This window comes from Diabrotica virgifera, chromosome 5 (genome assembly GCF_917563875.1).
Source record: "Diabrotica virgifera virgifera chromosome 5, PGI_DIABVI_V3a".
Taxonomy (NCBI): Eukaryota; Metazoa; Arthropoda; class Insecta; order Coleoptera; family Chrysomelidae; genus Diabrotica; species Diabrotica virgifera.
Window position 1 is genome coordinate 253945243 of NC_065447.1, and position 72089 is coordinate 254017331.

Here is a 72089-nt window from a genome sequence, read left to right on the forward strand (position 1 = left end):
CACCCTACTAAATTATGTTTAAATAATCGTTTGTTGTTAATACAAGAGGCGTACGACAGGGGAAAGTGAATGGTTGACCCTTCCCAAATTCTACGCCACTGATGAAACTGCTATTTTAGCATAATTTTTAGATTCTCCAATACTTTCTATGCACATAATGTACTCTTCATTCGTAACGATAAAGTCATTAGTTTTCGAGATATTTGAAGTCAAAAATGAAAGAGCACACTTATTTTGATTAATGTATTATGCTCCTTCGTTTTTAGCTTCAAATATCTAGTATTTTTTTTAAATAATTTATTCTTTATGTAAAACTTTAAGAACTATGTGTGCCCAGTACTATAAAACTATTTGACATATCCTTATGGTACTTGGCAGAAAGTGTAGGTACTATACACCCTACTAAATTATGTTAAATAATCGTTTGTGGTTAATACCAGAGGCGTACGACAAGGGAAAGTGAATGGTTGACCCTTCCCAAATTCTACGCCACTGATGAAACTGCTATTTTAGCATAATTTTTAGATTCTCCAATACTTTCTATGCACATAATGTACTCTTCATTCGTAACTACAAAGTCATTAGTTTTCGAGATATTTGAAGTTAAAAATGAAAGAGCACACTTATTTTGATTAATGTATTATGCTCCTTCGTTTTTAGGTTCAAATATCTCGAAAACTAATGGCTTTATCGTTACGAATGAAGAGTATGTTAAAGTATTGGAGAATCAAAAAATTGTACTAAAATAAAAATTCCGCCATCGGCGGAAAATTTGGGAACGCCCAACCATTCACGTTTCCCCGTCGTACGCCTCTGGTAGTAGCCAGAAACGTTTGTTTAACATAATTTAGTAGGGTGTACAGTACCAGCACCACTTATCAAAGTTCGTGTTGTTGTCCCATGCCTGTCAGGAAATATTCAAAAATAAATAAAATAAAAGTTTAACTTTGACACCCTGTATTTCGGTTATTATCAACTTTCGTACTAAGGTAAGTCAGCTTAAATCGACCTATTTTAAATTCAGGAATATGAGGTTAAGCTATGGCCCATTCTTTACCAAACACCCTGTATATTATTTCCCTTTAGCTGGTTTTCTCTTGAATTTACTAGAATACTGGGAAGATTTCGTCGCGTATATACCTGTCTCGTTTGGAATAGTCTTTTTTACAAAAGCCTGGTCTATTAACTGTTAGGATGGGCGAGATATCGAGGTGGCTTGAGAATACCAGTACCACTCGCAGGTGGACCAATGTTGTTTACTTGGAGTATCTACCATTAATAGAAGTTTCTAGTGTGTCACTGACAAGGAGATAACGTAACAGTACTCACAAATTTGTTATGTGATGCAATGTGATACAATATCGAAAAGTCACATCAGTAAGGAACTCCGGACTTGGGAACTCCATCAACTATGACTGCATTGGTCCAAGACACCAGGACAAAGACAAGGCAAAAGTCTCATAAAAGTATCGCCTACTGCAACAAACTGCCTTCTCGAGATGAGTAAGAAAAATATAAAAATAGCCACAAAATAAGGAAGCTGAAAGTCTCGCAAAGAAGGGGCTAATACCCCATTCCAAGGTCTCCATACTCTTCTATGGACTATCGAAAAGCCACATCAGTGAGGAACTCAATCAACTACGACTACATTGGTATATTCGTCATTCATATATATCTCCCTCATAATTTTGTATGGAAAAATAAGTGTATTCCTGCTGACCCACCCCATACTAAGGGAAAACACCACCCTACATCTTTATAAAAAATGCTTTATAAAAAATGTGAAAGTATCGAAAACTTCTATACTAAATCTTTTAACATAACTCTTTTTGCTCCACTTTTTTTTGTTTCGTTTAACTTCCGCCTTAACTTTATCGTAAACCGAATAAAAAAGTATAATCAACTTTTTTGCCAATGCTACACCGATTATAATTCGAATTCAAAAGAAATTTATCTCCAAACGGGCCTTAGATTGGCAGCGGTTATTTTTCAACTTTATTGGAAAGTTGATCAGTTTATCTTGGTAATCCTTGTCGCGAAACCTCGTTTGTCATTTTTAATGGAGACATTAATAAAAATTAAGGACGAACCAGTCAAGAAAAAATATGAGCGGGAGGAAACACTTTCCAATGATTCATTTCTTTCCCTTATTCTGATTAAAATTTTTATCTTTCTACCTCGATCACTTTCGATATTAATTACCAGGATACACAGTGAAAAATTTCTTAAAATTGCATAAAACAGGCAAAGATTTTCCATTTCAAATTAAATGCACCAATGTCGTTGTCATTTTTATTCAATACTATCTTTAATAAAACTAATGGATAAAAGAACATCGTCAATGACTCTTCCATCGCTACTACTACTCTTTCCCATTGCCTTACTTCCATTTTCTTCATTTCCTCTCTAACTACCAAATGTTCACATTTTATCCTTCCATTGTAGAACTCCTGTGTGTGTGCGTGTGTTTGGATGTATGACCTTGGTTTGAACCAATTGGCCAGCTCAAATTTTTGATTATCTTTTTCATAGACACCATTTCCTAATTTTAACTGATATACATTATATTCTAATAATTACATACATACATTACATACATTACATTAAAAATACATATTAATATTAAAAACTATTACTAAATACTTATACTAAACCACTTATTGATATTAAAATATTTTTTTTTCAGCGCTAAGACCTAAACCCGATTCAACACCTCGAAGGTTTAGGCCTTCTTTGTTTTTTTTTGTGTTTTTTTATTGTTTTTTTAATATTTATTTCTTTTTTTTTTGTTATTTGTATTCTTTTTTTATTGTTTTTTTTATATATATTTTTTTGAATTTTTTTTATATTCTTTTTTTAAATATCAATTTTCATATTTTTTAAGTGGTTATAAACAATTTTTTACAAATTTATATTTTGTGTACATAGAATGGAATTTAAATTGGTGGGGAGAGTAACTCGTACTGTTTGTAGATTTCTGTATAACTGTTGATTCAGCATCTGGAAATTTGCGCAACACATGCTCTAATGTACCCAACTCCCCGCAAGTGCAGTTTTGAGAAGTGGCCAACCCTAGTTTATTTTTGTGGACTGGATATAAACCATGTTTGTTCCTTGCTCTATTTAAGGTTTGAATGAAGTGCCGATTTGTAATATCGTTAAACGACGGTTTTCTATAAATTATTGGTTGGATATCATAAAATCTTATACCTTTAAGAGAGGTTTCATATTCCTGTTGCCATTGCTACATTTTTTTTTCTTAAACCATTGTCGTAGATCAGTGACTGGCATTAATGGTTCTTCTATCGGTTCCCGTTGTAGTAGCATCCTTGGCAAGTCTATCCACTATTTAATTTCCGTTAATTCTATAAGCAGCCTTAATCCAAACCAAAGAAATTTGTTTACCTGTATTCGTAAGTAACTGGATTGTTTCTAAAATTTTTATAATTACTACTGATGAAGTGCTTGATAATTTAGTTTGTACTATTGTGTCTACCGAACTTTTGCTATCTGTTAATATAATAAACTTATTCTTGTGATGGATATTAATATACCTCAAAGCTTGAAGAATTGTGATGAGCTCAGTAGTACAACTAGACATTTGATTTGAAAGTTTATATTTTTTGGATATTTTCATTTAAATGGTAAAAGGCGCATCCAGTAGACTCGGCGAATTTGGATCCATCTGTATAAATACAATCTGACTTCGGCCATCTTTTCAGAACTGTTTGCTCAACAAATGTATTTATGACGAAGACGAAGTAGTTCTCAATCCTAATAGTAAATTATTAATATTGAAAATATTAAAAATATTACTAAAAGATTTTTAAATTGAAAACTTATTGGTACACTTTCCTGGTGACACCTCCAAGACTTCTACAATTTGCAAGTCAAATGGATGCTGCAGTGAAGACGAGAGGGAAGGAAATCTACACTATGCAATTCACATCCCCCGTCTGCAGCTGGTAAAGTTCCAACGGAAAAATGCACCTAGTTACTCTACGGAGTAATACGACTATAAAATAAAAATGTATACGATTTTTATTCAGTTGCAATGCGAAGGCAAAACAATCTTACTTTTCAATTAGAATACGGAGTGCAGTGCAGTCCCTTGAATCGCGATTTTCGGCTCTTATTGGAGCCTTCATCGGAAAGAACGTAGGCACTGTTCTCCATATTTTAACTGATTCGTATCGAGAGGTTTTCCCACCCATTGCAACTGAAGTGATGATAGTAGGTGGCTAGCGCCATCTGGCATTGAAAGACGAAGTAGTTTTCAATCCTAATAGTAAATTATTAATATTGAAAATATTAAAAATATTACTAAAAGGTTTTTAAATTGAAAACTTATTGGTACACTTTCCTGGTGACACCTCCAAGACTTCTACAATTTGCAAGTCAAATGGATGCTGCAGTGAAGACGAGAGGGAAGGAATTCTACACTATGCAATTCACATCCCCCGTCTGCAGCTGGTAAAGTTCCAACGGAAAAATGTACCTAGTTACTCTACGGAGTAATACGACTATAAAATAAAAAAATGTATTTATGTTAAATTGATTAACATGTGGTTCAATATTAAGATAATAATAAGGAATTTGTAGTTCTAACAGGTTATAATCACAATTATAAAAGGGAGGGATGTCATTTCTGTAAACCTCGTTATTAAATTGCATTAGTAGCTGATAACTGCTTATTATTTTGGGATGAATTTTACGTCGCCAGAAGGGACTATCTATTTTTATAATAGCTCGAATCTGTCGGGGCACATTGGAGTTATCTAAAAATTTCATGATGGCTATCGCCTTAATCGCTACCATCTGCCATTTGGATGACATTGGCTCCTGCTTGTATCTCCTCAGCACTCACTAAAATATTTGTTGAAGACGATGCCGACGTTGACGCAACATTTTCCGGATACTCTATCCAAAAATCCTCACTTTGAAATAAGGCATCAATATCTTCGACGGCAAGAGGTTTATTTCGAGCCGTTTTAAATGGGGAACTTGCATAAAATTTTAAATTCGAAAAATATGCTATAAATCACAACAGAACATAATTTAAAACATGTATCACAGATAAAAAAGTTTTGTTTGTCTTTCGTTTGGCCCCTAAAACGGTTAAAAATTTAAATTATACCAGCCAGCCCAAAACGCGTAGTGACGTCATCGGGTTATATGTTTACATTCTGAACCAACAAAGTAAACAAAATTGTATATAATTTTAAATTAGACATTATATACAGTGGAACCTCGATAACTCGGATTAATCGGGACCGCGGCCGATCCGGGTTATCGAAAATCCGGGTTATCCGGAGAGCATGGTAAAAATTAATAAAATACGGTATACTTATAGATAAAGTCCGTTATAATTAAAATAACATGAAATATATATGCACAGTACACATCTAACTTACCTATAGTTGTATAGAGTATAGTATAGATAGAGTATTGTTCATTTCTAGTTAAAAAAACTCAGTCAGTTTCGGTTGTGTCAATCGGAACGATGTTATGTTATTTAAGAACACTGGCTCTTTCATTGTTTAAAAGACCATTGTAAGAATTTTTTAAAAGACAGTTGGAAATAAATAAAAGAATAACAGGTGCCTGTTGTTTGCGATATTCCCAGATAATGAACGTCGCGTCGCTCTGCCACCGCAGCCGTGTACCATGAGTCATTTTTACTATCGTATAGTTCAAATTACACAAATACACATTATCTATCAAATATTATATTCTGGTCAAAGCGAAGTTTTATCAATGAAACTCGATATTTTTAAGACATTCTAGAAGAGGCTACAGATAAAACGTTTTAACATAATACATACATTTTTATTATTGAAATGTTTGTCTGATGAAAATCGGTCCGGGTTAGCCGGACTTCCGGGTTATCGAGGGCCGACTTATCGAGGTTCCACTGTACATCATGCGTCAGTAGAAAATACAGTTATGTGACGTTACAAGTGTTTTTGATCGTTTGAACTATTCATAGAAAATTCGTACTTTTACAAAATGGTTTTATTTTCCATAGTATACCTTCTTTCCTTTCCTTCAATAACTATATCAAAGTCCAATCTCAATAAACTGGTATATATTATTACAATGACATAAAATAGATGTCATTAGAATATAAATATTTTTCATTAAAAAGGAGAAGAAGAATATACCTAAATATAGCCATAAACGGAACCATATAGTTAAACTATGTGACGTCACGGGTCGTTTGAACTATTTTAAAATACAGAAGACTTTAAATTTGTACTTCTAAGTTATTATGAGGTTTTGAAGGGTGAAATTTTGGAAATCTCATTTTTATACAAAACTTAACATTATTATGTAATAAAAAAAATGTGCAAGTTTCCTATTCAAAAGAAGAAAAAGCAAATTATATTACTTAAATAAATGATAAAAAACAATTTCAAATATAATAAATTAGGATATATTATGTACTAAATTATCCTGATATAAAATTAATAATATTTACCTTAAGTAAAGGAACACTGAATGAGTCGGTAAATTTCTGACTGTTCTTCTCTCTATAATTTGTTGAAGTACAAAAAATATATTATCAACTCAAGATCTGCCAGCATGGAATTCCACCCTGATCTTCTATTTCCTCAGATTGGTTTTCGATTTGTTCTTTTTATCAATCCCGAAAATAAACAATAATTTATTAGGCTTAAAATATACAATTTTAGTAATCAACAAACTTTGATAGTTTGCATTGTAGTACATTTTTATAGTGTATGTCGGTAAAATGGTTTCTAAAATGATAACAAATGTTTTGGCCTGCTTATAAACTGGGCGCAGTCACCCTGCTGTCTCTCAAAAGTATTACTTATGACTGGGAGGGAGTCTTATTAAATCTCTGCCCTAAATTGTTTTGACGGTTCAACTTCTACCTTAAGGATTAATAAAGATGAAAAATATTCTGCTCTACAATTATTCTAGCAAGACGTAATTTGTAGAGTCACTGAATATTAAAAAAATCCACAATCAAAATAATTTCCTGCCAAAAATTGCCAAGAGGCAGGTGGGTGGCAGCTTGAACATTGAATTAAAGTAATGATTATTTGTCAAATAAATATTTTATTGTTTTCTGACAGCAGTAAAATGTATTTTGAATTAAATAAATTACGCAAATTCTTCTTTTTGTGTCAATTAATTTAATTTAAAAAATTGGACCCCGTATAAATAATTATGATAATGTTAATATTACTGAATAGAGAACTGAATTACCTTTCAAATAAGCTAGCAAACTACCCCAATTCTGATTAAAAATATCGTCGATTACGTCATCACGCCCAGACGGATGACATCACTATTATGATATACAGGGTGTTTCATTAGTTATTGTCCATATAGTAACTGGAGAAAACTTAGCACAATATACGAAGATTTAACCTAAAACCCTTAAATAAAATGTGATTACTTACTGAGTTACAGGGTGTTTTATCTAAAAATTTTAAAATTATTTTTGCTCAGCCTTTTTTAACTATTCGACGTATCCTTTTCATACTTGGCAGAAAGTGCGACTACTAGACACCCTATTAAATTACGATAACAAACGTTTCTAGCTACTACCAGAGGCGCACGACAGGGGATGGTGAATGGTTGACCCTTCTCAAATTCTACGCCACTTTAGGAATTACTGTTTTAGTGCCAATTTTAGATTCTCCAATATTTTCTACGTAAATAATAAACTCTTCATTGGTAACGATATAGTCATTAGTTTCCGAGATATTTGAAGTTAAATATGAAACGGCACAGTTATTTTGATTAATTTATGATATGATTCATATTATGATTAAAATTAAAAAAATATTGGTACCCAGTACTTAAAAACTATTTGGCGAATCCCTATCATTCATGGCAAAAAGTGTAGGTACTATACACCCTACTAAATTAAGATAAATAAACGTTTCTAGCTACTACCAGAGGCGTACGACAGGGGATAGTGGCTGGTTGACCCTTCGCAAATTCTACGCCACTGACGAAATTGCTATTTTAGTGCAATTTTTTGACTTTGCAATACCTTTTAGGTAAATAATATACTGTTGATTCGTAACGATAAAATGATTAGTTTTCGAGATATTTGAAATTAAAAATGAAGCAACACAATACATTAATCAAAATAACCGTGTCGTTTCATTTTTAACTTCCAAAGTAACTCTCGAAAATCTCGAAAACTAATGACTTTATTACGAATGGAGGGTATACTATTTTCATAGAAAGTATTGGAGAATCCAAAAATTGAACTAAAATAGCAATTTCGCCAGTGGCGTAGAATTTGGAAAGGGTCAACCATTCACTTTCCCTCGTCGTACTCCTCTGGTAATAGCCGGAAACGTTTGTTTAACATAATTTAGAAGATATAAAGTACCTATACTTCCTGCTAAGTATGAAAAGGATACGTCGAATAGTTTTAAAATGCTGAGCAAAAATAGTTTTTAAATTTTTAGATAAAACACCCTGTAATTCAGTAAGGAACCACATTGTATTTAGGTGTTTTAGGTTAAATCTTCGTATTTTGTGTTAAGGTTTCTCCAGTTACTATATGGACGATTATTAATGAAACACCCTGTATAATATGCCAAAAAATCATAATTTAAAAAGTAAAATCGACCTGCTTAGGATTTGTTTTCAAAATCGCTCATTCGCAAAATAAAGAATTTATTCCATGTGGCTTTGACACACTGTATGTAAATTATAAAATCTTTAAAAAAGAGTCTGTTGAAATTTTAATGGATTATACTAAAAATAAACTCATTTCTTGTATCACAAAACTTTATTTTACAAACTTTTCAACCTTTTTTTCACTTAAACCTTTTTAAGTGGTTAAGTTTTAAGTTGGTATTCAAATATTCGAATGTCGTTTGATTACTGTCGGGAACGGAATATTAAAAATTAAGTTTAATCTGGATAATTTTATTTTTCTTCTATCCTTCTCTCAAATCTAACTTTATCGCCTAGAGCAAACGAAAATACTGGTCCAAATGTCAAATCAATATCTTCTATGGTATTGTAGTGGGTATGTACATGAAATTGTCTGACTGTCATTGCTATAACGGTTTTTAAAGTCATCATTCCAAATTGATGACCTAAAAATAAAATAAAATTTAAATGGGGATAATAATGTACAAGAGGAAGAATCAGCTAAATGTGGTAAAATGAGTGGCGCACACAATATTAAAGCTACAAAACAGCTGATATGAATGCCATATACGGTCTAGGTAACCATTAGACCTTTTCGGCGATAATGGTTAAATGTAGTATATTTTGGAGTTCGATAACTTATGGACGGTTTATCCGATTTTGATCACTAAACATGAGTTTAAAAGGTATAGATAAGTAGTATCTGCTGATGTTAGAATCAAATTACAATACTTACCTATACAATTTCTAGGGCCAAATGAAAATGGAATAAAAGTACATGGATGTCTTGTGTTAAGTTTTTCTGGTAAAAACCTGTCAGGATCAAATTTAAGCGGTTCATCCCAATACTCAGAATTTCGGTGAATAAATAGAGGCATTATAGTTGCAGAACTACCTTCAGGCAGAACTACATCACCTAAAAAAATTTAAATTTATGTAAAAGTTATTCAGTTAGAATTTAGAAGATCTGTTATGTTTTTCTACTGAATGAATACGAAGGACCTATAACGTTTCAGAACCAGAACTATACCATATCTGTAACAACTAGAAAATTCAGTTACTCTAATAGCCCAATAAATGACCGTTTTGGAGTGTAATTTCCAGGGGCAACTCCGAATTGCATGAAAATTTGGATTTAGGTTCTACTTACCCTCCAATTCAAAGTTGAATTTGTGCCGTTGGTTGCTTTTACTTGGGGGGTGACATTTACCCTTCTCTGGGGGTGAAAAACGCGTGTTTAAAATAAAGCCGGAAATGGATAAATTTACTTATTTTAAGCACCTTTTGTTCTATAAAGTTTTTTACGTAAGTCAATACTTTTCGAGTTATTCGCGATTTAAAATGTTGATTTTTCGACAAAAAAACTACGTTTTCAGACCGTTTATCCCAAATAACTCAAAAAGTAAATATTTTATCGAAAAAAATATTTTTAGCAAAAATGTAGCTTATAAAAAAACAAAAAAATGGTGTACCAAGAATGTCTACAAATTGAGTAGAAGCAACGTTGTAGCCCATGAAAAATACGTTCTTATTCGTCTAATTCCAAATCGAATAATTTAACGCGAAATCACCGAAGAAAGAAGCGTTTTTCGGGAAAACCTTATTAACATTTTTAAAGTATCGAAAAAAAACTTATTATTTGTTTTTTACAAAAATTTACAACATCAAAAATAAACGAGTTACACTGAAAAAAAGTTGGCACCATTTTTTTTTTGGTAAAAAAAATCGTGAAAACCTCCCTCTATTTAGCACCCTAAATGAAATTAATCGTTTGGCCTTACCGTCTATTTTAACTGTACATATGTGTATTGTTTATATGATCTGTAAGTTTGATGGGTTTGAAGTGCTTATTTTTGAAAACATTTGGTTTTATAGTAAAAAAAAATTTCTAAAAATTTTTGAAAAATTTCATTTTTTCAAAATAACTTAAAAAGTATCAGTGATAAGAAAAATCTTAAAGCGTAAAAAAATGTAGGTTTTGCTATTGTAAATATGCTAGTTTCATTTTGATTCTCCGAAGGACAAAAATTGGTTAAGATATGGCTATTCAAAATTTGCATACACTCGTGATTAGTGAGCCATTCAAGCTTTCTCAATTATAACCCTTTCAGAAATAAACACTTTAAACCGGTGAGACTGACAGATCATATACAAAATAGATAGGTAAGTAAATTTTTTGTAAAGCGGTAGCGATTAATTTCATTTGGGGAGCTAAACACGGCGAGATTTTCATGATTTTTTACAAAAAAAAAGAGAGCCAACTTTATTCTGACCGTAACTCGCTTATTTTTAATGCTAAAACTTTTGTTAACAATTAAAACAAAGCTTTTTATAAACATTTTAAAAAAGTTTAAACGGGTTCTTCCCGAAAAGTGCTTAATTTTTCGGTGATTTCACCTTGAAATATTCGATTTGGAATTAGACGAATAAGAACGTATTTTTCATGAGCTACAACTTTGTTTTTATTTGATTGATAGATTTTACTGATTCAACATTTTTTTCGGTTTTCTATAAGCTACACTTTTGCTAAAGATATTTTTCGACAAAATATTTACTTTTTGAGTTATTTGCGAAAAACCGTCTGAAAACATAATGTTTTTGTCGAAAAATTAACATTTTCAATGGCAAATAACTCGAAAACTATTGACTTACTTAAAAAACTATATAGAACAAAAGTTGCTTAAAATCCGTCAATTTATCCATCTCCGGTCTTATCTTGAACGTATGTTTATTCAAACCCGAGAAGGGGTAAATGTCACCCCCCAAGTAAAAGCAACCAACGGCACACTTTCAACTTTGAAGTGGAGGGTAAGTAGAACCTAAATCCAAATTTTCATACAATTCGGAGTTGCCCTTGAAAATTACACGGTATCGCCGAATTTCCCGTTCATTTACTGGGCTATAAATAATAATTTCAGATTAAGACGGTAGCAATCACAGTAGTAAGATATTAGAAAACACTTAAGCGGGTAACTAGAAACTGAGAAAACTAATAAATATTTTTGAAAAATTGAAACGCAGAATGAAAGATTACATTATTACCGAGGGCCGAAAGTCCCTTAAAATAAACAAAAAGTTTCTTTTGAATGAGATATTTGAAATTAAAAATCACACTTAATTTTCTCATTTTTGTTTTACCACTGTAACTTAGTAGAAACATAGTAGAACTTAATAGAAACTTAGTATAAACATTGTAGAAGTTTTCAGGGACTGTCAGCCCTCGGTAATAACGTATTCTTTCATTCTTCGTTTAAAATTTTCAAAAATACTTTTTTGTTTTCTCAGGATTTGAAAATATGAATGCATTTAAATATCATTGTACAAAAATTTTGCTCCTACTCTCTTAGTGTTAAATGGTACATTTTAAGTATTTAAAAACTTACCGAGATCTAAATCTTTGGTTACTAATCTGCTAAATATGAGAGCAGGTGGGAACAATCTCAAAGTTTCTTTGATAACCCTTTCTGTATATTTTAACAATGGCAAGTTATAATCAGTGACTCCACCATCCTGTCCAAGGACAGCTACTGCTTCTTCGTAAACTTTTTCCTAAAAAAATGCAATAATATAGCATCAACATTAATGAAAGAGACACTTTAATGTAAGCAACGTTCAATTGTTTCACTAGAAAATCAATAAATATTTTTACCTGCATATCTGGATACATTGCCAACATGATCAGAACGGAACAGATGGCAATACTAACTGGTTCAGTTGCCTGTAAGGAATTATTTTAGTAAATGGTACCCCTCTTAAGATAGACAGAATGCCCTTACTCCCAGAATTCAATTGTTAATATTCTTACACAGACTCCAATTTTAATCCTCCATCCCCCTTTCCCCTTCCCCTCAAACTTACCATAAGAAACGTCATTTTTTCTTTTTTATTTTTTTAGATAGGATGCGATCGATTTAAAAATTTGAAAAAGTCGCAGGCATCGTTGAGGCTTTTACAACAATGTTTATTTTTTAGTGTCCCTTTTTAGTAATTTTTGGGAATTTTACTCCATTTTATACACTTCAAAATAGGCCAAATTAAGGTCATATTACAATTTGAAGTAACTTTAAAGTCCAGGAGCGTCATTTGAAATTTTGTTTGGGGGGGGGGCAAGCACTATATATACAATACATTATATATGATGTTATGATGAATATTAATGTATTTTTTGTAAATTTCAGTCATTTTTTAGGGCCAGGGGGGGGGGCAAATGCCCCCCCCTGGACGCCCAAATGACGCCCCTGTTAAAGTCCTTCAGGATATTCAAAAATGGGAGAAACACGTTCACACCCCCCAAAAAAGACTCTCAAAACCCCCCACCTTTTGATTTTTGAAGGAGCGCACCTTATGAAAAAATGTGAAAAAAATTAAAAATATAGTTTTTGATAAAATCCACAAAATAAAAAAAAAAGAATGTGTGTGTACTTTGTACGCACGTAAGAAGTTATACTTCTATTATATGATTTAAACGAAATTAATATACTTTTTATTTATATTTTGTTTAAATATTAAACTAATTTATACTTACTACTTCTCAAACATTTTTATTAGAACAGTGCCAAAAATTAAAATAATAAAAGAATAAAACACACACAAACACATTAAACAAGTCACAAATGATGTCTGAACATTAATTGTCGAAAATTTTTTTAACTAAATACGTATTTTCTGGAAATACAATTATATAATAAATATACTTACAATCATAAAATGTATTAAAAAAAAACAAAAAAGAAAGTTTCTATTGGGACTCGAACCAGCGCTGATAAGAGCGGTTGGTATTGGAATTCATTCGCCTTCTCCGCTTAGCCACGGACACTATGTGTCATTATTTACGAAGATCGACTAACTAAACGGATTAAACTTGTGATATTTTGATATTTTGAAAACTGATCAAATTATTTTAATTTTGAATTGAAATGATTTAGAATTGAAAAAATACAACAAAACATAGAGTAAAAAAACAATATATTAGGTGAATATTGATAGAAATTTTGATGGTAATCAAATTATATAAATAAAAGTATTACATACTATGTATTTTGGCAGATCAAATAGGTAGGTTTATACCCATGATACATTAACAATTATTACATACCTGTTGCTTTTAAAAACTATTTAAAAGTCACTACAATATTATAAACTTTTTTGTTTCTGTCCTCACAACAATAAAACTAATATATTATACATTTGTTTACCTTTACCTTTACCTCCAAACCACAGCTGCCATATCGGATAATTTTTGACATGTCATTTGAACATCCAATCAGAACAAACTTATAATGCGCATGCGCCGGGCTGATAGGTTTTAACATATAAAAAAATCACCCTCTATCGCCGGTAAAGAAGTATAACTTCAACAAAAAATTAGTCATCTCCAAAGCAAGTTATATGCTTTTTTCAAAAAAAAATGCATTTTGAGATTATTTACTCAACATAAAGGTCTCTAAAATTAGACGTGTTTTGTAAAAGCTTTAATTATGCGTGTGAATTTTTTAAAATTTTAAATTATAGCATTCCACCTAAAAAAATTAAAACGAAAATATGACCTTTTGGGTGGTGGGGGAGGGGGAAAGAAGAGGGGAGATGGAAAAGATGGTGATGGAAAGTAATAAAAACAAAATGAAAAAAAGAGCGTGAGGGCATTTTGCTTATCTTAACGGGGGATACTCTTTGGCATAAAAAGATCAATACGTACAGCTGCTAAAAAAGTTTCGGCCTGGGATGCAATTTCATCTTCAGTAAAATTATTGTCTTGGAAAAGAGTGTCCAGAAAATGAGTTATTGTTTCAGGCTTTTCTGTAAGAAAAAAAAGTTTGTTTAATGTGTAATAGCTATTTGTATAACAAGGGAGGAAAGTGCTACTTTTCCTCCCGAGAATGAAGTTTACTGCCCGACGCGTAGCGGAGGGCAGTAATCATTCAAGGGAGGAAAAGGCACTTTACTCCCATGTTATACATATGGTTTTTCCACCTTCCTCAAATAACAAGTAATTTTTTCATTTTTACTTAATTTATTTATGTAACTAACCAACAAAATTTATTAGAACTAAAACTAACAAGTACGTACAATATAACTGTCAACTGTCAAATATAAGTCAAATTAATAATGTAAACATTGTTAAATCAAAATAACAATTTACTGTTTTTTACCATTCTGCAAAATACAGAGAGTGTTTTATAAATAAACGTTAAAATGTATAGAAACTTACGTAATAGAAAATAGATATTGTACAGGGCGTCAATAAGTTACATTTCATGAATGAAATACCATGACGTCACTTTTACTTTTCCTCCCTAGGGAGGAAAAATATTTTCCTCCCTAGGGAGGAAAAGTACAACTTTGCTCCCTACAATCAGGTACGGAAAAGTATACTTTCGGTAGAGGTAGGTGGAAAAATAATTTTGCTAAAAGATGTAAATATTACCTGTAAAGCTCTCGGTATGTGTATATTGATTAATTCGGTTATGTTCCGATTTCCTCATTTGAATATACTTAAATAATAAAAGAATATTTAAATAATTGATGGATTCGACCGTTACTTGATGGAAGTTCATTTTATCTAACAATAAAGCACTGAAAACGTTTGTTTTCTATCCTTTCACAAAATTTATTATAACTATGTGACTACAGCTGTTTCGGCAGGGTGCCTATCTCAAGTGATTTAGTTTACTATGGGTTTGCCTTTTTAGAGTCTTTAACTGAAGAGGTTGAGGAGTGGGAAACTGTTTGTCTCGAGTTGGTATAAGATATAATTCCTACACGTATAATTCTAAATGACCAACTCGAGACAAACAGCTCCCCACTCCTCAACCCCTTCAGTTAAAGACTTTAAAAAGGCAAACACATAGTAAACTAAATCACTTGAGAAAGGCACTCTGCCGAAACAGCTGTAGTCACATAGTTGTAATAAATTTTGTGGAAGTATAGAAAACAAACGTTTTCAGTGCTTTATTGTTAGAGAATATTTAAACTTCAAAAGATGTTACACTTAATTTGAAATTGAGTGGTAGCAAAATTTTTATAGCAAAAGATGATTTTTTTATGATGTTGATATTTATATTTGCTTTAGTTTGTTGAATGAAAATATAATAATAATAATAGTATCTCGTTTTTACCGCTAACGCAGCTTTGGGATTATAGCAAGGTAGTCTGATATCTCCAATGCCTACAGTATACAGGAAGGTAACATAGCCAATGCTACGCTTCAACCGCCTATTATTACCCCTGGTTTTACCCAAGGTTCTCATTTTATTCAAACTTTTTTAAAAATATCTATTTGTTTTCACCGGAGCTGGGTTCGATCCCCGGCCTACCTACATGGAAGTAGTGTTACCCAAAATCGGTCTGGGCTTGCAGTCTTCGTCTTGTTCTTGCATTCTCGCAAGACCAAGTCCAAGACCGCCTAATTTTAGCAAGACCAAGACCAAGACTGACCGTGCAACATTTGAGCAAGAACAAGACTCACCCTGAGAGACTCTTGCGTCTTGCAATTAGGACCGAGTGTCCTTTTAGGGAGTATACTACACACCGGCAAAATTAACCGAACACCTTAAAAATGGGACATGTTTGATGTCTCGAATTTCTTAAACCACTAGTCCGATTTGAGTGATTCTTTTAATATGTCATAGCCCTATTATTTAAGAATACCGTTGTAATAATATTGTTGCTAGACAGGTAAATATCATTTTATACCGGGTGTACCAATCATGATGTGTTTTTTTCTTAAAGTTTGGAACACCCTGTGGAATATTCTAGCATATATAAAATATTAAAATTAATACTCGACTGTAGACTTAGGCTTTCTTAACATTTTCCTTTTTGATTCATTTACTTATGTGAGATATTAAAAAAGTTGTGTGCGTTAACATCTATCCATGTTTTTCATCAATAAATCCTCATAGTAGGGGAGGAAAGTATACTAAATTTGCAGTTACTCGAGCGTTATGGGGACCTATTGGATTGTAAAGAGTATGTGCTAAAATCAGAAAAAGGTTAAGTTAAGTTTTCCATAAAGGGACTTTTCATTTTTTAATTTAATTTTCCATTTGAAACAATCATTTTTCTCCGATTATAGCGCTATCTATCCATAATTCGATAAAATGTGTCGAATAAAAGTTGCTTATTTTTACGTAAAGAATCCAAATCTGCAATAAAGGTTGGGGGCTCCTATGTAAGATTTTAAATTAAATCCCCCATCCCACCTCCGTGGGGGCTCGTGACACCCCACGGAGCGGGGTGGGGGTCAATTAAAAATTTTAAATACGAACCCTGCTAAACTGCAAAATACACCCAATCGATATTTTTCAAAAATCTATCGAATGGCACCAAACATGACCCCCCACGGAGGTGGGGTGGGGGTTACTTTAAAATCTTAAATAGGAGCCCCCAATTTTTATTGCAGATTTGGATCCTTGACGTAAAAATAAGCAACTTTTATTCGCAACATTTTTTCCAATTATGGATAGATGGCGCTATATTCGGAAAAAACGTTTGGTGGAAATGGAAAATTAAATTAAAAAATGGAGAGTCCCACACTTTATGGAAAATTTAACTTAACTTTTTTTGGTTTTAGCACCCACTCTTCACAATCCAATAGGTCCCCATAACGCTCGAGTAACTGCAAATTTAGCATACTTTCCTCCCCTACTATGAGAATTTATTGATAAAAAACATGGCTAGTTGTTAAAGCACATAACTTTTTTATTTTCCAACACAAGCAAATGAATCAAAAAAGAAAATGTTAAGAAAGCCTAAGTCTACAATCGAGTTTTAACTTTAATATTTTATATATTCTAGAATATTCCACAGGGTGTTCCGAACTTTAAGAAAAAAACACAGTATGATTGTAACACCCGGTATAAAATGACATGTACCTTTCTAGCAACAATATTGTTACACCGATATTCTTAACGAATAAGGCTATAACATACTAAAAGAATCACTCAAATCGGACAACAGGTTTAGGAAATTCGAGACATCAAACATGTCCCATTTTTAAGGTGTTCGGCTAATTTTGCCGGTGTGTGTAGTTCGGGTATAAGCTTAGATGCATAGAGACTCTATGAGAGGTGAAAAAAATATGTAACAAAAATTTGGAAAATGAACTCATGCGCATTACTAACAATACCCGAAGCATACATAGAGAATCAAAATATCCATTAAAAGAATACTTAACACATTTTATACGTATTGCGAGGTCATAAGTATATTGTAACAATAAAACATTTTGTACAAACTTAAAGATAAATTCTCTATTTTCATGCTTTTTTAAATTACTTTAAACATTGTAGTATTAGTGTTATTCAAAAGTAATGAGGCAAATTATTAACACATAATTCCGGCTACCCTATAAACACAATACCGACATATTTAAAGTAACGAAGGATTGTAGGGTATTGGATTAGGGAAAGTAACAATACCCTATTTAGGGTATTGGATAGTAACGAATATAAAAAATTGTATTACTTTGTATTAATTCTTGATCAAAAAGAATTATATGAAGATAAATTACCGAACTAGAACTAGAACTAGAACTAGAACTAGAACTAGTTCTAGTTTTTATCGATTTTCATAAAGCCTTTGATACAGTTGAACTTAGCAAAATATTACAGGCGCTTAAAGAATGCAGGCTAGATTATAGGTATACAAAATTATTACACAAAATATACTTACAGGCAACAACCACTGTCAAATTACATACTAACAGTAATCGCATAAAAATAGAACGGGGGGTTAGACAAGGAGACCCAATGTCACCTAAACTTTTTAATACGGTCTTAGAACATGCTTTCAAGAGTTTGGATTGGATGACAAAGGGAATAAAAATAGATGGAGAATACCTAAACAACTTACGTTTCGCCGATGATATAGTCATAGTAGCTGAGGATCTAGGTATGGCAAGAGAGATGGTACAAGAACTCGTTGTAGCTACAGAAAATGTTGGTTTAAATATAAACATCTCAAAAACAAAAATAATGACAAATTTGGTACCCAACCAGAACATCAGTATTGCTGGGAAGGAAATAGAACTCGTAGATAGATATAAATACCTGGGACATGAAATTACGATTGGCAGGGATAACCAGACTCATGAGCTGAAGAGAAGAATCGGTCTTGGGTGGGCAGCATTTGGAAAACTGAGAGAAACTTTTAAAAGTGAGTTACCCACATGTCTAAAGAGAAAGGTATTCGATCAGTGCGTCCTCCCAGTCTTGACGTACGGATCAGAAACACTTACCTTAACTAAAGCCTCGGCTACCAAACTAAGAGTCACGCAGAGAAGAATGGAGCGGTCAATGTTAGGAATAACTCTGCGAGACAAAATCAGAAACAAAGAAATCAGGAGAAGAACAAAGGTGACTGACGTCATCGAGAGGATAGCCAGGTTGAAGTGGAGATGGGCAGGACACGTAGCCAGAATGACAGATGGGCGATGGACGAAGAGGTTATTGGAATGGAGGCCAAGAGAAGACAAGAGAAGCGTCGGTCGACCGCCTACAAGATGGACTGACGACTTAAGAAAGGTAAATAAAAACTGGATGAGGGCGGCGCAGGATAGATGGGGTTGGAAACGAGGGGAGGAGGCCTATGTTCAGCAGTGGACTTTTGAGGCTGGATGATGAAATTACCGAACAGTACCTAATGTCAAAACAATTGCGTAATGTTCTGTAATTTAATTTGTATTGTATTCTATTTTTTATTTAAATAAATGGCAAATTGTATAACTCTTTTATTCCATTTTATATGTGGTGAGGGTCGATCAATCCCTTTCTAGACATATAGTGTTCTTTGAAATATAGTCAGCTTTATGTCATTAATTTGGTTTTTTGTATTTTAACCATGTTTTAGCACATATAAGCTTATTAAATGCAAACGTTTATTAAGAAACAGACTGACTCCTGTGGGCCATGGTATATAGCTCAGTTAGTTAGAGCATAGGCACGGATCGCTTACATCGTGGATCACACCTTACCCAATGTCAGTTTAGACATTTATTAATTTTGTTGGTCATTACTATGGATATTAATTAAAGAGTTAGGTTAAATAAAGATTAAAATGTACCTACTCTGTTACAGTGCACATATTCTAAAGGTGCCGGTGGGGGATGGCCTCTATGCGCAGTATTATAGTTGGTGTATGAGATATAAAGTATTCGAAATCATGAAATAACAAATAATATCAAATTTGATAGTTCATAATTTCGAATATTTTAATAACGCTTAATAAATGGCAATAGGCTAATAGATAACTGCGAGACTTGCAAGTCTCTTGCTGCAAGACCAAGACCAAGATCAAGACCAAGAGCGCAATACCAAGACCAAGACCAGGTGTATTAGCGCAAGACCAAGACTGTCTAAGTCTCGCCTTGGTCTTGCATTTGAGCAACACTACATGGAAATCAGACATCATACCGCTTGAGCTATCCGGCCCGCCTAAATGAATATATGAAAATAAAAATATGTTTAATGACTTACCGATTTTGTAACTTTGTGCATTAAATTAACGTACTTATCAAATTCCTTCTTCAACGTAGTTAAACTCCACAAAGCGTTTATGTGGTAAAATATGTTTAAGTACTTTGCCGATCCTATCTTAGTAATGCTGAAAGAGATTAAACATTTTATCAAAAACAAACATAGGATATCGTAAATATATATAAAATTAAGTCAGCAAATCATAGATTTTTTAATATAAAGCAACTACTCCCAATGAAGACTGCGTTTTTATTCCAAGAGATGAATTAAGGCTATGAGAGCAAGAGTGGGCTAACCCCAAATATTGAATAATGAATTTACATGAACCAAGAATATATGCGTTTCCTTGAAAAATTATAAAATTAAAATATGATGCCAAAAGGCAATCATTGTTTACAAATCATTAAATAATAACCAAAAACTCAAAGATCGTGCAGTATATTTAACAAAAATATAAAAAAAATTGTGGATTAGACCGCTTTTGCATCAGAGTGCCCTTAAAATTTTTTATATGAATGTGGATTAGACCTGGAGTACAATACAATTAAACAATATTAATGTTGAAAATATGCTTTAATAAAACACAAAGTAACAAAAATACTTAATCTTCATCGTTAATGAACTTTTCTTCTTGCTGTATAGCGGATCTTATTGTTCTGATACTTGTGTAAAATCCATGATGTATTGGAGGTATAAATGAAAGTAATTCCAAAAGATCTTTTTTTTTTGTTGCTTCGGTTGTTGGGAGTCCATCGGGGTAAAGAGAATCTAGATGAAGTATTTTCCTGGATGTCCCCTTTTTGACATCTAGTGAGTAAAAGAGAACATCTGCATTATTGCTGTATTTGTGGTAAATTGTAAATGGATTTGTTTTCTTGTATTGCAATTGTATTCAATCGAAGGTTAGATTGTGTGATACGTACCCTTGATTAGCAGTTAAAACTGGTCTATTCTACAAAGGTTAGCCCACTCTTGCATTCTTTTACGTATTTATGTATTGAACAATTTTGGTCTATTCCACAACTTCGTGGGTTATCCCAATCGCGTTTTAATTTTTTTGTTATTTTCTATAATGCAGAATCACCTTACTGGAGAGATTTATGTTATACGAAAATGTTGGTTAGACTGATTTTGCTTTAAAACTTTAGGTCGTTAGAAGTGATTGCAATCTATAACTCAATCATCAACAAAGTGTTGGTTAGCCCATTCTTAAAACAAATTATAAACAACGGAATAATCGTATGCTTCCTTTGCTGTTTCATAACTGTTTTGCAAATGGTTGGAAAAGGATTTTAAAGCATTCATTTTCAAGACCTTTGAAATACGCATTATAAATATTTTGTAAAATTATAATATAATAAACAATTTCTGAGAAATATTAATTTGTTTATAACTATTTTTTTAACATTTAAAGATTGTTCAAAAAAATGAAAAATTTATATTTTGTCGACAAAATATTAAATACGTATCACATCTTTATAATCTTTCTAAGTTTGATCCATGTCTCATGATTATTTTGGTTGTTACTGTGACTGTAAATTGTTAATTAACAATTGAATTGTTGCTAAAATATTCGTTTAATTTTCACTGGCTTCTGCAGTTATAATCTATACCAAGAAAGCTTTTTTTCACCAAGTTATTTAAATATTGATAAATAATTACTTGCCCAAAAAATTTATTTGAAAATTAGAGATTTTGTTGGGAAAACCCGCATTTTCCGAGGAATATTTTCTTCGGAGCAAATCGGGAAAGACATGCCTCTATGTAGAATTAAATTGGAGCGAATTTTTATTTGAGTGTTTTTGGTGTAAAGTTAAAATATTTGGAGTTATAGACCAATAATTGAAAAAAACACGATTTGGGGGCGCCATTTTGTTAATAAAGAAAGTAGCACACTATCTGCGTACTTTGCATACCTATGATATTAATATATAGGATCATAATATTCGATTCCAGCAATAAAATTGCTGGTAAATAACCTTTCTTTATACTTTACTAATTAGACCAGCGTATTATAACTATTTTCTTTTTCAAAATTTAAAGATTATGCAAAAAAACGAAAAATTTATATTTTGTCGATAAAATATTAAATAAGCACATCATCTTTATTATCTTTATAAGTTTGATCAATGTATCATGATTATTTTGGTTATTATTGCGATCGTAAATTGTTAATTAACAATTGAATTGTTGCTAAAATATTCGTTTAATTTTCATCGGCTTCTGGAATTACAATCTATACCAAGAAAGCTTTGATGTTACTAAGTTATTTAATTATTGATTAATAATTACTTACCTAAAACTATTTGAAAAGGGAAAACCGGGAAAAACATATTTCTATGCAGAGTTTAATTGCGGTGAATTTTTATTTGGGTGTTTTTGTTGTAAAGTTAAAATCTTCGGAGTTATAGAGCAATAATTGAAAAAAACACGATTTTTGGGCGTCATTTTTTTTATAAAAAAAGTAGCACACTATCTGCGGACTTTGCATACCTACATTATTAATATATAGGATCTTATAATTCGATTCCAGCAATAAAATTGCTGGTAAATAACTTTTCCATGAATTTTGCTAATTAGCCCAGAGTATTATAATACAAAAAGGAATATGATAGGTGAAACCAGATTGTTTTTGGTGCATATTCAAATCGGTGTATTCACTTTCTGTGAAAATATCAAGTAAATTGATGCAGTAGGATGGAATTCGGAGCCAAAGATCCTCATTGACTGCAATAATATGAGATCTATTAAAATGTAACAAATCTATTAATCATTTTGAATTATTTCTTACCATTTTAGACAATATCCTAGATCTATATTCTCTATATGTTTAGGAACATTTTGAGCGCACATGCTTGTACCTTAAACAAAAATATTGACAAATATGTAACAGAAACAAATATATGTATATACAGTGATAAGCGCGGTAATAACCGGCAAAATAACGCGAAAGATTGAAAACACATTAAAAGGTGAGAAATTTAGGGATAGAAAACTATAAATTTACATTTGTTGATTGTTTTCCACTTCTAGACCTCTCAGAGGGGTATGTCAACTAAAACTGCCACTGTCGCAGTGATAGTTGCCAAACTCGTCTGATGCGTCTAAACTATACGTCTAATAAATTTGTAGATCCCAAAATACTTATTATTAAAACATTTTTAAACAAAATACTTACGAATAAAAGTGTCTGTTGAGTACTTAGCTGCAAGAAGAGTCAAATCTAGATCGGATTCTCCAATATGATTGTCCAAATATTGTACAAATTCTAAACCACATTCCGAAAACTTGTTTATATACCTATTTAGTACCAGCTTATTCATTGTAGGACCTAAGAGTTTTCTTTCTTTCTTCCAAATTCTATCTAAAAGTAATTACTGATATAATACATTTCAGTACAGCGTATTAGAAAACGTTTTATTAATTTTATAATAAAATAAAAAAAATTAATTCTGCAGGAAAAACGTATGGCTTGAAGATAAATGATGGAAAAACTAAATGCATGGCAATAAGAAAGAGTGCACTTTTAAGGGTCAAACTACAAGTAGAGAATGCCCTAATTGAGCAAGTGAAAACATTCAAATACTTGGGAATGATGAAGAATAACCAATAGGATCCTCGACAAAGAAACAGCACTCGCTCGAACTCCCTCCTCTATTTAGTCTCCGACTCGATACAAACAATATCAATTTTTATAATTCCAAGATTTTTTCTCTCAGCTCGATATCTTGCGCAAAATTGATACAAACCGGCTACTCGTTCCAGACAGAAAACTGGAATCTCTTCGGACACTAGGAGATTGTACTTCTCGACTCGATCACGATTTCGTCTCAAACAGGAATCTGCTTACACGGCCACCAAATTCACCACTTTACACAAAATTACTATTTTTTGAACTGGACTGCTCCCTTTCAATCTAAATTACACAGTAAATCTTTTTCCTTCATCAATCTGAGACTCAACCACTCTGTTCTCCCTTCATCAAACTCTTCGCCAATCACAAGCATTCTCTCTACACATTACATCCCTACTTTCATTTCTTAAGAACAAATAGTGTTGTGTACAAATTTTCTGTCTTGTCAAATTTCCAGGAGATATTAAAATTAAAATGTTTTCTTATATCCCAGAAAAATCCTATATTTTAAAACTAAGTAAAATTGTTTACCGTCGATTTCTTTCTAGGAAATCATTTAGAAACATTCTATTGTCTATTCCAAAGCGGCATATTAACTTTCTAAAACCGACCGTAATTTAGTTCATTGTTTGAATTGCTTAAATCCGTACGTAGAATCTTTATCACTAACGTTTTTCACTTTCCACGAAAACACTGCTTACGGCTAAATCATATATCTACAAATTTTGGCTATATACAGGGCGATGAAAATTTATGATCTCGTGGTCTTTGACATAAAATGAATTCTCTAAATCTTCCCCATAAAAATGATTTAACAATACATTATAAATCTACCAGTACAATTAAAAAAAAATTAACAAAATTAGCTGTTGTTGTTCGTAAAAGTTATTGATGGATCCCTGAAATTACATAGATATTAAAATTAAGACAATCGCAAGTATCAGTACTTACAAGTAACATATATTGGCACTTAACCCATATGAGTCTTTATACCCTAACTGATTGTTAGGTTTAGAATAATTAACTTTACTTGAGATAATTCGCCAATGCACTATGTATGTAGGTGCACGGCACCATGAGAAGAAGAAGGAGATTGAACTGAGTTCTATATACCAAACATTTCTAACTTACCAGGATTTGTGAAGATTCCTGGACCAAGCACAGCTGAGTAATTTTCATAGAAATAATCCTTTTCAACCGTTTCTGGACTAGTTAAGATTTTCTCGATATATTTTGGGTCTTTTATTATAAAATGCAGCTTATGTCCTATCCACACTTTCACTATTTTTTTATATCTGCTTTGGATCAACTCTGCTTTCTTTAGAAAACCTAAAATCAAGCAAATATTAATTATAAAAAAAATAAATCCTATTTATTAATACAATACAAAAATTATTTGGGCTTTTCTTCTTCCTCGTTTTACGAGAGATGTCGCTGTTTTTGCATCTCAAAGGTGGAATTATTGCTTCGCGGTGATTTTCCTTAAATAGGCAGGATGTTGATATTTGGTTTAGAGTTGTGACTGCATAGCTCCACCGAGGACGCCTAAGATAAAGAAATAGCTATATGGAGATGGTGGTCCAATTCTGAATCAAATAAAAACAGAAACTGCTTTTTCCTTTTACAAAAATTATTATCGATATTATCATACAGTTTCTTAAAGACTCTAAAATCAAGATTTAATATGAAACCTTTAATTGTCAAATGTGTGCAGCAACAGGGTTATCAATATTATTATTTCTTTCTAAACACACACACACACGCACACTGGTTTACTACTAGCTCATGGGAGTAAAGAGTAGGGTGTGTGTTGAGTAAATGCCTTGTTACCTAGTAGAGCCCACCTCGTTCTCTTTACAAAAAGACGTTTATTGAATCCGGATCTCTGCGGTTCCTCAGATGAGTACCGATCCCACAAGAATAGAAATTATTTTGATTTTTTCATAAAGAAAAACTTCCCACCCAGCCGGGATTTTTTTTTTTAGTTAGCTTAATGCCTCGACCACTAATGGCCATTCTTCTTCTTCTTCAAATGCGAGTCCACTAATGGATGTTAGCGATCACCTTTTCCATTAACTCTCTGTTTCTTGCAATGCGTATCAGAGATTGTATGTCGTTAATTCCTGTCCATTACCTTATGTTTCGGAGCCAGAACATTTTCTTGCGTCCTATTCCTCTCTTGCCTTTAATTTTACCGTAGATTATAAGTTGAAGGAACTGGTATTTTTCGTTTCGCATGATGTGACCCAAATACGCCGTTTTTCTTTTCTTGATGTTTTCGAAAAGCTGGCGTTCTCGGTTGATTCTTTTAAGGACATCTATGGTATCTTTAGGATACGGCGATAAAGCCACATTTCAAAGGCTTCTAATCTATTTATATCCCTCGTTTTGAGTGTCCAGCCCTCTATGCTATATAGCAGCACCGACTACCGACCACACGTAGCATTTAGTAAACCTTAGTCTCAGTGTAAGGTCGAATTCTGAGCAGGTCAGTACCTTCCTGAATTTTACGAAAGCTTGTCGGGCTTGCTCAATGCGACATTTTACTTCCCTGTCCGATGCCCAGTCTACAAAAACCACGTTCCCAGGTATTTAAATTTGCTCACTCTTTCAATGGACTTAGTATTCAGTGTTATGGTGGAGTTTTTAAATGCATCCAAGTTTTTGCAGATGATCATGAATTTGGTCTTTTTGGTATTAATCTCTAATCCCATTCGCTTACTGTATTCTCTGATTATAGTGACAAGTTGTTGAAGATCTGCTATGTTGTCACAAATTAAGACAGCATCATCAGCATATCGTATGTTGTTGATCCATACTCCATTCACTTTGAATCCCATCTCTGCATCTTCCAAAGGCTCTTGAAATATGGCTTCCGAATAAATGTTAAATAAAAGAGGGGGAAGCACACATCCCTGCCGAACGCCCCTTTTTATATGTATGAGTTTAAATATAGAATTGTCTATTTTTAATTATGCTGCCTGATACTAGTACAAGTTTTCAATGCATCTTCTGTCTTTTTGGTCTATATCAAGCTTCTTGGGGATCTGCATTAACTTGTGATGTTGGACACGATCAAACGCTTTCTCGTAATCTAAAAAGCACGGGAATACGTCCTTCTTCTGATCGTAATAATTTTGGACCAACTGTGGACCTGTATTGGTACTATTGCTTCTCTTGTTCCTAAACCTTGCCTAAACCCAAAATGAGAATCACTGATGTCCCATTCACATTTTTTGTATAATCTTTGATGTAGTATTTTCAAGAACATTTTTAAAGTGTGACTCATCAGGCTAACGAGTCTGTGATCCTCACTTCTTTTTGCATTGAATTTTTTGGGTAGAGGAATAAATGTAGAGAGCAACCACTGTTGAGGATAGTAACCAGTTTCATAAAAATTAAATATTTTATGTAGTTCTGAAATTCTCCTTTCATCCAGTAGTTTGAGTATTTCTCAAGGGATTTCATCTGGTCGAGGTGCCTTATTGTTTTTTGAATATAACATTCCCTTTTCTATTTCCTCTTTAGTGATTGAAGGGCCAGTCAGCTGGTCGTCTGTATAAAATTCACTCATGGGTCTTTCGTCATGAAAGAGCTCCTGGATATAGTTTTCCCATATATGAGTTTTTATTTTTAATGGCCATTGGCATGGTACAATGGATTTTTCCAATCAGGTACCTAGTGTAATGTGTAGTGTGTGTATTGAATAAATGTCTTGTTACTTAGCAAAGTCGACGTCATTGTCTTTGCAAAGAGACGCTAATTGTATCCGAATGTCTGCGGTCCCTCCGGTGAGTACCGATCCCACAAGGATAGAAACTATTTTCATTTATTAATTTTTAATAAACAAAAAATTTTTCACCCAGGTGAGATTCGAACTTTTGTGACCTTTGGGTGATTCGAATTAAAAAAAAATAACAGAAATAACTTTGCGCATATCGCTTGGTCTAATAATTTATTCTAGGTATACTAACATTAATTTACACATAGTTACATAATATGATTACAATTTATTGAAACCTCTGATAATTAAGAAAATGAGTTTCCATGATCTACATTTTCTTTAAATAAGTCCATGATACTGGAATCGAATACCAATGCCATACCGGATTTTTAATTAATTAATTAATGACACGGTCATTTTCTCAGTTCATTGTGATTAGTATACATAATATTATGTAATGTTAAGAAATCGTTCAGCATACTAATTAAGCCTCACTCATCTAGCCGGTTTAGTGAAAAATGCTTCCATCGACATTCCACAATTAATAATAACATGTTATTCTACATCAAAAAGAATTCGACCAAAAAAAATGTTAGACTCCTAAACCCACCCATTACCTAAAAAAAAAAAATTAAAATGGGTTTTTGGTTTTTGGGCGATATCTCCGGTTCTAATAATCGTAGAAACTTCTTTTTCCTTTCATTTTGTAGTGTTTTTAATTTCCTACAACATGGTATTTTTTTTTTAATTTTTGTGTAAATTAAAAAAGCTTTTATCATTTTTGACCTCTTTAAAATTTGTTATATTTTGTCCCGAAAAGATTGGTCATAAATTATACCACAGATTCTGGGGTCAAAAATAGGTTGATTGAACCTCACTTACCTATATACAATAGTGCACACAAAAAAAGTTACAGTCCTTTGAAATTACAAAATGAAAATTGATTTTTTTTCATATATCGAAAACTCCTGCAGGTTTTTTATTGAAAATGGACATGAGGAATTTTTATTACAGCAACATCTTAAAAAAAATTATAGTGAAATTTGTGCACCCCTTAAAAATTTTATGGGGGTTTTGTTCCATTAAACCCCCCCCCAAACTTTTATGTACGTTCCAATTAAATTATTATTGTGGCACCATTAGTTAAACACAATATTTTTAAAACTTTTTTGCCTCTTAGTACTTTTTTGATAAGCCAGTGTTTATCGAGATATTTTGAATATTTGTCGAATCCACCACCTATTTGTATATGGTTCAGTATGATTATAGACACGACCTGTTAATAATCTGAAAATTTATTTATAACTTAAATTTTTTGGTACATTTTGAAAAAGAAGCCACATCTCGATAAAAGTTGACTTATCAAAAAAAGACTAACAGGCAAGAAAGTTTTAAAAACACTGCGTTTAAGTAATGGTACCACAATAATAGTTTAATTGGAACGTACATAAACATTTGGGGGGTTTAAAGGAACAAAACCCCCATAAATTTTTTATGTAAATATAGTAAAAAGGAAGCCGCATCTCGATAAAAACTGGCTTATCGAAAAAATACTAAGAGGCAAAAAAATTTTAAAAACATTGTGTTCAACTAATGGTACCACAATAATGAATTAATTGGAACATACACAAAAGTTTGGGGGGGTTTAAGGGAACAAAATCCCCATAAATTTTTTATGGGGTGGACAAATTTCACTATAATTTTGTTTTAAGGTGGTCCTGCCATTAGAATGATACATGCCCGTTTTCAATAAAAAATCTCTGAGAGTTTTCGATATATTGAAAAAAATCGATTTTCATTTTGTAACTTCAAAGGGCTGTAACTTTTTTATGAGCACATTTGTACTAAGGTAAGTTAGGTTCAACCGAACTATTTTTGACCCCAGAATGTGTGGTATAATTTATGACCATTCTTTTCGGGATACCCTGTATAAAAATTGTAACGTAACACCAAACGTAGCACAAAAATAGTTATTTATGTACCAAGTCAGTAAAGTTACTCTTTATGGAACGAGTCTGATATTATGAGCAGAGCGAGCATTTACAATTTAAAAACTTTTTAAATTCTAGACGTCATAATAATTTCAAGACAGTGATGACAGATAACTTTTGCAAGATGGCCGCTTTCGATTTTTAATCGATAGTTATCAATATTGAATAATTGCTAAATCGGTAAAGTTTTAATTTATTTCATATGTATATAAGATTACAAATTACTACAGAATTTTCCTTTTTGACATAAATTTAATTGATAATATCGCCAATTGTGTACAATATTTTTAATAACTAAAGTAAATAAATTTTAAGTTCACTCAAATACTCGCCATTAATTACTGCTGTCGACCACTTACATTCAATCTCGGTTAATTTAATTAATCGCGGCAGGTAAAGTAAAATTCTTCTTTCAGTACAATAAAGTGTTACTTTACTGCCGCAAATGAGGGCAAATGAGTACAATAATGAATGACTTTAGTGACGGTTGGCGATAAATATATTATTTTATCTCTATGATTGTGTCTGTTTTTTATAGGTGGGGCATTATCGTCAACATAAGGACACATAATTTGTTATACATTTTTCAGTATTTTCTTTAACCGTTAGGACTTGTATTAAATTCTAAAATTATTCTCTGACTTGATTTCCTTCAAATATGTGCAAAAAAAAAAACAAAAAAACTTAATTAATCTTATAACTTTTAGCAATCGTCATTTTAAAACCTTTTTTACGTTTAAAATTGTTAATAATTTAAAACGTATAGGTTTTCTTAATATAGGCCTAGAATAACTAAAAAAGTTCAGATAACTGGATTTGTCACAGTCCCGAATATGGTATTTTTTGACTATTTCTCTGTACTATTTGGAATACATTTTACTCACCAGGTCTATTAAGTCCTAAAAGGTGATGTCCTGCACCAATAACCGGCAGTGCAAATGGCCCGTCAATTTTCCATGAGTAATTATAGAGTTTTCTTTAGCTCCACAAATAGTCCAGGGTAATAAGGTTTTTCCCATGACTCTCGAGCAGCCAGGGTACTGAAGCGTTTTTTCAACAGGTAATACCTATAAGAGCAAATTGTAACTATTTCTTGCGTAGGATCTGGCGGCCATTTTTATTTATAAACAATTAAGTATTTTTTTTTTCAAATCAATGGAAAACAGTGAAACTTATGGGTTTTTTAGTACAATTATCTTTAAGATTATGGAAAAAGCTTTAAAATAACGTATTACAAAGTTTGATATACTCATTTATTGTTCATATAATTGCGAAAAAATTTCGGAATCGCAAAAAAAATTAATTTCGCAATATCTATTGTAAAAATTAGTGTACAGCTTTGAAATTTTTGTCATATAAGGGTTCTTTGGTGCTTAATATATGATAAAAATTTCAAAGCGATTTATTCAATTGTTTAAATGTTATTCAAATTGTTTATCCCAGAGAGCATTTTTTTGCAATAACATAAGCCAGAAAAAAATGACGTTAGAACCATTCCACCGCTGTCAAATGAAAGAGCATGAGCTATGTTTTCAACTTGGTAAAAAAAGCGAATAAAAAATGCAAGTATTAGTAATAAATAATTATGCAAAGTATCGTAAATCTTTCCTTATAAACTTTTAATTTTGTTATATAAGAAATTTTATATATTTATTACAATTTTTATCAATTATGATATAAATAACATTACTTGGTAGTTGTGCACTTAAAAGAGGGTAAAAAAGTTAATTTTTTTGGAAAAAGTTATCCAAAAAGTTTATAAGGAAAGATTTACGGTAATTTTGCATAATTATTTATTACTAATAAATGCATTTTTATTCACTTTTTTTAAACCAAGTTGAAAACATAGTTCATGCTCTGCCATTTAACACCTGTGGAATGGTTCTAACGTCATTTTTTTTCTGACTTATGTTATTGCAAAGAAATGCTATCTGGGATAAACAATTCGAATAAAATTTAAACAGTTAAATGAATCGCATTGAAATTTTTATCACATATTAAGCACCAAAGAACCCTTATTTGACAAAAATTTCAAACCTGTACACTAATTTTTACAACAGTTATTTCGAAAATAATTTTTTTTGCAATTCCGAACTTTTTTCGCAATTATATTAACAATAAATGAGTATATCAAACTTTATAATATGTCATTTTAAAGCTTTTTCCATATTCTCAAAGATATTTGTAATAGAAAAATCATAAGTTTCACTGTTTTCCATTGATTTGAAAAAAAAAAAGGGAAAAATGCCATTTTTTGACAGTTAATTGTTTATAAATAAAAATGGCCGCCAGCTCTTACGCAGGAAATAGTTACAATTTGTTCCTATACGTATTGCCTGTCGAAAAAACGCTTCAGTACCCTGGCTGCTGAAGTGTCACGAACAGGGTATATTTTTGTCTTATTACCCTGCCCTAAAAAGCTTAACGTACAATATAACTACTAAACACAAAATAAACCAAAACGTATACTCAAAACTAAAACTTGAATATAAAAATATAAACAAACTGGAACATGAAGTAAAAACCACTTCTATGTAAAAGGTATATTTACTAAAAATTTTTTAGAATCCCAATGGATTCAATAAAATGAGTTCATCAGAACGTTTTCAAACCTATCGGTCCATCATCAGTGAATTTGAATACTTGCAAAATAGCCCCAGAACCAAACAATGGTTGTGATTATAAATAAATCTACATTATGTTGAAATAAATTTAAAATGGCTAAACGCCGATGTTCAGGGATTAAACCTCTGGGAACATGGTGAAACTCTACCCGAGGACCCAATCAACCATCTTCGGTCAACGATGACTACTAAGTGAACTACTAAGTATAAAAATATAAAACTGTCTTTTTCAAAATATTGTCCATTCATAATAAATTACTAAATTATAGTATTACTTTTTACAAAATTTGATTATTGAAAAATAAATCGCATATTTTGCACAATTTATTTTCCCGATATTTCTCACAATTGACACAAACTGATTAGTAGGTAAATATCAATATTTCAAGTTCATTAAACGTATGTTCAATAAAGCATTGCTTTCTCTGTTAAAACCGGTTTATATTATGTCGCAATAATTAATAATTATATGCTTTAATTTTTTTACAAAAATGGTCAAGGTATAAGTCAAGGTACTTAAGATACAAGGAGTAAATAGGATACTCGGGAGAAAATTTTATAGATTTCTAGAACATAATTATTTTGAGTATATTTTGAGTTAGACCTGGATCCCGCGCACCAAAAAAAAGTTGATCAATAGCAAGCTGAAAATTTGTTAATAGCTTAACGGTGTCTAGTCGGACAAACTTTGATGTATGGGAACACTGAAACAGGGGAAGTTTTAATTGTGGAACAGGATCAAAATTTGGAACGTCAGTCTCCGAAAACCTTCCATGTATTTTGCCGGACAGAATTTCCAATTAATTTGTTACCTTTTCATTAAACTCTCATGCAAAAATCAGACTGGTCTTTATCACCAACTGGGCATTTTAATGAGTGGAACACAAAGAACATGTCAAATGACAGGAATTATATTGGTGATAAATAGCAGTCTGATTTTTGCATGAAAGTTTAATGAAACGGTAACAAATCAATTAGAAGTTCTGTCCGACAAAATACATGGAGCCTTTTTGTAATCTGACGTTCCAAATTTTTAAACTATTAAAACACAATTAAAACTTCCCCTGTTCCAGTATTCCCGTACATCAAAATTTGTCCAACTAGACACCGTTAAGCTATTAAAAAATGTTCAGCTATTAATCAACTTTTTTTGGTACGCGGGATCCAGGTCTATATACTAGATACTCCAGGAAAATGAGGCAAAAATATACAATGCTCTAAAAAATGCACAAAAGTATACAATGTTTTTGGGTACTATGTACCTAATAAATTATACATACAAAAATGCCCGTCACAGTGTGTAGGCATATAATACATAGTTATTAACAAATAAAGATCAAAAATTGCAGTTTTTGAAGATATTCTTCTTTAGCGGCGAATCGATTGAGGGTAAAATTGTACATAAATCTGCGCGCCTGCGCACACTGACAGTATGTAATTCTGACAGTATATAGTTCATTGCTAATCTTTCAAGATAGGTAAGTATGTATCTGTAACCGTGCAAATAAGTCATTTAGAGAATATATTAGTGTTTTTAGGAAATGTATTATTTATTATAATTCTTGTGTTTTTGGATTTGTGTTTCTCTGTAGTAAAATAATAAAATATTATGTAAGCATGATATTTTTACACTATATGTCGCCGTGTTGTGTAATTATATCCGAAACTTACATGTCAATTCCTAGGGCCTCGCTGGAGTAGTGGGTAATGCGTTAGCTCTGAGATTGGAATGACGCGGGTTCAATTCCTGGGCGATTCATATTTTTTTTATTTTTGGTTGTTTTAATAAAACTTTTTTGAAAGTGGTAGATAAGAAAATTAGTTTGATTTAAAAAAAATACAAATAATCTTTTAAGTACATTTACTTCGTTTAAATTACCTATTATATAATAGAAGAATATCTTCTTACGTGCGTACAAAGTACACACACATTCTTTTTTTTTTTTTTTTCTTTAAGACGCTACAGATAACAATAGGGTAATTTACTATATTACTTATAGTATTCATCTTTTAGTAGATGGTCAAAAGTTCAGAATGCCAGTTTTTGAAGCATGTTCGAATCATTTGTTGCTTCGGAAATTGCAAAATAAAGTTAAAATTTCGAAAATCAAAAATTTGCTATTACTTTTGCCAAAAATTAATTGCCTGAAAAGTTGAGCTAAGTAATCCTTTTAATGCACAAAAAATTTCAAGACGATTCGTCAATTAGTTTACATTTTATTCAATTTATTTTTCCCACAGATCTTTTTTTGCAATGTTATTGCTCAGAAAATAATAATGATACAGCTATTTTGCATATACTACATAAAAGAAAAAGACCTATATTTTTAATATAGAGGGTGATTGATTAGTGGGGTAAAGCTCAATAAATCCGCTATAGTAATAGATAGCCATAAAGTCAATAACAAAAATTGTAGCCAACTTTAAGCTCCACATTTTAAAAATAATTACAATGTTACAGGGTGTTCTTTAACATCGTGGCAAACTATATTTAGGTTTTTGAAGTTATACTTCTTTACGCGCGATATGAGGGTGAATTTTTATATGTTAAAACCTACGATCCCGGCGCATCCGCATTATAACTTTGTTCTGATTGGATGTTCAAATGACATGTCAAAAATTATCCAATATGGCAGCTGTAGCGCAGCTGTGGTTTGGACGGTTGACGGTTTGGTTATGTATGGTTGTTGCGTTTTAAAATTTGTGGGAAGAGAAACAACAAAGGTTAGTTAACAGTTATATTGCCTTTTTAAATAGTTTTCATATTATATTTTTGAAGTTATACTTCAAAATGTTTTAATTTGTGTATGAATCAGTCCAGAAAAGGTGTGGAAAGAATATATTAGTATTTTTAAATATATTTTTCTACAAACGTGTTAAAAATGCAATTTTTAGGACTCCATAGGAGCGTTAAAAATGCTACTTTAAGACACTAGTGCTTTAAAATTTTTAAGGCACTGCAGTTAACGTGATGTATAATTATGTATATCTGAAAGGTAAGTAGCATGCGGCTTGATGGCCTTGTTGGTAGAGCATTAAACCAGAGATCAAAAAATCGCGAGATTGCGGGTTCAAATCCCGGACGATTCATATTTTTTTCTTTTTTTTATTATTTGGCATTGTTAAGTTTTGGTTCATTTTTGGTAATTATTGTTAATTTTTTGTATTGTAACTGTTAAGTAGGCATATTTATTTCGTTGAAATTATATTATAATAGAAGCATAACTTCTTACGTGCGTACAAAGTACACACACATTCTTTTTATTTTAAATGGAACATCCTATATTTTATCTGATATTCGAAATCTTCTTAACTTCCCCATTACAAAAATATAAAAACCTGTTATGTTATATAGCGTATTTACAAAGTTATTACCAATTTTGAATGAAAATCGTAACAAGTTCAGCTCCCTGTATAAATAAAAATAAGAACAACAGCAATGGTTTATTGATGCCACATTTTTTGTTGATTGTAAAAATTTTTAAGAATGGTTTATATTGCTAATTTTCTTTATATCGAATACAGGATAAGTCAAAACGCCAGTACATTATTTTCTCAGTAATTTTAAATGGAACACCCTGTATTTTATGTCACTATCGAAAAGAACCGTTACCATACTTTAATTTTTGTATAATATTTCCTGTCTATATTTATTAGTTTTCGAGATATTTTAATTTTTCAGATCAAATTTAGGGCTCTAAATCTTTCCAAATTTTAAGTAAGCCATGACTGAATTTTTTAAAACTGATAATTTAAGGTTATTGATTATCAATGTTGTAATCAACGTAACAATGTAGCAAATAAAGAGAAAAAAAAATATTAGTAATAAATTTTACAAAAAAAAAAACACAACCACAACATACAACATTTTTGAAACAATTAAAAACTACTTTTTTATGTAAATGTAACAAATAAAGAAAGAAAAATAATTTATTAGTTATAAATTTTACAAAAAAAAACACAGACACAAAATACAACATTTTGTGAAAACAATTAAAAACTACTTTTGTATGTAAATGTAACAATGTAACAAATAAAGAACGAAAAATAATTTATCAGTAAAAATTTTTACAAAAAAAACACAAAATACAATATTTTTGAAAAAAATAAAAGCTACTTTTAGTAAAATATTTTATATATTTAATTACATAAGGCGTCCAAAATGAGTTGAGTGAATGAGTTACTTACATGAAGCATTTGTAGATTAACACTTTGGAATACACTTTGTATTCTGTCAGGAAATAAAATTCGAAATTATTTATCCTCTGAGCTTTTTAAGTTGGAAAAAATAAATGTTATGCTTTATTTTTTCCAACTTAAAAAGCTCAGAGGATAAATAATTTCGAATTTTATTTCCTGACTCAACTTTCGATTCATAGATGGTGTTAGTAGCATCTTTGGTAATTATTTTGATAATTACCTGGAAAGGATGAAAGGATTTGATTTCAGTGATTTCCTACTTATATATACCTTATCTATGATTTCAGTTCAGTGCCTCTGCCTCTACCCAGGTGCTCCGAATGAGGAAGGAATGAGGAAACGGCTATTTCGAAATACGTATAATAAGCACATAGTAGAGGTGCTGTACTGTAATCAAATCTAAACCATCCTGTCTTTTCTTTTACTTTGTATTCTATTTTTCATCTCATTCCTTGTTATTGGAGGCATTTTATAACCTTCATTCTTAACGTAACCCCAAAAAAATCAGTCCAGTTTATTAAATTTTGGTGATCTGGGTGGCCACGCAACTGGTCCATGGAAATATGAAAATATCTCGAAAACTAATAAATTTAGAAATGAGGAATGTTGTATATAAATTAAAGTGCGATAATGGTACTTTTCAATAGTTATGTAAAATACAGGGTGTTCCATTTAAAATTACTGAGAAAATATTGTACTTGAGTTTGGACTCACCCTGTATTAGATATAAAGAAAATTAGCAATGTCAATCATTTTTAAAAATTTTGACAATAAATAAAACAATATGGCATCAACAAACCATTGCTGTTGTGCTTATTTTAATTTATACAGGGGGCTGAACTTGTTACGATTTTTATTGAAAATTGGCTATAACTTTGTAAATACCATGTATAACATAACAGACCTTTATATTTTTGTAATAGGAAAGTAAAGAAGATTTCGAATATAAGATAACATATAGGGTGCTCCATTTAAAAAAAAAACATAAGTTTGGTCTGCCACGATTGTAACATTCTAATTAAGTTTAAAATGTGAAGCTCAAAGTTGGCTACAATTTTTTTATTAACTTTTATTGCTATCTATTACTATAGCAGATCTATCTAATCAATCGCCCTGTATTTAATAAAAAAATCAAAAAAATTGTTATGACCTAGAAGGTGAAGTGCGTATGGAGAAAATGTTTTTTATCCTTTAGAGCCCTTTTGGGTTCTCCTATACGTTTGTCAAATGTTCTGCCAGTTAACCGATGTAAGTTTTTGTTTTTTTTGTCGCCACAATTCTATTATTTTGTTTTTACAGTCTATTTTATCCATAGCAATAGTAGTGTTAGCTTTGTCTGCATTTTGTAAACACTATGTTGCTTTATATTGAGTGTTTCACAGACGAAGGTAACACTACTATCGCTTTACATAAAATAGACTATAAAAGCAAAACAATAGAATTTTCAAAAAATAAAAATTATGCTCTTTTATTAAATTACACAAATTTGACCACCCAATAAGACCTGTAGTTTCTTTTATACAGCTACATCATATAAAATTTCCAAAAAAACTGTTAGATATTATTTTAGAATTCTCTTAATTTTTCATCTAAATTTGCGTGAAAACACAATAAGACTAGTTAATAAAATACATTTTCACATTTTCATTTAACCAATAAGTCAAGATTAATGTCATTTGACTTAGTAAATGTTTTTCCTAATATTCCTCCTACAGAAATATTTGTTGTAGTAAAAATCCTTTTAGTGCATAATATTACAACTTAACCAATTCTTATCTTACGTTAATTCACTCTGTAGTCATATCGAATTTACAATACACACAAGAATCAATCCATAAAGTGTCTAGATTAAAAAATTATCAAACTGGAAAACAAACATAACATGAGTTCTCGGTATTTCATAAATCTAGCCATACTGACACAACTATAATACAATTTATCATCCGATCCTACACAAAATAAATTAGCAGTCTACTATAACATGTGACATACATTAATAGAAATGTCAAAAACAATGTCGAGATAACATTGAATATCATTAAACAAGCAGCAATAAATAATGCGTACAACGAACAAACAAAAGACACAATTTGGAAAAAAACGTAGCACTTTCTGCTCAATTACATATACAAGAAAAATATCAACAAGGATAATGAAACACATAAAAACAAAGGAATAATACCAGCATTCAGAACAAACAGCAACCAAAGCAAATATATTAAGAACAAGAGCCAAAAGAAATATCACCTACATAGTGGTTTATACAAACTTACATGAGGTGACTTTCCAAAAACTTACATCGGTCAAACTGGCAGAACTTTCAACAACATATAGCAGAACACAAAAGAGCTTTCAATAATAGAAAAACAAATTCTACGTACGCACCTCAGCTTCTGGATCATAATAATTCTTTTAATGACCAGTTTCAAATTCTCCATAATCAAAATAAAGGTATTAATCCGGGAGCAGTCGCGCTGTTAGGAAAAATCCAATATTTTATCCTTTTCCGTGATAACTTGATGAAACATTTTGCTTTGCAACATAACTTTCCACTCGTAAGTGCCTCGAGGAAGATTGCAGTAATGCGTGGGAATTTTTTATTTATTTGTTTTGTGGAATTTATGGCTTTGGTGAGAACTAATTAGCTTTAAAATTGTTAGAAATAGATATTTTTAACATAACAAGTAAATGAAAATATTATAAAATAGAAATTTGTTTTAAATTCGTATTTAAATTTGTATTGTGAGATTTTTTCTCTACGCGCGACTACTTACGTGACAGAAGTGAGCGCGACTGCTCCCGGGTTAAGCTATCTTTATTAGAATCTATGGGAATTAATAAAATTTTGTGAAAGTATTGAAATTAAATTTTTTCAATGTTTTATTTTTACAAAAATAGGTGCAAGATTTCGACTCCAATGCTTTTTATAGGCATTCACTTTTTTCAAATCCTGTAAATAATCGAAAAACTAATAAATATAAAATTTAAACTCAATATGGAAGATGACGTTATTGCCGAGGGCCGAAAGTCCCTGAAAACTTCTATTATATTTATTTTAATAAGTTACAGGGGTAAAAAAAAGAGAAAATTTAGTGTGATTTTTAATTTCAAATATCTCGTTCAAAAGAAATTCTTTATTCTAATGTAATCTTTCATTCCGCTTTTAAATTGTTTAAAAATATTTATTAGTTTTCTCAGGATTCGAAAAATATTAATGCATTTAAAAAGCACTGGACCGGAAATTTTGAGCCTACGCCTTTATGTAAATCTTGAGTTTTTAAACTCAGTAGACAAAGAAGAATTACTTATTATTGGCACGTTTTACTCACCTGTGCTATTAAGTCCTAAAAAGTGATGTGCTGCGCCAATAATCGGTAGAGCAAATGGTCCTTCGATTTTCCATGAGTAAATATAGAGTTTTCTTCTGTTCCACAAAAACTTAACGTAGAATACAACTACTAAGCACAATATAAACCAAAACGTATATTCAAAACTAAAACCGGAATGTAACAACAGAAAAGGAACATCTTCAAAATGTTTTCCCTTCATAATAATTAATAAGCTATACAATAATTATTATCTTTTAAAAAATAATATTAATGAATAATGAAAATAATTGAATTTATTGCTTATTTTGCACTTGTTTTTCACGATGTTTCTCACAATTGACAGCGAAAACCATATAAGAAGCTTTTGTTTGTGGCACAGACTTATGTATAAAAAACTACAGATCGTAAGTGATTACGTAAATTTCAAGTTTTAAAATACCACGCAACAAATTATAGACCTGGATCCCGCGTACCAAAAAAAGGTTGATTAATAGCAAGCTGAAAATTTGTTAATAGCTTAACGGTGCATGTCTAGTCGGACAAACTTTGATGTATGGGAACACTGGAACAGGGGAAGTTTTAATTGTGGAACAGGTTAAAAATTTGAAACGTCAGACTACGAAAACGTTCCATGTATTTTATCGGACAGAACTTCCAATTGATTTGTTACCATTTCAATAAATTCACATGCAAAAAACAGACTGGTGTTTATCACCAACTGGGCATTTTAATGAGTGGAATACGAAGAGCATGTCAAATGACAGGAATCATTTTGGTTAGTAATAGCAGTCTGATTTTTGCGTGAGAGTTTAATAAAAGGGTAACAAATCAATTGGACGTTCTGTCCGACAAAATACATGGGACGTTTTCGTAATCTGACGTTCCAAATTTTTAAACTCTTCAACAATTAAAATTTCCCCTGTTCCAGTGTTCCCATACATCAAAGTTTGTCCGACTAGACACCGTTTTTAAACTTTTTTGGTATGCGGGATCCAGGCCTATTATATTCGGGGATTTCGACAAAAAAATGAGTCAAGGATGGTCAAGGTTTTTTGAACACTTTTTTTTATACACGATGTTGTTAGCAGATAATATAATTAACAAGTGAATAAATATACGAGTAGATACTGAAAATTAGACCGATCTACAGCATTTTTACGCACAGGTTATACTCGTACAATTTTTTTTTTCTTATACAGTATGTCGCAAAAGTATAGACTAAATTAATTATTTCAGAAACAAATGACTTTAAAATAAAATGTGTATGTACTTTATACGCGCGTAAGAAGTTATACTTCTATTATTATGATTTCAACGAAATTAATATCCTTTAAACAGTTTATTTATATTTTATTTAAAGTTAAAACAGGTAAACCAATTTTAATATTAACTAATTTAAAAATTTTATTAAAACAATACCAAAAATTAAAAAAAAATAAGAGAATAAAACACACACAAACACATTGAAAAATGCCACAAATTATTTTAACTAAATACGTATTTTCTGAAAAAAAATTATATAATAATATACTTACAATCATAAAATGTATAAAAAAAAATAAAAAATAGTAACTTGCATTGGGGATTGAACCCGCGTACATTGGCGCGGTTAGTTTTGAAATTCAATCATCTTTATATTTTGGCTAGGGAGACATTATATGCATCATGTTGGAAGATAGACCAACTGAATGTCTTAAACTTTTGACAGTTCTGAATTTAACCAAATTAGTTTGATTTTTGTGGCATTTAAATATTAAAATACAACAAAACATAGAGTAAGAAAACAATATTAGATGAATATTGGTAGAAACTTTGTTGGTAATCAAACTATGTCAATCAAAGCATTACATACTAGGTATGTTTATTTTACATTTTCCAAATAGGTAGGCACCTAATTATGTAATTTTTTACTACGATACTGAAACATTTAGAATTACGTACCTGATGCTTTTAAAACCTATTTAAAAAGTCACTACAATTTTAATCTTGCTTTTTTCTCTGCCCTCACAACAATAAAAAGTAATATACACATTTGTTTACTCATAACCGACATATTGAACAATTATTGACAGTTCATTTTAATTACCCAATCAGAGCACGTTTATCGTTTGAGCTGCGCTCAGGACCAAGAATTTGGATGACTACGCGCACATATAAATTTACTACCAACGCGCCTAAAGAAGTATAACTTCAAAAATCGTCAATTTTAATTTTTGAATAACCGTCAATTACTACTTATGTGTTGGACATTACATCATCATTGTTAGCGTAATTACGTAATCGACGATTTTTAAATCCAAAACCGAGGTCACTGGAATCCTCATTTGAAAGGTCTCCTAATCGCCTGGCAACGATGAAATTATTTGAATATTTATTTCTACAAGGTTAAGCAACACTCATAGTCCATTATTGCAATTAATGAATTTATTCCGGACTTTTGCGCCATTATTAACCAAGTACATAATTTTGGTTAACCCTTTGGAAATAAATATTCGAATAAAACTTCGTTGCAAAGCAGATTCGGAGTCCTTTCAAATGAGGTATCCCGTTACCTAGATTTATATTAAAAAATTATCAATTATAGCATGAACATCGGCAGCCTATACTCCTTTCCAAATTGGAGAAGCACAAAATGTTGTAAAAATAGTTAATAGCCAAATTATCAGAATTAAGGACCTTTTCGTTTTTGTCAACAAATTTTCGGGTCCTAATTAGGAAAATTACATTTCTGTGTATTTATAATATTCACACGAAAAATTCCTTGGACTGCAAAAGTCTCAAACGAAAAAGTGTTAAGAAGAATTGGACATGGCAAGAAGCTTATGAACACAATCAAAATAAGAAAAACAACTTATCTGGACCACATACTTCGTAACGATAAATACTCTCTGCGACACGTCATCATGCAAGGAAGAATAGAAGGAAGAAAAGGCTTGGGAAGAAAGAAGAAATCTTGGCTGAGGAATATCAGATTTTTGACTAACCTCAGTGTTGAACAGATATTTCACGTTGCAAAATATAGAGAAGCGTTTAAAGAAGTGATCGCCAACCTTCGTTAGAAAACGGCACAAGAAGAAGAAGAAGATAATACAATAATGCCGAGCTTAGGATTTAGGTGCTACAAAATTATGTGCTGTTAATCTGAAGATTTAGTGTTGTTGCTTTTATTGATACGTTATTCTTAAAATGCTCAATTTGTGGCTTAGGCCACTGCTGCTTTGTGGGCCTCAATTAATAATTTAAAATAGCTACACGGGTTGAATTCGAAATTTAAAATTGATTATAAATCAAAGTAACAACATTTTAAAACATTTGCAAAGGTCGTCTTTGTCATATTGTTTCTCAAAGACGACATTTTACCACCAACTAAAAGCTTGTTCTCTCTTATAAACAAGTAAATATTATCTTAAAAGAATATACAGTGATGAGCGAGGTAGTACCCGGCAGAATTACGCAAAAGATGGAAAACATATCTATTAAGTTGTGAGATTAAAAAAAGAAATGAAACTACTGGAGGTGGAAAATTTAGCGATAAAAACCTATAAATTTACATTTTATTTATTGCTTCCCACCTTTAGACGTATTAGACGTGTTTAGCAACTGCCACTGTGACAGTGACAGTTTTAGTTGACATACTTCTCTGATCCGTCTAAAGATGGGAAATAATAAATAAAACGTAAATTTATAGGTATTACCGCTAAATTTCCCACTTTCACTAGTTTCATTTCTTTTTATTTTACAACTTAATATGTTTTCTACCTTTTGTGTTATTTGGCCGGTTATTAGCGCGCTCATCACTGTATACAGTTAATCTAATATACTTACCGTTGCACGTCATTATCTACATCAGAGATCTAAGTTGACATAGTTGCCAAAGTATAAAAAAATCCTGAATCCATTTTAAATCAAATAGATCATATAATTATTGCAAAGTGGATTATATAACAAAACAAATTAATATTCAATGCACATAAATAAAAACATTAGAAATAGAAAACAATAATTAAATTAGAATCTTACGATAAAGTAAATAATATAAGCAATGAATATAATAAAACAAATACTTATAGTAAACAAATAAAAACCAATCTGAATTGTCAATATCGCAACTGTCAAATAAATTTTACCAATTTATGCCAAAATGTCACCTTCGTTCGATTACAGTTACCGTGTGTTCCGCACAAATGTTCTTCATAAAAGCGCTTTATAATCCATTTATACAAATGAAATGACACTATTGTGTAATTATTGTGTATTTCTTTAAGTTAATATTAATAGAAATCTTCAAATATTATTTCTACGCGTATATAATAAAATATGTCTAGTGGCTGTAATTCCAACGTACTCGGCAAAATGATTCTAAAAAAGAACACACCTACCGCCTAAATATTTCGTGTTGGTATCATGTGAGGTAGCGGGCTATGACGCGGATGACGTGCAACGGTAAGTAAATTAGACGGAGTATATTCATGTTTTATTAAGTTGTTTTTAGCTAGTAAAATGCACTTAGCAAAACGCGCATAAGACCAATTTTTATTTTTTAAATAATGAATGGGTAGCATGTGTGAGTCCATACTAGTGTAGTAAAGAAAAGAGACGTCTCTTTTTTTTTACTATAATTTTATTTTTTAATTGAATTATTTACCAAACTAAATTTCCTTTTGCTTTACTTTAAAGCAACTAACGAAGCAAAATTCTTTTGAACAAATTAAATCATGATAATATAATGTTTTTCTCCTGATCATCTTTCAGTGCGTCACAGTTTTTCGATTTCTTTCTAAAGCATTAAATTGTATGTGACAGAAAAAAAGGCACGTCGGTGATTACTTCTAGTTCTGTGATTATTCTAGTTGTCGATAGATGGCGCCATAATTAAAAAAAATATTTTTTTTTAATTAGATAATAATATTACAAATATAATCTGTACAATTTATAAGACTATACAAATCAAAGAAAATACCATTTTATAAATGCAAGAAACACATTTGATTTGTTTTTATTCTAAAATGAAAATAAAATGTGACAACTGTCAGATTTAACTAAAATGTCATGTTAGAATAAATGTCATAAATGTGTATTATCACGGACTTACCCTTTTTCCTATCATTTGTGACGCACTGAAAAATGATCATGAAAAGGACAATATAGTATAATGTACCTATGTACTTTGTAAAATGTATGTAAGGATATATTTAAGTGCACTCCAGAAACAATGTATTTGTTCTTATTGTGACGTCTTCTTTCCATGGCTGGCGAACCAAATTACTAATTGTGGCTTTGAAAAATGCTACACGAAAGATTTTTGTCGAGGACTGTAATCCAAGCTTTCGTTATGATAATAACCAACCTCTGATACGGGTAAAATCACAAAAAAAGTCAGATCCTTAGGTACTCTCAAAACTAATAAAGCGGGATGACATTACTAGTGAATAACGAACGTGGCTCATACTTACGTAGTTGGCCCGTGCTACACGAATAATGTAAACAGATGTTCGCGCAGCACGATTGTATCACGAATGGTCCACGCTACGCCACGATAGACATTAAACATGTTAAATATTTCTAAAGAGAGTCGTAGAGAGTTTGTGAATAAAAACTGTACGAAATATGAAAACTAAATTGCAAAATTTATAATTGAAGTTAAAGAAAATAGTTCCACAAGTTATGCACAAATCGCTTACCTGGAATTAGTGTTGCCCAAATGCAAGACTAAGACGAGACTTAGACAGTCTTGGTCTTGCGCAAGTACACCTGGGCTTGGTCTTGGTATTGCGCTCCCGGTCTTGGTCTTGGTCTTGCAGCAAGAGTCTTGTAAGACTCGCAGTTGCCCATTAGCCTATCGCATATGCTTAGAACAACGTAACATAGTGGTACATTTTAAGCTTGAATATCACAGCCATAGTAAAGACTAGCCAAATTAATAAATATCTAAACAACTGACACCGGGTGGGGTTTGATCTCACGATCTAAGTGATACCTGCATATGTTTTAACTAAAGTTAAAACTACCTCTTAAAACCCACAAAATTTCATTTGCATATCTCAACCGGTTTTAGAGCAATAAATAAATCGTCAGTTTGTAAGAAAAATTTCAACACCCCCTATTTGGGAAACGAACCATTTATAAAGTAAACGTTTATGAAGCAAACTGTCATTACTTTTTTGTGCAGAATTAGGTACCCATTAAAGTTTGCCATACTTTGAGTCAGATGTATTAGTTATAAGAACGAACTGACTCTGTTTCACAACACACATCTGCCCTCAGGATCCATTCCAATTTACTGTGTTTTGACCTACGAAGCATGTCCGCTTGCCCAGTCCCTCACCTAGCTATCCTATTAGCATAAGTTGGACGTTTAAACATGTTATCGATGAACTTACAAAGCATCCCCTGTAACGGCATGTAAGTGGATCAAAATTATATAGTTTTTAGGTTTTTTATAAAAAGTTTTTAATAGTTTTAAAATTTAACTTAATTCAACAAATCGTCATAAACCGCATGCATCTATGTGCGTATGCGTGCTTATGAGTACCTGTTTCTCATATGTGTGCATACGTATGTATCAGTTTGTTGTTCTGAAATGTCAACAGTTGCATATTTTTCAAAAACTTTGGGCCTTCTATTTGCATTTTGATACAACCAGATAATGTTCCAACTCTGGCTTTCTTTAATTGTAGCATTTAACTACTTGTAATGCCGACCTGAAGATGATCTGAATAGTGTAGAGATCGAAACCGGTCGTCAAAGTATTATTAAATGATTGTGAGTAAGTCTGTGTTTCTTTACTTCATCGTCGGTGCTTGCATGAAATTCAAGCACTCGCAGACAGTACCGTCAGTTACATGAAAACAGAAAAGTTTTTAAAGTTCTCTCGTGGAAGACTAGAAGCGATGTCGTTCCTGTTGTCCGAAAGGTACTCATCTGAGCATTTCCATTTTAGTATGATGCTTAAAGCGATTTTGTGCGTGGGGAATCGTACAATCATATATTATATCGCGCTTTTGTATGAAATATAACAAATGAGTACATAAGGTTATTCTGCATCATTTTAGAGAGGGCAGAGAAAAGCAACTAAATGAATCTAATAATTAAATTATCTAAAACTTATTCTACTCAAAATAAATTAAATATTAGAATGATATTCAATATAAAATAAAGAAATTAGGTATCCCGAACAGTTTGTATTTGATTAAGCATATGCTTATATCCTCGAAAATGACCATCTGAATGAACGGGAGACCGTTATGTTAGATTTGTTGAATTGTACGAAAGTGATTCTGTACTCTGGAATCATTCTAACACAAGGTATAAAAATGACGTATGAAACGCAGCAGTAGAAAGAATTGTTGCTCAGCTTGAAATTGAAAATTTTACAGCAAAATATGTACTAGAAAAATAAGAGCTACTATTTTGTAGGTTGTAATAGTAGCCTATAATACAAATGATGATGCCATGTCCACTGCTAACACATAAAACTCTCGTGCCCAGTGTAAACACAATTACATTTCTCAAGAAACGTATTGCACAGAAGCGTAGATAATAATGCTTGTTTTTTAGTGTGAACCACGTTCGCTATTCACTAGTAATGTATACCCGCCTAACTGAAAAACTAAAGCAAGGAATGATAAAATTTAGAGAATACTGGAATACCTCAAAGCATTTCAAATAAGTCAAAAATGACTTATTTGAAATGTAACATATAAGTACTTAAATTGTAAAAATTATTGTAAAAATGGATAAAAACATTCAAAAAGTAATGATAATTCTCTTAGAAAACGAAGTCCCGCCAGAAGAGTCCCATAGGAAATGTTTTACCATACTTTCCTAAATTTTATGAGATATTTTCGTAGGTCCGATAAACAACATCTAAAAGTAACTAAATTAGTAAGAAGAGGAGCCCAAATTTCGAGACCAATGAAAAAGACTTTATTTATTTGATTCCTTTTTGTAAATTTTAAAATTTATTAGTGTTTAATACAATCAAAATTCAACTCTCACGCACAAGTTGTACCTACAACTTCAGTGAGAAACTGAGTTTATTTTGTTATGTACAATTTATTTGCTACGAATAAACTCCATATTTATTATTATTTATTATTATTGTAGAGCTAATGACGAGTATAATGATGATGTTTATGATAACTTTGTATAATATACCTACCATTTTTCTGTACTCACAAATATAAGGCTCGTAATATTCCTATTTTTGTACTTAGTTAGAATTAAATTCTAATTTAAATTTAATTAAATAGTATGTTTATAATAATAACATTTTAAATATAATTTTCTGTACGAGTGATGTTCCAATTTTACTCTATAGTCCAGGAACCGTAGCTTTTCACCTCGCAATTTTTACAAAATGGATCGATTTGCTTGAAAATTTGAGAATAAGTAGTGGATAGTCCAAGGATCACAATCTATATAATGCCGAAAGGCGCTTTTACCATGGGGGTGGTTGCCACCCCATCTCGGGGTAAAAATTTTTTATTATAATTTTAACTGCAAAAGTTGATAAAAACATTCATTTTAAACAAAAAATTCTATATACATTTTTTTGATAAAATTAATAGTGTTCGATTTATTCGCTATCGAAAGTGTTAGTTTTATATCGAAAAAATCAATGTTTTTCGGTATTATACTCATTTACTATTCACTCAATTTTTGCCGTAGAAAAAAGTTTTGCAATCCAATTTCTTGGGAATTAAATAAGCTACAATTTTATATTTAAATATTTTTTCGTATCTCTGATGCTGCTCTTTCTATTCTGAAGCAAAAGGCATTTTTTACCAAACTACAAAAATTCGTTATTCGCTTTTAACTACATGTTTTTAAAAACTAATCATTCTAAGTCAGTCAAACTTTTGGAATCTACGAATAATACATAAATAAAGAAGAATAAATAAGGCCGATGACTAAGAACACCGTTAACTTAGATTATTATGCTTCCAATTGGATATCTCCTTTTTTTTTTTTCAAAAAAATATATTGACTTTTTAACCGTAACTTTTTTAGTTTTTATCCTAGAAAGTTTGTTAAAAAAGAATTTTGTAGGTTTTTACAGGACCTACAGGGCTATTAATATTATATCATTTTAAAATCCTCATTCGCAAAAAGAGGTGACTTTGAAAGGGTTGGTAAAGATGGTTTTTGCATGTTATTACAAGTTTTAATTTTCAATAGCTCACTCAATTTTTGCCGTAGAAAAATTTTTTGCAAACCAAGTTCTTGGGAATTAAATAAGCTACAATTTTATATTTAAATATTTTTTTTTATCTCTGATGCTAATCTTTCTATTCTGAAGAAATGGGCATTTTTTACCAAACTACAAAAATTCGTTATTCGCTTTTAACTGGTTTTTTTTAAACTAATCATTCTAAGCCGGTCAAACCTCTGGAACCTATTAACAATACATAAATTAAGAAGACCAAATAAGGTTAATGACCAATTTTAATTAGGGTGAAGAGTACGGGGAAGTTTACGATCAGTTTTTCGCTGAAAAAAAAATAGGGACTGACATTCTTTTTACTAGAAGTCACTTAATTTTTGAGCTAGGGCTATTTTTTTGATTTCTGGAGATAGATATTTTTAAATACTTTAAATTAGCTTAAACAAGTTATCCTCGAAAAATGCATAGTTTTCCCGTCTTTTGACTTTGAAACTACAATATTTAGCATTTTATGAAGAAGAGCTAGCATATAATAAAGTATAGCTCGATTACTATTGGTTTTAAAGCAAATTATAAAAACGATTTTGTTTATTTTTTCAAAAGGTACATTTTTGAAGTTATACTTCTTTACCGGCGATAGAGGGTGATTTTTTTATATGTTAAAACCTATCAGCCCGGCGCATGCGCATTATAACTTTGTTCTGATTGGATGTTCAAATGACATGTCAAAAATTATCCGATATGGCAGCTGTGGTTTGGAGGTAAAGGCAAAGGTAAACAAATGTATATTATAATATATTAGTTTTATTGTTGTGATGACAGAAACAAAAAAGTTTATAATATTGTAGTGACTTTTAAATAGTTTTTAAAAGCAACAGGTACGTAATAATTGTTAATGTATCATGGGTATAAACCTACCTATTTGATCTGCCAAAATACATAGTATGTAATACTTTTATTTATATAATTTGATTACCATCAAAATTTCTATCAATATTCACCTAATATATTGTTTTTTTACTCTATGTTTTGTTGTATTTTTTCAATTCTAAATCATTTCAATTCAAAATTAAAATAATTTTATCAATTTTCAAAATATCAAAATATCACAAGTTTAATCCGTTTAGTTAGTCGATCTTCGTAAATAATGACACATAGTGTCCGTGGCTAAGCGGAGAAGGCGAATGAATTCCAATACCAACCGCTCTTATCAGCGCTGGTTCGAGTCCCAATAGAAACTTTCTTTTTTGTTTTTTTTTAATACATTTTATGATTGTAAGTATATTTATTATATAATTGTATTTTCAGAAAATACGTATTTAGTTAAAAATTTTTCGACAATTAATGTTCAGACATCATTTGTGGCTTGTTTAATGTGTTTGTGTGTGTTTCATTATTTTATTATTTTAATTTTTGGCACTGTTCTAATAAAAATGTTTGAGAAGTAGTAAGTATAAATTAGTTTAATATTTAAACAAAATATAAATAAAAAGTATATTAATTTGGTTTAAATCATATAATAGAAGTATAACTTCTTACGTGCGTACAAAGTACACACACATTCTTTTTGTTAAGCAAACTTGTTTTGATAGAACGAAAACTTTTTGAGTTATTAGCAGAAAACTGATTAAAAACAATGATTTCTTCGATTTAAACCAACACTTTCGATAGCGAATAAATCGAAAACTATTACTTTTATCAAAAAAATGTATAGAACGTTTTTTGCTTAGAATTAATGTGTTAACCAACTTTTGCTGTCAAAATAAAATAAAAAATTTCCACCCCCGAGATGGGGTGGCAACCACCCCTATGGTAAAAGCGCCTTTCGGCCTCATATAGATTTTGATCCTTGGACTATTCACTACTTATTCTCAAATTTTCAAGCAAATCGATCCATTCTGTAAAAATTGCGAGGTTTTGTCCTATCTTAAGCTTCATTATTTGGACTACTAATTTTTGTTCCCTCTTTGCCCTGCTATGTTTCTCTATTTCTTAACAACTATCTAAAGCCGGAGATTTTCCAGCAATGAAACCATCTCAAGCAAAACAGCTCAGAAAAAAAGTAAAATACTAAAACCAAACGTAACAAACGGACTGGTCTTGGACTACGGACTGAAATGAATTTATATTAACCGACCATTAAAGCAGCTATGAAACGCATAAGATTTAATGTAGGACATGAAATTTATTAGCCAGTGCTACTGTTCTTGGTTAATGGTAGCGAAATAAAGAGTGTTTTCTCTAATGCTTGGAGTAATATGCTTCTAGGAGAATAAACGTAAGTGCAAAACTCAAATTTAATATTTAAAATAATTTAGAAATATAAATAGAGCGGTTTAGTCCTGTCGCCAGGGGGGGTACAACGGCCTCGTTAATTCAGATGGACTTACCCAAGTTTTTTTTATGTATTTTGACCCGTAGAACACGAATTTTTTGGGTAACAGTTGATCCGGATGTCGATAAGATTGTTATAGACCAAGAACTTGAGGAATCAAATAACAGCGATTTTTGGCAAAACAAAACAATATTTTGTATTTTTTGGGTCATTTTAAGCAAAAAATATTTCTACAAGTTTTTTAGTAGGATGCACAGTTTTCGAGATAAACGCGGTTGAACTTTCAAAAAATCGAAAAACTGCAATTTTTAAACCCGAATAACTTTTGATTAAAAAATAAAATAGCAATTCTGCTTAGCGCCTTTGAAAGTTCAAGTCAAATTATGTCGGTTTTGATTATTTGCATTGCTAAAAATTTATTGTGTTATTGTTAAACAAAGCTACAAACAACTAGTGCGTGAGTGATGTTTCTATGATTTATCATTTAAAATCGAACGAGTAGGTAGAATAGGTACTAGTGCAATCAAGACTATTTCTACGTTACATGCGTTAAAACGAATGTAAAAGCACGGGAAACCCTACGTGTTTATAGCTTTGTTAAACAATAAAAAAATAAATTTTTACCAATGCAAATAATCAAAACCGATATAATTTGACTTAAACTTTCAAATACGGTAAGCAGACTTGCTATTTTATTTTTTAATCAAAAGTTATTCGGGTTCAAAAATTGCAATTTTTCGATTTTTTTAAAGTTCAACCGCGTTTATCTCGAAAACTGTGCATCCTACGAAAAAACTTGTAGAAATATTTTTTACTTAAAATGGCCCAAAAAATACAAAATATTGTTTTGTTTTGCCAAAAATCGCTGTTATTTGATTCCTCAAGTTCTTGGTCTATAACAATCTTATCGACATCCGGATCAACTGTTACCCAAAAAATTCGTGTTCTACGGGTCAAAATACATAAAAAAAACTTGAGTAAGTCCATCTGAATTAACGAGGCCGTTGTACCCCCCCTGGCGACAGGACTAGTTATATAATTATATCAATATTATATCCGAAGGTCTGTATTTATTTTTAAATAAAAAGGTATTAGTTAAAAACCAGTTTAACGATAAAAAGCGGCTGAAACGTTTTCACTTTTGAGCAATTTTATTATGTGTTCCCTAAAAAGAAAAATACACTTTTAGTTCAGAGAAATAAGGGAAAAAATATCCTGTTAGTGACACAACCCCCTCAAGATCGAAAATAAATTTTTTGAGTAGTATGGACATCTATATTAATAACCTATAGGTTTCCTGCAGCCGATTTTGATGATATACATAGTTATAAACAAACGAAGATCAAAAACGGTAAATTTTCGCATTTTTCATCTATAACCAAAAAGGTAAGTATTTTAAACAAATTTGAGAGTAAGAAACTCATAAATCGTATAAAAAACTTCAATATGGCGTTCGCTGAATATGTCTATCCTTATTGGTTGCTTAGAAAATTGCAAAATAAATCATAAATTTTGAGTTTTTATAAATATTCATAACTTATGTAAAAATTAACTTAGAACGTTCTTATTACACGGAATGCTGAGACTTCTGGTGCTTAAATCATACCCTAAATTTCAAAGCAATTGGTCAAATAGTTTAAAAGGTATTTAATTGGTTTTTCCCAAATTAATTTTTTTTGCAACGCTATAAGTCAGAAAATGATGAAGTTACACTACTACTTTGGATAGGTTATGAAAGAAGAAGATTTATACTATTAATTTAATTTAAAAAAAAATGACAAAAAGTAATTCAAGATACTGCAAAATTATTTTGCAAAAACATGTGAATTAAAAATAGGGGTTGTTCTGAAGTTATTTCCTTGTGGCATTTTTATAATGAACTATTTTAAATGGGAAATAAGCCACAATGTTTATTTAGGTGAAACATCAAGACCATTAGACGTTAGAATAAGTGAACATCAGTCTTACATTAAAACTAGAGAATTTGATAGATCTCAAATATGTCAATACGCATGGGATAATGAACATAGAGTTCAGTGGAGAGATTCAAGTATAGTCCTGAAAGAAACAGATAGTAAAAAGAGAAAAATCAAATAAGCGGTTTTAATCAGTAGGATGTGGTTACCCATACTAAAAGAGGAAGTCAATAGAAAGAAAATACTACGATTAGTAAGTCATTAACAAATCGAGTTAGTACATATTTGATGCTTTAGTTTTATTTATATAATATCTATGTATTATTAATATTATTTATAATTTAAAATAGCATACATACATTAAAGTCAGAATTTGGTATGAGTTTTGAGATTAAACTAAATGTAAGCCCAAATACTTACGATGTCGGGATAGTATCACGAGGTTTTTCCTGGTTTTCCCTCGTGATTTACTATGGAATCTCTAGCGCGAGAATTTTACTGCCATCGTTGCATTTGTTGTCTTTTTAAAGACAGATCACATGCTATGATTTTTTGTGGCGGATATTCTTGAGTTGGGGTTGATTTCATGTAATCGAATGAACTATCTTTTAGTAAAGTCGTCCCAGGAACGCAACTCATCAATATTGGCAATATCATTTTAAAGTCTTCTACTTCAAAATGTATAATAATGCCTGAATTGCCTATATAAATGAGTCAGATTAAATAAATTATTAGAAGAATTTTTTACTAGGCAACAGCATTTTTGTTTATTTAGTATTATTTTGTATTTTGACAACTACACCCGACTTGGGCGTCGAAACGTTAAGAAATTCATTTTTATGGTAAAATTGTGGCTTATTTCCCATTTAAAATAGTTCATTATAAAAAAAGGGGGAAAACTTCGTCCCTAATTCTCTTAGGACAATTTCTTTCTTCCTAAATGTGTATAAAAATTCAGTCTTTCCAAATATGAAAAAATAATTTTTCTACGGGTAACGGTTAAAAAGTTATTCTAATTGTTAATAAGTAAGCAAATAATCAACGTGTTTTGGCAAAATAAGCAATTAAGGAAGTGTTCTGCAATTTACACTGTTTAAAATCACTTTTTGTCATTTTCTTTTTAATTAAGTCAATAGTATAAATGTTCTTCTTCCATAAACTGTCAGAAGTCTTACTGTAACCTCATAATTTTCTGACTTATAGTGTTGCAAAAAAAATGAATTTGGGATAAACAAATTAAATAACTTTTAAAATATTTGACCCATTGCTTTGAAATTTAAAATATAATTTACGCACAAGAAGTCTCAGCAATTCGTGTAATAAGAAGGTTCTAAGTTAATTTTTACGTAAGTATGATAATTTATGTAAACTCAAAATTTATGAATGTATAAACATTCTCAATTTCTTTGCAAAACGAAAATGCAGCAGCTGCATAATACTCTGGTTAAAGCGGAGAGTGCAGGAAGAGCCTATACCGGTTTCGGAGATCTTTTTCCCCTCATCAGTAAACCCATATCCTCTTCTCTCCGCTTTAACCATTTACCATAGCTTAGGGCCTTCCCGAATTGCAAAGAAAGAAATGTCACGGATGAACTAGGGCCATCTACCGGAAAACAAACTAAGTTATCAATCGAAGCAGCGCAGAAAACGACAATAAATATCGCCTCCGTACCACCAGATTGACAACAGGTGGAATACTTTCTTTGGTTACACCTCCTGAGACTTTTACAATTTATAAGTCATACAGGTGCCGAGAAAATTAAGATGAGAGAATTTTAAATAATTCACAACTCATCTACTCAGCATGGTAAAGCTCCAACAAGAAAGATTCCTTAATACTCTAACAAAAGAGTAAATGAATTAAAAATGTATAAACATTCTCAATTTCTTTGCAAAACGAAAATGCAGCAGCTGCATAATACTCTGGTTAAAGTGGAGAGTGCAGGAAGAGTCTATACCGGTTTCGGAGATCTTTTTCCCCTCATCAGTAAACCCATATTCTCTTCTTTTTCCTTCTTCCTTCTTCCTCTATTCTTATATATATATATATATATTTTATTATATTTATTTAAAAAATTTTAAAAAAATTTTATAAAAATTTTTAAAAAATTTTTATTATATATATATATATATATATATATATATATATATATATATTCTTCTTCCTCTTCCTCAAAATTTATGATTTATTGTGCAATTTTCTAAGCAACCAATAAGGATAGATATACTCAGCGAACGCCATATTGAAATTTTTTAGACGATTTATGAGTTTCTTACTCTCAAATTTGTTTAAAATGCTTAACTTTTTGGTTATAGACGAAAAAACGAAAATTTAGCGTTTTTTGATCTTCATTTGTTTATAACTATGTATATCATCAAAATCGGCTGCAGGAAACATATAGGTTATTAACATAGATGTCCATACTACTCAAAAAATTTGGTTTCGGTCTGGAGGGGGATGTGTCACGAGGAAAATCTTATTTCTCTGGACTATTTGAACATTGAAAAATATGGATCTGCATTGTTCAAATTTGTAACTAATATTTTTGTTTAATCGCCACTTCTTTCTATTGTGGCAGTCTTTCTCTCTTAAATTTCTTTCCGTCATCACTTTGGAGATGGGCTTTATCCATGTAGTTGCTGGTCTTCCTCGCTTTCGTTTTTCTGTGGGGGTCCATTCTAGTCATGCCCAAGAAGAAAATCTTAATTCCTAAATCTCCTAGACATCCACAAATCTGTTTTGCTCTTTGAAAACTTTGTAAACAAGATTATTATTGCCAATGATGAAATGGGCAAAAAAAAATATATAATGTTTTGGTCCAAAATTGTGTTAACTATTATTCTACTTTTTCCACTGAATTTAAAAATAATAGTTTTTTTCTACCGCGTATTCTTTTCTTGCGAAAGTCAAAAACAAATAACACATTTTTTACCTATTTACGTCTACGGATGTGTTATGTTTACTACGGATGTGTGACCTTGACATTGAATGTGCGTTCATAATAATATGCGTACATACCTACACATATGATAGACTAAGAGCCGGTATTTTATATCCCAGTTAAACCTCCGTTAGTTAACCGGGGTTTAAGATTTAATCGGGAGAGAAAAGTAACTCTTAGTGCCTCTTGCGTTGTAATAAAAGCAATTATAATTATTATTGTAATTATTTATGATTACAATAATAAGTATAATTGTTAAAAGATTTTTAAATTGAAAACTTATTGGTCCATTTCCCTGGTGACACCTCCAAGGCTTCTACAATATCCAATATTCTCCAATGTAATTCACAACCCCCGTCTGCAGCTTGGTAAAGTTCCAACGGAAAATGGACCTAGTTACTCTATAATACTAATACTAACATAAAAATAAAAATGTATACCATTTTTATTCAGTTGAAATGCGAAGGCAAAACAATCTTATTTTTCACTTAGAATACGGAGCGCAGTCCATCACTCTGAATCGACGATTTTCGGCACTTATTTGAGTCTCATCGGAGAGACGTAGGCCTGCTGCTTCATACTGGGTGGGGGATAAACTCTCGTTGATGGTCACTTAGAGTATGGAGAGGAGGCCTACGTCTCTCCGATGAGACTCCAATAAGTGCCGAAAATCGTCGATTCAGAGTGATGGACTGCGCTCCGTATTCTAAGTGAAAAATAAGATTATTTTGCTTTCGCATTGCAACTGAATAAAAATGGTATACATTTTTATTTATTTCAAATTATTATTACTGTGGAACTTTACCAAGCTGCAGAAGGGGGTTGTGAATTGCATTGTGTAGAATTCCTTCCCTTTTGTCTTCACTGCAGCATCCATTTGGCTTGCATATTGTAGAAGCCTTGGAGGTGTCACCAGGGAAATGGACCAATAGGTTTTCAATTTAAAAATCTTTTAGTACTATTTTTTAATATTTTTCAATATTATTAATGTCGTTATTAGGATTGAAAACTTTACCTTTCAATTGCCAGATAATGCTAGTCACCTAATCCATTAACGTCAGTTGCGGTGTGAGGGATAAACTCCCGTTGTTGGTCACTTAGAGTATGGAGCAGCGGGCCTACGTCTCTCCGATGAGACTCCAATAAGGGTCGAAAATCGTAGATTCAGAGTGCTGGACTGCGCTCCGTATTCTAAGTGAAAAATAAGATTGTTTTGCCTTCGCATTGCAACTGAATAAAAATGGTATACATTTTTATTTTTAAGTATAATTGCGCTTTTGTTTATGTTTATGTTATGAATATTTTTCTGTCCCGATTAAACCCCAGTTAGCTAACCGAGATTTAACCGGGACATAAAGTACCGGCCCTAAGAGCCGGGATAGGTGAAATTTGCTAATCATTTTAGGCACCGTAAGAGTCCATAACTTAAATAGTAGAACTTAAAAGAAAACGTACGAATACTGTGTCGTCACTTTTTAGTGACACATGCGTCGACAATGGCTCATCAAACTTTCCACTTATGGACGGGATAAATAAATGAAAGAGAAACCCACTCCCACTCGCAGAATTCAATTTTTTCCATTTTGTAAGTTCTGTGCGATTAACAAATAATACTAAGCGCAATAATTTGTATCCACCCCTCCTTCCCCCACCGCCATCAAAAGCGTATGTTTCTTATAATTTAAGTGGGATGCAAACAATTTAAAATTTCAAAAATTCACACGTGTAGTTGAGGCTTTTACAAATTATATCTATTTTAATAAACCTGCAGGTTTATTTTTTTTATTTTGTTTATTTTATAAACACTATAGATATTTATGATTTTTCTCAGATTTTTCCGTAAGGTTGGTTACCTTCAAAAATCCGAAACACTGTTCTTTTAAGGGGTTTTTGAGGAATTTTCCCAAGCTTATAGACTTCAAGAGAGATTATGGTATTTTAAAGGTTAGTAGCTGAGTCCCTAAGAACATTCAAAAATGGGATAAGCTCATCCAAACCCCCAAAAACCTCTAAAAACAGTTTTTCGGATTTTTGAATGTGGCGAACCTCACCGAAAAATCTGAAAAATAAGAAATGCAGTGTTTTATAAAATACACAAAAAATAGACCTAGAGCCATCTTAAAAAAAGTTAGCCGCCTTTTTAAAAAAAATGAGCTTATGTACACTTAACCTACGAGTACATAAGAAATAGAAATGTTGTGTAAAACCCGGAACTATGCGTGTGAATTTTTTGAAATCTTAATATTGATTGTATTCCACTTAAAAAATGAATACAAAAAATGCCATATTTGATGGTAGGGATTAGGGGGAGGGTTGGGTTAAAACTACACTGATTCTTGCTTTTTAATCATATAGAACTTAAAAAAAATGAAAAAAAAATTAAATTCTGGGAGTGACGGAGGTACTCTTTAATTTATTTATCCCGACCATAAGTGGAAAGTGTGATGCGCCACTGTCGACGCATGTGCCAATGAAAAGTGACAGCATAGTGCAAATACGTTTTCTTTTAGGTTCTACTACACACAACCAAACTTGTTGCATTCATTTGTCGCCCCAAGAAATCTACTGATTGTAGATTATAACACTCTTCACTACTTCGAATTGACCGCAGAAGATAAAACAAGATGCTTACAGTTGGCACGGGCACAGATAGCATGCTCCCCAACGGCTGTAATGAACATGGATACCAAACCAAACTGTATACTGGAAGAAATTTATGAGCGATCTAAGAATAGCACATGTCCAGTGGTTACCCGGGCAATACATCAAGCTCAGTGGAGTAAGATGGGTACCCCCAACCTCTGGTTAATTCTCACGCCGAGCCCGATACACATGTCCATTATCTGTGATGGAAATCGGAACGAAAGAGTTCTGGAGCGAGTCAAATTCCTGAAACTCTCACCCCGATGCATCGCCTAAACGAATAACATTACACTACTCCCCACTAGCAGTGGAGTGGAGACAGCGATAACCAGTTACCTAAAGACTCCTATCACTCCCGTAGCACAATTGGTGACGATGACACGACGTAAGTTAAGTACGACCCAACCCACACATATTAACACACAAGGAGATGAGCTCCGTACTATACTATTGGAAGAAGAGAGTCTGGAGCAAGAAGTAGCGCATACGCCTTGGCGAAAGATACAAGAATCACATTGGGCTTATTTAACGGCCACCGGGATCATTACTACGATAGTGGTGATTGGCCTGCTCACATTGTGGAACCTACCGGCTCGAAGGACCATGTATAAGGTATAATCCCTCTGGGGCTCAGTGGAGAACGTTGTTTAGATGGAAACACCAATAGCGATAAAGGAATTTATTTATAGAACCGACACTAGAGTAATTTTACCCCGGCAGAACTTTTGAATACTGACTGGTTACTGGTACGCGTTTAGTTGAAGACTGATGAAGACTCTTTTTCTAGGCCAGATATCTTAGTTTTATAGAAGCTTAAATTGGGTCATCGGTGACACGATGCCCGCGTGATTTGTATATCTAATTAAGGTAAATAATTCTACTTTCGTCAGCACTTTCGTATCATTTCCAAATTATATTGTTGATAATTGACCAATTTGTATCTAAACTAATAATCCACATGTGTGAATATAAAAACAAATAAATTCGTGCGATCTACTGGGTGATATAATTATTCTGTTCAATATCGGATATGAATTCTGAATATTTGTTATTGGACAAAACTTATATGGGATCATCTGATATTTCTTATTATTTCGTGCGAATTTAAAAAAAAACGAACACACGGAGTCAAACTTAATTTATTTTTTCTACAATCACTTTATAAAGAAGACTTTTTCGCTTGTCAATGGCAACGAAAAGTTGACGTTTACTGAGTCTTCTTCTTCACGTGCCATCTCCGTGACGGAGGTTGCCAATAATCATGGCTATTCTGATCTTAGATGCTGCTGCTCTAAACAGTTCGGTTGATGTGCATCCGTACCATTCCCTCAAGTTACGCAACCACGAAATTCGACTCCTTCCTACACTTCTCTTGCCCTGGATTTTCCCCTGTATAATCAACTGAAGCATGTTGTATCTCTCATTACTCATAACATGCCCCAGGTACTGCAGCTTTCGTGTCTTGATGGTTTCCAATATTTCCAGTCTTTTGTTGACTCTTCTCATGCCTTCGTTGTTTGTTATATGCTCGGTCCATGATATCTTCAGGATTCTTCTATACACAGTTCAAATGCTTCCAACTTTTTAGTAGTCGATGCGTTAAGAGTCCATGCTTCTATCCCGTAAAGCAGAGTCGAAAAATTGTAACACCTTGCCAGCCTAACTCTCAAGTCTAATTTCAGTTCTCTTGCACAAAGTACCTTTCTCATTTTATTGAAGTTTGTTCTTGCTTTCTCTATTCGAACTTTGATTTCTTTGGAGTAATCGTTTGTGTGATTAATTATTGTGCCAAGATAGTGATAGTTTTCTACTTGTTCTAAAGTTTTACCTTTAATTGTCAGGCTTTCATCATTATTTTTGGTTTTTGATATCCTCATAAATTTAGTTTTCTTGATGTTTATTGTTAATCCATATTCTTCTCCATACTCAAGTATCTTGTTCATTAACTTTTGGAGGTCTTTAAGGTTGTCCGCTATTATGATAGTATCGTCCGCATATCTAATTTTGTTAATTGGCGTTCCATTTACCTTTAGTCCTGCTGTTTCTCCCTCAAGAGCTCTTTTCATAATTTCTTCAGAGTATGCACTGAATAGTAGTGGTGACAATACACACCCCTGTCGCACTCCTCTTTTAATTTCGAACTCTTCTGATGTGTGTTCGTTAATGCGTATGTGTTTACTGAGTACCGTCACTTTATCGCTCTAGCGAGTAAAGTTTGATTTACGCTCTCGTCCGTAGCAACCGTACAACCATACAATACAAACACATTGAACATTCAAACTGAAAGATATAAAAGTTAATGTTATGACATTATATTGACAGATATAAAATAGTTACAATAAAGTTAATGATTTAAAAATATCTAACAATAAAGCACTGAAAACGTTTGTTTTCTATACTTCCACAAAATTTATTACAACTATGTGACTACAGCTGTTTCGGCAGAGTGCCTTTCTCAAGTGATTTAGTTTACTATGTTATTTGCCTTTTTAAAGTCTTTAACTGAAGAGGTTGAGGAGCGAGGAGCTGTTTGTCTCGAATCGGTCATTCAGAATTATATCTTTATTTTTCAATTTATTAATTTCCATAGATTCTAATAAAGATAGCTTAAGGCCGTTATTTTGAATATGCAGAATTTGAAACTGTTTATTAAAAGAATGATTATGATCTAGAAGGTGAAGTGCGTATGTAGAAGTGTCTGTGTTTCTATTGTTGAAAGCTCTTTTGTGTTCTGCTATCCATTTATCAAAGGTTCTGCCAGTTTGACCGATGAAAGTTTTCGGACAGTCACCACAAGTTAGTTTGTAAACACCACTCTGTAGTTGTTTTCTCTTTCGGCTCTTATTGTTCTTGATATATTTGCTGAAGTTGTTGTTAGTTCTGAAAGCTGGTGTTATTCCTTTCTTTTTTATGACGATATTTCTATTCTTTTAGCAGAAGGTGCTGTGTTCTTTCTGTGGTCGTGGATAGACTAATTTCAGGGCTTTCTTATGGAGTTTTTGGTTTAAAATTTTGTTAATTGTTTGTTCGTTATAGCTATTGTTTACTGCTATTTGTTTAATGATGTTCCCCAATCCCCCTTCCATTAAAGATTTTAGGAGATGTGTCTACCCCCGCTAGAGGGTTGACGTAATTTAGTTGGAAACTAGTCTACAAAATCTCCCGCTCAACTACCATTTCAAAAATACCACTAACATTTTATTTCTTTTCAGTACTATTGGATTGGAGTATTGGAGCATTTTGATTATTTTTTGGAGTATTTTTTTAAAAAAATCAAGTAAAACCATAAAGGTTTTAAGTATGGAGATCACAACTCCAAAATTTTTTTGGGGTAGTGAGTCCAAGATTTTTTCAAAAGTACTGAAAAGAAATATAATATGTATATGTGATATTTTTAAAAAGGTAGTTTAGCAACCATTTAAGTGAGGTATCACTCAACTCCCCTTACAGTTAAAGATTTTGGGAGTTGCGTCCCACCCCGCTAGAGGGTTGATGTAATTTAGTTAAAAAGTCTACAAATATTTTCAAAGGGTGGTACATTTTCAAATTGACACGCTGTATGTGTTTTCCAGTGTAGTCGGAGAGATACTGAAAGAAGAAATATAATTCCACTGATAATACAGGGTGTCTAGACACTCAACGAAGACAGGAGATTCCTCAGATAATTTTAAAACAGTTTAATCCAATTAATCTAGTCCGAAAATGCTTCCTAAAGGAGATAGAGCTATTTGAAGATGGCGTCTGGTAATTAGTTTTTCTTAAATATCTCCAGAACGCTTTTATTTAGAAAAACGAAAATTGGTACACATATTTATTTTGAGTTAAATCGATTTTATCTATTGTAAATTTCTAGTACCGGTCATAGGCGTCCGTTATGGGAAGGGAAACAGTTATACTATCGCATAACTTATTTGTTTTTAATTTTTAAGCATTTTTGAGTCTGGATTATTAAAATGTAAGGTACTATAGTACAACAAGTTACTCTTACTTTAAGTCGATGGGATACAACTATTTCTAGAAAAATCGATTTGAAAATTTTTCGTTTTTTGAATACGAAAAAAAAAAAATAAAAAAAACTAATTAGAAAAACGAAAACTGGTCCGTTTATTTATTTTCCAGATATGAATAGATTTCATTAATTGCGAATTTCTAGTAACGGTCATATGCGTCCGTTTTGGGTAGGTCAACGGTTATTGTATCGCATAACTTTTTTGTCTTTAATTTTTAAGAATTTTTGACAATACAACATTAAATTTTGAGGTATTCTAGTACTAAATGTTACTCTTGCTTCAAGTTGGTAAAATACTCCGTTTATTTTGAAAAAAATTTTCAATTTTTTTTCAAACTCAGCAATTGAAAAATTTTCAAATCAATTTTTCTAGAAAACGGTGTGTCCTATTGACTTAAAGCAAGAGTACCTTTTAGTACTAGAATACCTCACGATTTATTAATCCAGTATCAAAAATGGCTAAAAGTTAAAGATAAAAAAGTTATGCGATAAAATAACGGTTGCCCCACCAAAAACGGACGCCTATGACTGGTACTAGAAATTCACAATGAATGAAATCGATTTATCTCTAAAAGATAAATATGTGTACCAATTTTCGTTTTTCTAACTGGAAGCGTTCTGTAGGTATTTAAGAAAAACTAATTACAAGACGCCATCTTCAAAGAGCTCTAGCTCCCTTAGGAAACATTTTCGGACTAGGTGAATTTGGTTAAATTGTCTTAAAATTATCTAAGGAATCTCCTGTCTTCGTTTGTCGGTAGAGTTTCTGGACACCCTGTATAAGTAAGGGGTAATTTAAAACAATTTTCTAAAATTACTTAGGCGCAAATTAATATGAACCCTTAATATTTTCATTTGATATACAAACATTTTACAGTAGCAGCCGTATTATGCAAAGATATATAGAAACCCTTCGAAAATTCAAGAGCAAATAATAACGGCGTTGCTCAAATACAGTTATTCTTAAGTAAACACTGTTTTACCCATTGGTTTCATTTAAGTGAAATTATTATTCAAGATTAAAAACATTTCTTAAAAATAGTGAATTTTGATATTAAAACAATAATTGTGTTAGCTTTTCATCATGGTGTATAAGGGAAACTATATCATAATTGGCCACCATATTGTTATTATGAATTTGAAGTGGACAAGATGAGTTATGGAATGTAGGCCCAGAGACTATAAAAGAAGCTGAGGACGACCACCGACAAAATGGACCGACGACATAAAAATAGTAGTGAAAAACTAGCTACAAGCGGCTCAGTGTAGAGGACCCTGGAAAGAACTGAGGGGGACTATGTCCAGCAGTGGAAGCGGTTGGCTGACTGTTATTATACAGCGAAGTACTTTCACCCATTTTGCAACGTTAAAAAAATTGAAAACCTTGAATTTTCCATGAATGTCTGCCCGTCTGTCTGTCCGTGAACACAACTCCTCCATTATATTCTTCTTCCTCCTGTAACGGGTAGATCTGCTAGACACCAGACTGAGTAAAATACAAGTTTAATTTAAATAAAAATGTATATCCGATAATTATTGTTGTTTTATCAGTTTTTTGACGTGATTTGGTTTGCCTTTTTCTGTTCATTGTGTTCCAATTCCATATGTCCCCCTCAATGTTTAGTTTTTAATATCCTACTCCCTACTCTGGTGTTCTTACCTTTGTATTTTTCTAATTTTGCAATTTTCCGTATTTCCTCTTGTACCTTCATCTCTTCTTGCGTTAGATCGTTAGTGATGTATATCTCTAACTTTGTCGCTCTTAGTTTGTTTTTGTTCTTCACCATTTTTATTTTTTCATTTTTGTCTTTCACTTTTACAAGCCAGACATGTTTTTTCGCCGATTTTATATGCTTATTTTATTTCTACTTTAATACCTAATTCTTTTTCCATGAAATTGGCCATATCCTCGTGAACTACAGTTGGGTTATTTGGATCCATCGGTAGACCTTGCACAATAAAATTGTGAGCCTTTCTTTCTCGTGTGCTTTACCTTTATCTTCACTATACCTAGTTCCTGCTTCATTTCATTATTATCTTTTTTTTTGTAATTGTTGGTTACTTCATTTACAGGTATTTGTTCCTTTTTTAATTCTCTGAGATCATTCTTATATTCTTGTTGTTCTAGTTTTATTCCTTTTACCTCAGTTGTTAGATGTTTTGTTAAGTTTTGCATCAATTTTAAAAGCTAATCTATTTTTTTTTATCTTTCTGCTGTTTGGTTGGTTTTATGGTTATTTTTTTGCTCTTGTTGGAAATATCTTCTTCACCTTCCTTTCAACTTCGCTTTTAACTATCCTCTGATATAATCACCGTCCCTATCCATTTTTATTTCTTCTTTACACATTTTTTACTCTATATTGTAGCGAGCGGTAAGTTCTAGCGAGCCAGTCGACCCATCAGAAGCTCTAGAACTTCTCAAGCAATAACTGAGTAGGAAACTTATGATGGCTTCTAAACTATAAAGGTAAAATAGTATATGTGAAAAAAGTGAGTTTTGAGATAAATGACTTCTTGTTCTTTTACTGTGCCGTTTTGTCATTTATAAAGTTAGACAAGTGAAATTTGGAATATAAAAAAAGTATGTTATTATAATAATTATTACAACAGCAAATAGGTATAGTTTTTTCAAATGTGCTTGTAAAGTGACATATACTGTTTTACCATTTTTCCAGTATAACCAAAGAGTATATAAAAGACTTTATGCGTATTTACCGTCGGGGGAGATAAAAATTCCCATTGGTCATACTATGGTAAAAGAGTATATGAAATGTTATACTATTTTACCATTGGAATTGGGGCACCGTTTTTATGAAATATGTTACCATATAACAGCATATACCACATATATCCTGTTTTACCAGTAGAGTTTCAAAATATAGATATAACATAATACCAGTGATAAGCAGTGTATGACGATGTATACTATTCTGCCTTTGTAGAGTTTGTCGAATATACTGTTTTACCATAGCAGAGACGCAAGTACACGTACTCATATACTGTTTTACCAGTGTCACATTTTGAAAACTAAATGAGATAGAAATAAACTAAAAATTGCATAAAAAAGAGCGGAAAAAATAACCCAGTTTCAGCGGCAAATTCAAAAATTGATTTTTTTCACATATACTGTTTTACCTTTGCAGGCAAAACTATTAGTTAGCTGATTTATTTTGTTGATTTTATAAAATCTTACCTGTTGTCAAAGGAACATAAATTTCTGAAAGTTATTTTTTATAGACATAACTCTGTCTGTTTTTTCAATGTGCCTCTAGTAAGTTGTCGTTCCATCGTTTTCGTGGTCCTCCCTCTGATCGTCTTCCTATTGGGGAACTGTCTCTCACCCTCCTTACTTCTCTATTTGTTGTCATTCGGCTTATGTGGTCATTCCATTCTATTCTTCTGTTTCTCACCCAGTTATTAATGTTATCCACCTTGCATCTCCGTCGTATATCTGTACTTCTAGCTCTGTCCCATAGAGTCTTACCATCGATGTTTCGAAGGGTTTTTATCTCCGCTGTTTCAAGTAATCTTTTTGTCCTCTTTGTGTCTGATTTATCATTATTGGTCTGATGACTGTTTTTTTTAAATTCTGCCTTTCATTTCTTTTCCGACATTTTTATTTCTCTATATTGTGTCATTTAGGCAACCTGCGGCTCTGTTTGCTCTATTTACTTGATCTTCCACTTCTGTTTCGAGCCTTCCGTAGCTAGATAGTGTGATACCTAGGTATTTAAACTCCATCACTAGTTCTATTTATCTGACCTTCCAGCTCCAATATACATCTTATTGGATAAGCTGTTATAACCGTGCATTTTGTCTTTTTTGAGGAAATTAACATGTTAAACTTTCCTGCCGTTATTTTGAATTGGTGCAGCATACGTTGTAAATCATCTTCACTTTAAGAGATTAATATTGCATCGTCTGCATAGCAGATTATTTTAAGTTGTTTTTCTCCCCTTTTTTGTCCTTTTTTAGTTCTTTTTTTTATTATTTCGTCCATAATCAGGTTAAACAAGGACTCAAGGAATCTCCCTGTCTTATCCCATTTCCGGCTTCAATTGGGTAAGTTAATTCATCTTCCACTTTTACTTTTATTGTGTTGTTCTGGTAGATGTTTTCGATCGTTTTAATTATTTCTAGATGTATAATTATATTCGAGTATAACAAATGAATAACGTCCTTTATTGTTACCTAGTCAAATGCTTTCTTAAGGTCCACGAAACATAAATATACCGGTTTGTTGTATTTTTTTTAAACTTGCCTCATTATAAATATAGCGTCAGTGCAAGACCTTCCCGACTAAAAACCTTGTTGTTCTTCTGCTAATGGTATAATTTCATTCAATTTGTTTGTTATCACTTTGGTTGTTAATATCAATGTTGTGTTTAATAAGATACTTACTTTTTAATACGGTTTAATAAGTTTTTAATGTTGTATTTAACTTAATTTTAGGACACTTTTTTCCACTTTTCTTTGACTGCAGAGAGTCTATGTCCGCGTTTTTAAAATAAAAAATATACCTACCACCCCGCTACTAATATTAGGGGTTGATGCCGTTGACTCAATTGACTCAATGACATATATCATGCCGCTCTACTTCATGTATATTTTTGTGAACCAAACCATCGAACACAAGTTAAATATTTATCCGACATTACTTTCTACTTTTTCGGTCTGACTACAAACCCTTTTCACTTAACTGTTTCACAAAAAATAAATGAGCATTCTCTGTTCGTCAAGCTTATCAAAGTTTGAATTTAACTTTCACCGGAAAGTGTACGGGCTTAAAATGCCCCAAAATACTCGAGAACAAAACGTTTCTCTCGAATGCTGCTTTCAGAAAGAAGTTAGCGAAACACCCAATACAGCTACCAAAAACAATGAAGTTAAAATCGCTCTCACTTGTCGAAGAATTATAGCCCAGTAAATGGCCGTTTTAGAATGTAATTTTCCCAGACACGACATCCCTCTACTTCCGCACTTACCTTACTTCCATGGTTCCTTCTACCATCTACTTCATTACCGGACGTGAGCCCAGGCGTGTTTTTACTTGGGGGTGAAAGCCACCCCTTCTCGGGAGGTGAAAAAACATACTCCGGAAAAAGATAAACTGGTTAATTCTAAGCAACTTTTGTTTTTTAGAGTTTTTCACTAAGTCAATACTTTTCGAGTTATTTGCGAGTGAAAATGTTCATTTTTCAACAAAAAAAAAAACACTTTTTTTAACGGTTTTTCGCAAATAAGTAAAAAATAATGTTTTTTATCGAAAAAATGTACAGGGTTATTCACTATATTTTGACCCCCCTATAAACTGCTTTATTTACAGGATTAGAAAAAAATGTAAAATACAAAAGTTATTCGATTTTTAAATTATGATTTTTTGACATATATATCGTACTAGTGACGTCATCCATTTGGGCGTAATGACGTAACCGACTATTTTTTTAAATAGGAACAGGGGTCGAGTGCTAGCTTATTTGGAAGGTTATTCAATTCTCCATTCAGTAATATAAACATTAACATGATTAATTATACAGGGTGTCCAAAAAAATTTTTTTTTAATAAATTAATTGACACAAAAAAAGAATGTATGTAATTTATTTAATTCAAAATACATTCTACTGCTGTCAGAAAACAGAAATAAATGTTTATTTAACAAATTAACATTACTTCTCACTTAACTTCAATGTTAAAGCTGCCACCCATCTGCCTCTTGGCAGTTTGAATATTGAATTTAAGCAAAAATCAATGTTTAATTTTGTGCAATAAACTTTTATTTCTGTTTTCTAAAAGCAGTAAAATGTATTTTAAATTAACTAAATTACATACATTCTTCTTTTTGTGTCAATTAATTTAACTCAAAAATTTTTTTTTGGACACCCTGTATAAATAATTATCTTAATGTTTATATTACTGAATATAGAATTGAATTACCTTTCAAACGAGCTAGCACGCGACCCCTATTCTCATTTAAAAAAATAGTCGATTACGTCATCACGCCCAGATGGATGACGTCACTAGTATGTTATGTATGTCAAAAAATCATATTTTAAAAATCGAATAACTTTTGTATTTTACATTTTTTTTCTAGTTCTGTAAATAAAGCAGTTTACAGGGGGGTTAAAATATAGTGAATAACCCTGTACAGTATTTTTTTTTACTACAGTAAAGTCTGTAGACTCAGGAGAAATAGAGTTCTAGCTTATGAAAAGTAGATTCTCATACGTCAAATTACAAATCGAATATTTCAACATAAAATAACCAAAAAAAGAAGCACTTTTCGGAGAAAATGCATCGAAACTATTTTAGAGCGTTTAAAAAAGCTGTATTATTTTTACAAAAGTTCCTAGCACCAAACTAATAATGCTACGCTTAAAATAAAGTTGGTCTTTTTTTTTGTAAAAAAAAAACGTGAAAATCCCAAATGAATTTAATCGTTACCGCTTTACAGTTTACTTGATATATGTATTGTTTATATATTCTGCAAGTTTGATCTGTTCAAAATGCTTATTGTTGAAGAATTGGTTTAATATTAAAACATTTTTTTTTATTTTGAAAAATTGTCTTTCTAAATTAACTTAAAAAGTATTACTGATACGAAAAACCTCGGTAAAAAAATGTAGGTTTTGCTTTTCTAAATATTTTGACTTTATTTTGTTTTTCTGTATGACAAAAATTGGTTATTCAAAAAATTGGCTATTATTCAAAACTTGCATACACTCGTAATCAGTGACTCGTTTTAAGCTCTTTCAACTACAGCCCTTTCAAAAATAAGCACTTGTAACCGATAGAACAGACCCTATAAATAATACTCAACTAAAATCAATTTTAAAGCGGCAATGATTCATTTTATTTGGGGTGCTAATTAGGGGGACATTTTCGCTATTTTTTTACCAGAAAAAAGAAACAACTTTATTTTGAGCGGAACTCACTTAGTTTTGATGCTGGAAACTTTTAGGAACAACAAAAATAAAGATTTTGTAACCACTTTAAAAACGGTTTGATAAGTTTTTGAAAATGCTTCATTTTTTGGTTATTTCACGTTGAAATATTACTTTGATTTGGAATTAGACGAGGAACAACATACTCCTCAAGAGCTAGAACTCTGCTTCTACTGAGTCTATAGAATTCATGCCTACACCATTTTTTTATAGGCTAAATTTTTGCTAAGAATATTTTTTTTCGATAAAAGAATTTTTTTGGTTATTTTCGAAAAACCGTTTACAAACGTGTTTTTTTTAATGAACATTTTCGCTCACAAATCACTTGCAAAGTATTGACTTCGTGGACAAACTTTATTGAACAAAAGTTGCTTAGAACTAGCTAGTTTACCCATATACAGACTTATTTTGAACGTTTTGTCACCGCCGAGAATGGGTGGCTTTCACCCTCCAAGTAAAAGGATTCCTGGGCTCAAGTCCTAAAGTAAAGTAGAGGGTAAAGATTTGGTCGAACGACGCGTTGAAGCGCGTGTTAAAGCGCACTTCACCAGTTTACTTAAACGTCAGCAAAGAGAGATAGAAAATATATACTAGTGCAAAGGAAAGAGAACACGGTCAGAACCTCATGTTACTGAGCAATTAACAAATATTTATTTTTTGATAAAATTGGTTCGTACACCACCAATCTAAGGACGGTACACCACCAGTGCGGTAGGTAGAAATTTCATTAAGTTGTTAAATTCATTCAATGATAAAAATATTAATACTACGTGGTTAAAACATCACATAGTAACATTACCATGGTACTGATCGTATTAGCTCCATAGCTCCGTCAAAAGAGGAACGCCTTAATACCTGCATGTTCAAGTCTTTTGAACCATGTCATTATACCGACAATCCACAGGAAAAAACGCGACGATCCACAGGACAATAAAAATGGGGTACAGCGGCCATAAATCAGGATTCTATATTAGCTTAAAGATCATAAATAGCAAATTTTGAGAGAAACTTCGGTATCTCCCGTTGCGTTGAATGCCGTCTTCAGTTTTTATCTTTTTCTGTTACATTTTTCTATTTCGCAATGCCCGCGTCCGCATGTGCAGGATTATCAACATATAAAATAAGAGCAAGACATATTCATTTATTTTTAAATGTCTTACAAAACAAGCATCACGTTTGTTGTTAAATAATTAAGGTGACACCGATTACTCAACCAAGTGCACTAGTTTCAATAACGCTTTGTCAGCTATTCAATATTATTCTTATTTCACGGCCAGGTTGTGTCAGCATTAAAAACATCAACACTTTCCGAGTTTATTTATACATACAGCCAAAGCATCGTGGATCATTCTTTTATCATTCTTTTATCAATTATCTTTCGTGATTCAGATAATGATTAGATAGTTAGACCTCGAGCACACCAACTAGTTACTGACATATCTAGTAGTGATCAATAAACATAGTATGAACAAATAGTGTTTTAACAAATCTACCCTCTCCTCAGGGTAACTAATCCGTAAAATAAGGAGTTATATTATAGGCACGCTCCGTCGGAATTCTTTTAAGGACGAATATAAATTCCTACTTTCAAGCAAATCGTCGTGACGAGCAAAAATACACTCCATAACACTCGTTCACTGGCCTATATACAGCTTTTCAGAAAGAAGTTAGCGAAACACCTAATACAGCTACCAAAAACAATGAAGTTTAATTCTCGTTCGCTTGTCGAAGAATTATTTAGAGTTGGCCTGGCCCTACACAAGGAGAAAATTAAGTTTTTAAACAAACGGTTAGGTAAACAATGAAACGGACCAAAAGTAAACAAAACAAGTATAAACATCCAAGAATTGGGGCGATCCGTGTCTTTGGCCGGGAACAGGGTTAATTTCGGGACTTTAGCATAAATGGGACCCGTGTACAACGAATTATTTCTGGTAGAATACTTCAGTTTTAAAACTTGTATAATAGACAATAAAAATTAAATAAATACTTTCTTGTGATACTCTTTGATACAGTGATGAGCACGCTAATAACCGGCAAAATATCTTAAAAGATGAAAAACATAATACTGTGACAGAAGTATTTTATAAAATTCTACTGTCACAGTGACAGTTGTCATACGCCTCTGATACGTCTAAAGGTGGAAAACTATGTAATGTAATGTTATTTTAGACGTTTATAACGATCATTTTCACCTCCACTAGTTTCATCTCTTTTTGTTTCGCAATGTATTATGTTTTCCATCTTTTGAGCTATTTTGCTGGCTATTAGCGCGCTCATCACTGTATAGGTATCTGCTTTTGATAAATTTGATGACAACAATATGTAGTAATCCAAATATTACCAAAAATGAAACGTCATTTTTTACTTACAAAGAATATAAGGTGTCCAATCAACTCGGTACCATATGGGAAACCTTTTTCTTTTTGTTATCACCCAATTTTGAAAAAATGTGAAGACTTTGAATTATCCACGTCCGTCTGTCCGTCCGTCTGTCTGTAATCACAAC

General features: G+C 31.8%; 1 protein-coding gene across 1 annotated transcript; it reads right to left on the reverse strand.

Annotated features, from left to right (window-relative positions):
• Positions 1-8766: 8766 nt before the first annotated feature.
• LOC114328230 (cytochrome P450 4C1-like) lies at positions 8767-39992 on the reverse strand. The gene is made up of 11 exons (XM_028277013.2): positions 39629-39992; positions 24892-25089; positions 23305-23490; positions 22918-22987; positions 20127-20253; positions 15077-15143; positions 14348-14448; positions 12302-12370; positions 12036-12201; positions 9389-9568; positions 8767-9098 (listed from the first exon to the last, which is right to left on the reverse strand). The coding sequence occupies exons 1-11, from the start codon at positions 39846-39848 to the stop codon at positions 8926-8928; spliced, it is 1557 nt and encodes a 518-aa protein (XP_028132814.2). The 5' UTR covers positions 39849-39992; the 3' UTR covers positions 8767-8925.
• Between the last annotated feature and the right edge of the window lie 32097 nt (positions 39993-72089).

What these genes read in the sequence shown, in the direction of transcription:
- LOC114328230 (XM_028277013.2), bottom strand. Translation starts at nt 39,848, where the DNA reads ATGAAGGGAAAACATTTTGAAGATGTTCCTTTTCTGTTGTTACATTCC. An exon ending in ACATACCGAGAGCTTTACAG is followed by an intron (nt 14,449 to 15,076) that starts GTAATATTTACA and finishes TTTTTCTTACAG; the next exon opens with AAAAGCCTGAAACAATAACT. An exon ending in AACCAAAGATTTAGATCTCG is followed by an intron (nt 9,569 to 12,035) that starts GTAAGTTTTTAA and finishes AAATTTTTTTAG; the next exon opens with GTGATGTAGTTCTGCCTGAA.